Raw genomic sequence first — 72,089 nt, 5'->3', positions numbered from 1 at the left:
GAAAATGGGGCTGTGTGTGAGCTGAGAATCCGATGCCATCCAGGTGTGAGAACATCCCTCCGTAATCAGAAATGCAGCTAAGTGAAGCTGATGGTGTTCAAGATGCTGATCCTGTTCAGAGAAAGGAAGATTGCTGCCAGGAATGCTGATGAGATTGCTGCTTGTTGGAGAGACATTTGTTCTGTTCAGAGTCATCAGTGGATGCAAAGCAGACCCGGGTCGGTAAGATCGTGCATGCACCTCATTTCAGTGTTGGCGCCTTGAGACTGAGACAGGCCTATAGTTAGTTAGTTAGGGTCTCTGTTTGTGTCAGGCCACAAGTGTTGTTACTGATCAATGGAAGAACTCCACAACTTAAAGTGACATTTCACATTGGAGAGCTGATAAAATCCTACAAACTCAAGCCAGACTGGCGTTTTGCTCAGAAGGAATACTCAGGCACGTGCTAAAGGGCCAGTTATGGGAGAGGGAATACTGTAGATTTGTGTAAGATTGTAAGCTGTTGTGCTGCACCGCAGGCTAGCCCATACCATACACCCATACACTGATTCCTCCTCTTTTAGGGTAATAACAGGTAAGGTGTGGCAGCTTATTTGTGCCCCCCAGTAGGTAAATTACTACACCTTCTACCTTCATCCATCAGAAGGCGCCGTGCTGTGCAGCACAAGGGTCTCAGCCTTTGGGCTGGGTGTATGTAAATTTATTCTATGTTCTCAGCATTTGTGGTTGTGTTTATTTGCCACATCTAAGTAAAATTCTGTTGTGGCAAAAGCTGGTGTTGGGGTTGTTTTATTCGTTCGTGACTTCACTTTATCCTGGGGAGCCCACCCCGGTACACGGCTTACAACTCATGGGGCCCCTGGGCAATAGGGGATCATGGGGCCCCTGTGTCCTTGCCCAAACTCAAAAAAGCCTATGAAAAAGGTACCAGGGGCATCTCATGGGGCCCCCTACTGACCCCAGGCCTTCGGGCAGTGCCCGAGTTTCCAAATGGTCAGTCCACCCCTGACTGGAACCCTCCGTGGAGAGAAAAGTACACTCTGGAAAGGCCTCCCCAAACATTTATCACCCTACTCTCAGCCACCTTCTGGATGCCTCCTTTCAAGTAATAGCTGGAACATGACAAATATTCATGCTGGTCATTTTACTCTCCCTGTCCTATATTCTGGAAGCTTCTTCCAGATGCAGGCGAGAAAAATCAAACACCAGCTAGGAAACCCTGACCAGACAAAAACAATCAATTACTGCTCCACTGACTGCAGTGAAGTCAAAAACTCCATTTAACCTAGCAGCCTATCTAGAGAAAGCCACTACAATTTATATATGATCAATTCCACCATAAATACACAAATACACATGTTTTCATGACTAATGATGCAAATTTAAGTCTCTGTCCTGCTCATGTCTTCCACCTTTGTGACCAAGCCACCGTGGGTGAGGTGAAACGCATCAGCGGGTATGGCCAGAGCTGAGGCCACACATCTCAATTGACTGGGTTGGTCTGAGCGGCGTCCTATAAATCATACTTTAACACTTCATTGCTATGGGAGACAGACGGAGCGCCGGCAACATCTCCCTCGCTTCTAGAGGCTGTCAACCTGACACAGGTACATGCTTAACGACAGGCTGTTTGATTGACTGTTGATTTTCGTTGCCCTTAGTAACCGTTGCTGTCTTCATATCCCAAAGTGCCATTGACCCAAGCGAGAGTTACTTGCCATACACTACTTTAATGACTTCAGACCAGGCAAAAGGCAAAGTTTCAACGCTTTAATTAGAAAAAGTGTCAAAAACATTACTTACTCCAAAAGACTTGAACAGTCCCTTTTTCCCACGTCCCAAATCCCTAATTCAAGCTTGTGTGCTGCCCGGCATACTTGTAATGTACAGGCAGAGTCCCTCTGTGACAGAGTCCATTGCATGGCAGTTTACGTGTCTTCAGGGCAAACCCTGGGTTTCAACAGCTTCTCCACATGTTGGTAGGCTCCATGGATGTTACCAAGGTATAGCGCCACTCTACTTTCTCTCTGCGCACCTCCAAGGCTCCTGGCTCTAGTCCACTATTCACTTTTTATACTGCACAGGAGCAGTGGGTCAGACCCAAGAAAACACGTCAAAGAAAAACCTGGGAAACAGAGTTAACCCTTACCCTCCCATCCAGGGCAGCACTTAACTAGTTAAAATTTCACCCTGCTTACAGCCATAAATACAATATATGATATTACATACATCAATACATTCACTGTTTCATCCACATGAACAAAGTGCTCTGCGATCCACATGAACAAAGTGCTCCACACTTAAAAGGTCAGTTAAAAAACTGTGCTCTCTTCATTGTGTCTTTTAGTGTGCACACCGCACTCACCAGATGTTGTTGACTCATTATCAGAAGTCAAATATTATTATTATTATACAGTATTTATAAAGCGCCGATAGTTCGCTCAGCGCTGTACATTACAAAGGGGGACAGAACATGTGACAGAACAATACCAATACAATGCAAAACATGAGGGGATCGAGAGCCCTGCTCTTTCGAGCTTACAATATAGGAGGGAGGGGATGGTGGCACAGGAGGAGATAGCTGTGGGGGATGGGGTGGTAGGACGAGTGGAGGAGGTCGGCAAGTTAGCAGGGGGTGGGGTAGGCTTCCCTGAAGAGATGGGTTTTCAGGGTGCACCAAAGGAGAGGAGAGTAGGTGATAATCTTATGAGTTGGGACAGGGAGTTCCAGAGGATGGGTGACACCCTGGAGAAGTCCTGGAGGCGGGCATGGGAGGAGGAGACCAGGGAACTAGAGAGAAGGAGGTCTTGTGAGGAACGGAGTGTGCCTGTAGGGTGGTACTTGGATATTAGATCGGTGATGTAGTTCGGGGCAGTATGGTGGACGGCTTTGTATGTCAGTGTTAGGATTTTGAATTTCATCCGTTGCGCAATCGGAAGCCAGTGGAGGGATTGGCAGAGGGGGGTGGTGGAGACAGAGCGGTTGGAAAGATGAATGAGTCTGGCAGCCGTATTCAGGATTGACTGAAGCGGGGATAGCCAGCGGCGAGGCAGGCCAGTGAGGAGGGAGTTGCAGTAGTCGAGTCGTGATATGATGAGGGAGTGGATGAGCTGTTTAGTGGTTTCTGGGGTTAGGAACGTGCGTATTTTGGCGATGTTGCGGAGGTGGAGTCTGCACGAGTTTGTTAAAGATTGGACTTGGGGCTGGAAGGATAGGTTGGAGTCCAGAATGACACCAAGTACTCTGGCCTGCGGGGCGGGTTTGATGGTGGCGTTGTTGGACATGACACTTTTGTGCTGATGTTTCATACTTATAGTAGTTAGTGGTCCTAAATCCCTTGTAGATTCAATCTTTGGGTCCTTTACCTTTAGGGCTTATGTACACGGGCATTTGGAATACTCTTCTCACCTCCGGAAACTGACTGCTAGAAAATGTAGGTTATAAAACGTCAGTTTAGCCGCGTTTACATACCGCGTTTGTGTTTAGAAGCATTTTTAAAAGATAACCTCAGGAGACCCTCCCAATTGCCCAGAATGCACTGAAAAATAGTAAATAATTAACTGTTGCAGACATTTTGAGAGAAATAGAGAGAGCAGAAGCAGAGAGAGCAGTAAGTGTTGAGATGACCTGTCTTTTCTGGTTGTATTCACAATGGATCCCATCAGGAGCATAATGCGGCACGTTCTACAATTTGTTCCTTCACGTGAAACCTGGAACTGACTGCACTGCTGTACTAGGTCTATTTGAATACGTGGAAAATGCTTTGCATGCATTTTTGATGAAGAAAAATGCTCTGGACAGCATCTGGATATGGACTGGTCAAAAACACGTCTAAACGCAAACACTTGTAAATGCGGTTGACAGCATTTATAAGCGTTTACACGTGGTTACAAGCACTTGGCGTTTGAAATGCCATTAAAATCTACTCCTGAACGCAATTTTGGTGCGTTAAAAAGAAACTACTGTAAACTCTACTGCCTGTAAATGACTGTGTACACGGACACATAAGAAAACATAAAGGAGAGTTCGGGGCTGCTGAAAAAAAAACGCTCAACAGCTCCTGAACATCAGTTTAGCAGCTACAGTGTACATGAGCCCTTAAGGTCCGTGGATATGCCTCTGTCCCTTTAAGAACACTCCATAATGCCCAGCGTTGCAAGCATTAGGAGAGAATTAGGGAATTCTAAATACTGTAATCCTTTTATTAAGGTGCAACTGTAAAGCTTCCAGTCTGGAGGAGGGTCCAGAGGGGTGGCCAGGATATTTGGAGTTAGTTCATCTTTTTTATTTTCCATGAAAATGTGAATGTACCCTTTATAGCTGACCTAAATGCATTACAAACTGTGGCAAGCGTTCCCGTGATTGCCTTTACCTGGCCCTCGAGGTACTATTCCTTCCATTGATACAAAGCACTATTCCTCCCACTGACACCAATGATGGGGCACTATTCCTTCCACTGACACCAATTATAGGGCGCTATTCCTCCCACTGATACAATGATAGGGCACTATTCCTCCCACTGATACCAATGATAGGGCACTATTCCTCCCACTGATACCAATGATGGGGCACTATTCCTCCCACTGATACAATGATAGGGCACTATTCCTCCCACTGATACCAATGATGGGACACTATTCCTCTCACTAACACCAATGATGGGACACTATTCCTCCCACTGATACAATGATGGGGCACTATTCCTCCCACTGACACCAATGATGGGGCACTATTCCTCCCACTGAAACCAATGATCGGGCACTATTCCTCCCAATGACATCAATGATGGGGCACTATTCCTCCCACTGATACAATGATAGGGCACTATTCCTCCCACTGATACCAATGATGGGGCACTATTCCTCCCACTGATACCAATGATGGAGGTACTATTCCTCCTATTTATACCAATGATGGGGCACTATTCCTCCCACTGATACCAATGATAGGGCACTATTCCTCCCACTGATACCAATGATAGGGCACTATTCCTCCCACTGATACCAATGATGGGGCACTATTCCTCCCACTGACACCAATGATAGGGCACTATTCCTGCCACTGATACCAATGATGGGACACTATTCCTCCCACTGACACCAATGATGGAGGTACTATTCCTCCTATTTATACCAATGATGGGGCACTATTCCTCCCACTGATACCAATGATAGGGCACTATTCCTCCCACTGATACCAATGATGGGACACTATTCCTCCCACTGACACCAATGATGGAGGTACTATTCCTCCTATTTATACCAATGATGGGGCACTATTCCTCCCACTGATACCAATGATAGGGCACTATTCCTCCCACTGACACCAATGATAGGGCACTATTCCTCCCACTGACACCAATGATAGGGCACTATTCCTCCCACTGACACCAATGATAGGGCACTATTCCTGCCACTGACACCAATGATAGGGCGCTATTCCTCCCACTGACACCAACAGAGTTTTTTTTCTCAGAGAATAGGTGAAGGAACTCTCCCTTTACAACCCACTCCTTGTCCCCGCTCTCCACCCGCCTCCGAGTACTGTCCCTTAGTTCCACCCCCCACCCACCTTCCAGTACTGCCCCATTTACAAAATACAGAACAAAGTATCATTTTGTGGTGCTAAGTAATTTGTTTGGAATTTGGTAATAACAAAAAGCAGTAAAATAGATCCCCTGCAGCCAGCAATAACAGACCCCCCAAAACAAAATAGCACGCAGCAACAATAGATCCAAACCGGCAACAATAGTTATAATATATACGCTAGATTGTCATACAACAAAACCCCACACAACAACAATAAATTCCCCTTCAGCAACAACAGATCCACCTAACAACATTAGATGCCCTTTAGCAACAATAGATTTGTCAGCAGCCAGCAACAATAGACCTTCCGCAACTAATTACCCCCCAGCAACAACAGATCCAGCCCAGCAGCAACAGATCCCTCCAGTAACAATACACCGACCCAAGCAACAATAGACCTCCTCAGCATCAATTGACCTTCACTTTCCAGCACACACCAGCACTCCTTGCCCTTACATATATTCTGTGCTGAAGGTGCCTGAAACTGCACTCTCACGCGTTCCCGCTGAGTCCTCCACCTTGTGTCATATACTTCACAAAAAGAAAAAAAGGAAAAAACAAAAGTAAAAGAAGAACAAAAAAAAAGAAAAAAAATATTCCTCCTTCCCCCTCCCGACAACTTATGTCTTGTTCTAGAACTTCTGAGCCCACTAGCGTTGTCTACTTCTGGGATTTCCAGCTTTCTGAAGGATCTTACATGTATGGTATACACCAAGGGTCTCTAAACTATGGCCCTCCAGCTGTTGAAGTACTACAAGTCCTGCCTCTGGGAATCTTGCCTGTGGCTGTCAGAGTCTTGCAAGGCCTCCTGGGACTTGCAGTTCCTCATCACCTGGAGGGCCATAATTTGGAGACCCCTGGTATACACTGTACATACATTGGTCCAAGTAGGACCAATGTAACTATGTGTAAATGATCCATACCATACCTGGAACTCTTCTTTAACCATTTGCCGCCTGGCCTATAGCCGTTTGGCTTCCACAAAAATGCATTACCTTTCCGGGGTGTATGCCATTTGGCGTCCTCCCGCACATGCGCAGTCCGCACGGTTGCAGAGCCGCGCAGTGGAACGATCTGTCACCGGCCGTATACCTTGGACACGGCCGATGACAGATCTGAGTACCGGCCCCTGTTGCTGGTACCATGTGACCTGCTGTGACCAATCACAGCAGGTCACATGACCGTTGTATACAATGGATGGCTTCATTCATGCCATCCATTGTATACTAGTGTCTAGCTGTGAATGGTCACAGCAGGTCGCATGCACATGTCATGTGATTAGCTGTGGCCAAATCACAGCTAAGCACAAAAAAAAAAAAAAAAAAACCCTGAATGAATCGATGTCATTCAGGTAAATGATTGCTTATAGCAAAGTAATTCTTTGCTATAAGCAAATTGTGTAAAAAAAAAAAACAAATACTGATCACTTCCCCAAAGTAGTACAATGATACTATGGTAACATTGTACTACTTTGGTCATAGTAAAATATTAAAAAAAAATGAAAAAAAAATGTAATACAAAATAGAAAATAATAATAATAAAAAAAATATATATATTTTTTTTTTCATACTGTCACCAGTCAGTGTCCCTGATCACCGCCATGCCAGTTATATGATGACGCTGTACTGCACTGGTGACAATATGTAAAAAAAAATAGTGAAAATAATTTTTTTAATTTTTTCATTTTCTGAAAAATTATGACAAAAAAATACAACTTCAAAAAACTCGCCATTCCTCTTATGAAGTACGTCGGACTGTCTACTTTACAAAAAGGGGTCATTGGGGGGATATCTGTACTGTTCTGACATTCTTGGGCCTCAAGAAATTAGATTGGCTGTCAGTACTTCAGGATTGATCAATATTCAGATCTATACCATAGTTTGTGAACTCTATAACTTTCCTACAAACTAAATAATACATCCTAATTTGGGTTATTTTCACCAAAGACATGTAGCAGAATACATCTCGGCCTAAATTTATGAAGAACAATTATTTATTTGTAAACTTTTATAACAGAAACAAAGAAAAACTAGTTTTTTTTCAAAATGTTTGGTCTTTTTTTGTTAATTTAGCAAAAAATAAAAACCCCAGCGGTGATTAAATACCACCAAAAGAAAGCTCTAGTTGTGTGAAGAAAATGATAACATTTTAGTTTGGGTACAGTGTTGTATGACCGCACAATTGTCATTCACAGTGTGAGAGCGCTGAAACCTGAAAAATGGCCTGGGCAGGAAGGGGTAAAATTGCCCGGTATGAAATTGGTTAAGAATGTTCTTGCTCTTCTAAAAGATTTTTCCAAAATTCAACTTAAAAGAAAGCCTTTCATGCAAAATGTATGTCTCCTTGTAGAAGTGCTAGTTGCCTCAATGGTTTGCCGATCCTCTGGTTTCATTACTGTCTGAGTCACTGACCTGGAAAATAAAAGGAGTCCTCGCTTTATTACCACTACCTTAGCTAAACATTCATTTCAGGTTATAAGCTCAAAAAGTATTGAAGTCAAGGATGAGTTGGACAGCCTGTCAACTAGCGTTCTGACTATACGATGAATGATACATTACATCTACAATGAAAAAAAAAAAAAAGAACCTTCAAGTGAAATTGATCGTTATTCCTTTTTTGTCTGTTTTTATTCATTTCTTTTGCTTGTCAGAGTTTTTGGCGCCTGTGGATGGGGATGTTGTGATAATATCTCCATGACAGATGTGACAGGAACAGATGTAACTTGCAGAAATCTCTTACCATTGTTGTCACTTCTCAGCATCGACCATCATTTCTCATCTATTATTGACATGACACTCAGCTGCTCTTTTTGTTTCACAATATCTCAACACCCGCCTCCCCCTAGCCGTATTCCCTGTCCCCTCTCTGATATTTCATTTATGAACGTCTGCGAACGGACATGTGTCGAGTGCTGGTATGAGATACCAAGTTCACACAATTAATACAGAAACAATTGAGTACTGTCCGTGATACTTTTTTTATTTGCACTAACATACAATTTTGAGGACAAGCTTTCGGGGTATGTCCCCTTCTTCAAGGTCCAAGCAGTACTATTACAAATCACAAAGTTTAAGCAGAATGTTAGAAGGGATGAAAAAAAAAAAAAAAAAAGGCTACAGATAAGATACAGCAAAAGAAGGGGGGATGGGGGGGATACTACACTCACACAGAGGGGGTCAAGCTAGCTAATAGACATAAAACTGTTGGATAATGAGTGAGGAATCCCATGTCCAAATTAAGGCCGTTATCTCTTGTGTCAATAGAATTATCATTCTTAGTTCAAAAGTTGTTCTTTCCTGAATGGATTTGAATTTTCCTTTCAGAACTAAAACATTGAGGTATCCCATTGTGTGATCTGGTTGTGTGAAATGGTGTCCCACAGGTGTGCAAAGGTCATCTTCTTTATGTTCCTTGATGGTATGTCTGTGCAAATTCATCCTTGTTTGCAACTTCTGTCCTGTTTCACTATATGAACCACTGATGTATTATACATGGAGATCATATCCCCCCTTATGTATTATACATGAGATCATATCCCCCCTTATGTATTATACATGAGATCATATCCCCCCCTTATGTATTATACATGAGATCATATCCCCCCCCTTATGTATTATGCATGGAGATCATATCCCCCTTATGTATTATACATGGTGATCATATCCCCCTTATGTATTATACATGGTGATCATATCCCCCTTATGTATTATACATGGTGATCATATCCCCCCTTATGTATTATACATGGTGATCATATCCCCCTTTATGTATTATACATGGAGATCATATCCCCCCCTTATGTATTATACATGGAGATCATATCCCCCCTTATGTATTATACATGGGGATCATATCCCCCTTTATGTATTATACATGGAGATCATATCCCCCCTTATGTATTATACATGGAGATCATATCCCCCCTTATGTATTATACATGGAGATCATATCCCCCCTTATGTATTATACATGGAGATCATATCCCCCCTTATGTATTATGCATGGAGACCATATCCCCTTATGTATTATACATGAGATCATATCACCCCTTATGTATTATACATGAGATCATATCCCCCCCTTATGTATTATACATGGTGATCATATCCCCCCTTATGTATTATACATGGAGATCATACCCCCCTTATGTATTATACATGGAGATCATATCCTTCCTTATGTATTATACATGGAGATCATATCCCCCCTTATGTATTATACATGGAGATCATATCCCCCCTTATGTATTATACATGTTGATCATATCCCCCCTTATGTATTATACATGGAGATCATACCCCCCTTATGTATTATACATGGTGATCATATCCTTCCTTATGTATTATACATGGAGATCATATCCCCCCTTATGTATTATACATGGAGATCATATCCCCCCTTATGTATTATACATGTTGATCATATCCCCCCTTATGTATTATACATGGAGATCATATCCCCCTTATGTATTATACATGGTGATCATATCCCCCCTTATGTATTATACATGGAGATCATATCCCCCTTATGTATTATACATGTTGATCATATCCCCCCTTATGTATTATACATGGAGATCATATCCCCCTTATGTATTATACATGGTGATCATATCCCCCTTATGTATTATACATGGAGATCATATCCCCCTTATGTATTATACATGGTGATCATATCCCCCCTTATGTATTATACATGGAGATCATATCCTCACTTATGTATTATACATGGTGATCATATCCCCCCTTATGTATTATACATGGAGATCATATCCCCCCTTATGTATTATACATGGAGATCATATCCTCCCTTATGTATTATACATGGAGATCATATCCCCCCTTATGTATTATACATGGAGATCATATCCCCCCTTATGTATTATACATGGAGATCATATCCCCCCTTATGTATTATACATGGAGATCATATCCCCCCTTAATCTCTTCTCAAGAGAGAATACATTCAGTTCCTCTAATCTTTCCTCATAGCTGATCTCCTCCATGCCTCTTATCAGTTTAGTTGCCCTTCTCTGTACTTTCTCCAGTTCCCGAAATGTTCTGTTTGTGAATTGGTTCCCAAAACTGAACTGCATATTCCAGAAGGATACCTTACAACTTTTTACATTCTGCTAGATAAGCTGAATTTTCATGGAACCAGAGGTGAGTGAATTGATCCAACTGGTTTGAGTAAACAAAAAGGTTCTTAATTACAAGGTTAGATTAAATGAGCAAACAAATTAAGGTTTATTTACACGGTTGTTTTGTTAAGGCTTGTGTTGCATTGCATTAAAATCCCACTCTAGAAAGAATACCTTGTTCCCATTCCAACACTGCAGTTCAGTGTGTTTGAAGCATGAAAACACACCTGCCTCCCCCCCCAAAAAAAACAGTACCTCTTTGTATATATATATATATATATATATATATACACACACATATATATACACACACATATATATATATATATATATATACACACACGCCACTTTATTAGGTACACCTTGCTAGGGCTACTCTGGACACAATGCCAACATAGGGAAAAAGACAAAAGTGGGGGAGAGCTACCAGGTTCAGGTCTGCCTACTTTCTAGTGTTAATATGTGGTTACACCCCTTTAGCACCTGATGGATAAATGCATGCACTAGCTGTTGGGATTTGAGCACAGGTATCTCTTGTTTGTTGTATTGTTGGGTCAGTAGCCAGACCTGAACCTAGTAGCTCTCCCCCACTTTGTCTTTTCCCCTATATTGGCATTGTGTTCACAGTAGCATTGGCGTAGACAGAGCAGAGTAGGACTGGCCATAGAGGGATTACTTTGACGCAGTTGGCCATAGAGGGATTACTTTGACGCAGTTGGCCATAGAGGGATTACTTTGACGCAGTTGCCCATAGAGGGATTACTTTGACGCAGTTGGCCATAGAGGGATTACTTTGACGCGGTTGGCCATAGAGGGATTACTTTGACGCGGTTGGCCATAGAGGGATTACTTTGACGCGGTTGGCCATAGAGGGATTACTTTGACACGGTTGGCCATAGAGGGATTACTTTGACGCGGTTGGCCATAGAGGGATTACTTTGACACGGTTGGCCAGCTTAAACATGTATTGCAATATGTGTGAACTAAATATCCCTATTTATTGCATAGTCTGCTTGAAAGGGTATATACCAGTGTGCAGAGGGTCCTTCAGAATTTCTAGTGTTAATATGTGGTTGCACCCCTTTAGCACCTGATGGATAAATGCATGCACTAGCTGTTGGGATTTGAGCACAGGTATATCTTGTTTGTTAAGAGGCATAATCCATCATCTATGTACGCAGCCATTTTTCAAATTAAGCATCAAAGAAAAAAAACTAGGGTGATAAGAGGCAGACAGCCACACCCCGGAAAGAGACTCCTGGTAGTCAGGGAGGCTTGAAACTCCTCCACGCCTTCAACCAAGCCCCCCGACCCCACTTGTCTCTCTTAAGCACCCGAATCTTCCCCACCTCATGCAAAATGTCACACACTACCATCTGAACAGGAAGGATTTTACGTGGTGACCTGACAGTGCATTCCAGGTGAAATAACGGACTACTAGGTTAACTAAAAAAAAAACCCACCAATGTTGAATGCTCCATACACCCACTCAGCATAACCCTGCCTAGAGAGGAAAGGAACGCCGAGGGCCCAACCCACCTGTTTGTATACCTCTATGTTAAAAGGGAAACAAAGCAGAAAAAAGGTCCATAGTCTTCTCCTCACCTGTACACTCCTCCTGAGGACAACCTCGTTCCATCTCACTTCGATATTTCAAATTGCCCCGAACATAGAGCCTCCCGTGGAAGCACAGCCAGGCCAGATCCCTAAATTTAATGGGGACTCCGTCCAAATTAATCATCCTTAACACTGCTCTCATAATTGCACCTGGCAATCCCTTAAGGCAGTGTTTCTCAACTCCAGTCCTAGTGGACCCCTAACAGGTCATGTTTTCAGGATTTCCATTATTTTGCACAGGTGATTTGATCAGTTTCACTGCCTTAGTAATTACCACAGCTGTTTCATCTGAGGTAAATCCTGAAAACATGACCTGTTGGGGGTCCATGAGGACTGGAGTTCAGAAACACTGCCTTAAGGCCAGTGGATCATGAAAGACTTCGCTCAAGACTCGGCTCAAAGACTTTCCTTGGAGCGGATCTGAGATCTTCAGCCAACAATCGCCATTGCCGCAGCAACTTTAGGCACAGAGAGATGTAGGTTGGAAGCTGACCACGATGACCCCTCAGATTCTTCACATTTGGCCACCTTCTTCCCAAAGTTGTAGAAAAGGCCTAAACCAAGATCTAAACATGCCTGCCCATCCAGCAGGTTCCACTACAAGCATATTACCAATGTTAAACTTGAGAAAAATCAGTGAAAAGAAAAGAACTGGGTTGACCATACCTAAGCCTTCCTCCCTCCTGGACAGATAGGTGACATTCCTCTTGATGAGGTTCAATCTGTTCCCCCACAGTATACGGAAGAACACATCAGAGACCCTAGCATAGAGAGACACTGGCAAGATGCAGACAAAGCTGGCATACAAGAAGATCGGAATCAGGTAAGTCTTAACCTCTTCACGCCTAAGGGTAAAACAAATCTTAATGCCTAAGCACAATTTTGCAACGTTGACATGTGTTAGTAAAACCGTATATATCACAACTACTTTGTACATCCAGATGGATTATACCTTATTTTTTTTCAGGACAAAATGGGCTTTCATTTGGTAGTAAATGGTAATGGATATCTCCTGATTTTTTTTTATTACCAAAGGAAAAATAGTAAAGAAAAAAATCATCATCATTTTTTTTTTTAATTTAGCTGTGTGTTTCTTGTTGCTACCATAACCTACCACCAAAGAACAACCCAAAATAAATGTTCCAACTCTTGACGATCACAGTGATACCATATATGTGAATGCTATTTGTTGTTTGTACCCACAGTAAAGCCCAGAAACAATAGTGCACATTTTGTTTTTGTTTTTATCTGAAACACACTGACACTAACTGACACCAATTTAAAAAAAAAAAAATACTGACCTTTGACCCTGACCTTGACTCAAACACTAACCCTGGCACTGAACTAGATCAAACCTTGATCTAGGTATTTATTTTATTTTTTAATATTTAACTTTTTTTAATAAACAGTTGTTTTTCCTCTATGCAAGGAGAGAGAGAGAGATACAATGTATCTCTCTCCTCCATTCATAGAGAAAACAAAACAAGGGGGGTGGGCTGTACAGTGACTGATCACTGTGATAGCCAATCAGAGGCTATCACAGCAATCGTGTGGCCCGGAATTGGGAGTCCCAATCGTTTGAACGGGACCCGGGGCTCTCCGTGACATCCCGGTCTTTGTGATGGGAGCACGCTGCGTGCGTGCTCCCAGCACAAAGACAAGTATGCAAATATCCGGCCCAGTTCTGTGAGGTCGCATATTTGTGTTACATCGGCGTGAAGGTGTTAATCAAATCATCCCTTTTCCTCAAAGATAACATCCATCTCATCCAGCTGATCACGCTAATATTGGTAACTTCCAGCCTTCCCAATTTTTAAGGCCATAATCGCTGTGTCTGAATTCAATGCCTAGTAACCCTATTTTTTCCTGGGGCATTGGAAAGGTATCCAGGAGATCAAACACCTCACCTTCCTTTCCCATCTAGAAAACTTTACTCTTATCCTGATTGATCTTGGAGCCTGATGCTTCAGAGTACCATGATATCAGAGAGACCACCTCCTCTGTTTCATCCATCCCAGTGACAATCACTGATACATCGCCCACATAGGCAACAACCCTCAAAAGGTGGTTCACCCAGGAGCCCCACTGGTACCCCATACAACATGCTGCTCTCTAGCTCCTGATGAAGGGGTCAATTGCAAACACATAGAGCAGGGGTGTTATGATCCGCCAGGTGGTGCCTCAGGCTGCCAACTGACAGACCTACTCAGAGCGTGGGGTCTAAGCCCGGGCTGTGCTTTCACCAGAGCCCCTGATGGTGGGGATGGACTTGAAACAGTCCCGGGCCAGGTCATGACCTCCGAGCAGGCCCGCCAGTGGCTGAGGAGACCCTTGGGGACAGGTACCGGGAGAGCCAGATATGAAGAGGATGGCGGCCCCAGCAGGGTAGTAACGGATCGTGGGCCCGTGAGGGTAAGCGGGGTACAGAATCGGTAGGCGAGAGTAGTCGGGTCACACGCAGGGTCAGCAGGGAAGTCAATCCGTAGAATGGTCAGGGCAATCCGGGTCAAACGCAGGAGCAGGCAGAATAGTCAGGACAATCCGGGTCAAACGCAGGAGCAGGCAGAGTAGTCAGGACAATCCGGGTCAAACGCAGGAGCAGGCAGAATAGTCAGGGTCAATCAGGGTCACAAGATAGGTGCAGGAACTCAGGATCACAGGAAGACCTTGCGGCAATCTGTGACAGTGCAGGGCATCTTTAAATAGTGCGCCCTGCACTGTCATTGGCCGGCTAGGACGCGCCCCCGGCTGTCATTGGACGCCTGAGGCACGCCCGCGGCTCCTACTGCGCATGCGCGGCGTCCTGTCAGCCGCGGCTCGCCGGGACCTAGTGCCTGTGTCCCGGCGCGATCCGCCGCCACTGCGCATGCGCGAGGGACGGAGCCGCGATTGCGGACCATGGAGCCGTGGTCCCTGACATTGCCCCCCCCCAATGGGCACCCTCCGGGAGCCCCACTGATCTCTCCACCGCGGGTGAGCACGAAAAAACTCCTGGATGAGCCTGGGCGCGTGGACGTTCTGGGCGGGTTCCCATGAGTTCTCCTCAGGGCCATACCCCTTCCACTTTATCAGGAACTGTGTCTGGCCCCCCCTCCTTCGGCAACTGAGGATAGTCTCCACTTCAAATTCCTCCTGGTCACCTATAGTGACTGCCTCGGGAGGTCTGGATTCACGGTCCGGGAAGGGATCCGGTCTGGATGGCTTCAGGAGAGATACATGGAAGACAGGATGTATCTTGAAGGTCTGCGGAAGCTCGAGCTCGTAGGCCACCTCGTTAACCACTCGCTTTACCGGAAAGGGGCCGATGAACTTGGGTCCCAGCTTCCTTGAAGGACATAGCATCTTCAAGTTGGTTGTTGCTAGCCAAACCTGATCCCCTGGTTGAAGCAGTAATTCTCCTCTTCTCTTTCTGTCGAATGCCCTCTTACTGTCCTCTTGGGCTTTAGCGATGGCTTCCTGAATTGTCTTGTTATTGACAGAAAAGAAGTTCAAGATGTCTTGAGATGCTGGTACCGGATTCTCAGGCATCAGATCAGGGAGGAATGTGGGATGATACCCATAATTGGAAAAGAACGGGGATTGACCCGTGGCTGAGTGACTAGAGTTGTTGTACGCGAATTCCGCGGAAGGCAGCAACGACAGCCAGTCGTCCTGAAGGTAGGATGTGTAGCACCGTAAGTACTGTTCCAGCGTCTGGTTTGTTCTCTCAGTTTGGCCGTTGGTCTGTGGATGGTAGGCGGATGAAAGCGACAGCTTGATTCCCAGCGATTTACATAAGGCGTTCCAGAACCTGGAGGTGAATTGGACCCCCCGATCTGATACTATATCTTCGGGAACACCATGAAGCCTAACCACTTCCTTGATGAAGATCCGTGCCGTTTCCGGTGCTGATGGGGTCTTCTCCAGGGGCACGAAATGTGCCATCTTTGAGAAGCGGTCGACGATCACCATTATTGCAGTGTAGCCCTGGGATGGTGGAAGTTCGACCACGAAATCCATGGCTATCATTTGCCAAGCCCGCTTGGGTATGGGTAATGGACGTAACAATCCCCATGCCCTGCTCCTGGAGGGCTTGTTCCTTTGACAGGTGGAACACGTTCGGACGTACTGCTCACAATCCTTGATCATGTCTGGCCACCAGAACGAGCGCCGTAGCAGATCCAGCGTCTTCGTTACCCCGAAGTGGCCCGCCATAGGATGGTCGTGGCAGTGCCCTAGGACCAGGGTTCGCACTTCTTCTGGGACCATGATCCGGTCTTCCTTCCAAATTAGCCCACCGTGGCTCTGGAGGGGTGATTCAGACGGAACTGGTAGTCCTACAGAAGCATCAAGAAGCCGGGAGCGAAGTTCCGTTTGTAGAGCGAGGAAACTCCCAGAAGGTAAGATGGTGTCAGGTAGCACAGCGTCGTCGGGGTCCTCAAACATGCGGGACAGAGCGTCTGGTTTAGTGTTCTTAGTACCGGGTCGGTACGTTATATGGAATGAGAATCGAGAGAAGAAAAGCGCCCATCTCGCTTGGCGAGGTCTCAGTCGTTTTGCCGTTCTCAAATATTCAAGGTTTTTGTGATCTGTGAATATTAGGATTGGGTGTGTGGCTCCTTCCAGTAAATACCTCCATTCTTCAAGAGCAGTTTTAATGGCCAGGAGCTCCCGATCTCCAATGTCGTAGTTGCGTTCCGCTGGAGTCAACTTCCTGGAGAAGAACGCCACAGGGTGCAGAAGTTCCTTGGTACCATTCCTTTGGGACAAAACCGCCCCTACATTATTTTCGGAGGCGTCCACTTCCAACACATATGGGAGAGAAGCATCTGGATGGCAGAGAATGGGAGCAGAGGTGAACAATTCTTTGAGCTTTTCGAAGGCTGTCTGCGCTTCGGGAGTCCACTTAAAGCGGACCCCTTGTTTCGTCAGTTGCGTGATCGGGGAGACCAGACCGGAGAAGTTCCTAATAAACTTCCTGTAAAAGTTGGAAAAACCGATGAAACGCTGTACCCCCTTTTTGTCGGCGGGTATTGGCCAATCTAAGATCGCCGTGACTTTCTGGGGATCCATCGCGACCCCCGCGGAAGAGAGAACCAGTCCCAAGAATGTGGTTTCGTGCTGTTCGAAACAGCACTTTTATGCCTTTGCGTATAGCCCGTGTTGACGCAACCGTTCTAATACCCGTATCACGTGACCCCGATGAACCTCCAGTGAAGGGGAAAAAATTAGGATGTCATCCAAATAAACCACCACAAAAATATCAAGAAGGTCACGAAAAACATCATTGATAAAGTGCTGAAAGGTCGCCGGTGCATTACAGAGCCCGAACGGCATCACCAAGTACTCGTAGTGACCGAATCTCGTACGGAACGCCGTCTTCCACTCATCCCCCTCCCTGATACGGACAAGGTTATAGGCCCCCCGCAGGTCTAATTTAGTGAATATCGTTGCCGATCTCAATCTCTGGAGGAGCTCGGGGACTAGGGGTAAAGGATAACGATTCTTTACCGTTATTTTGTTCAGGTCACGGTAGTCTATGCAGGGCCGTAACGATTTGTCCTTCTTCTCTACGAAGAATAACCCGGCCCCGGCTGGGGATGTGGATGGACGAATAAATCCCTTCCGAAGGTTCTCATCAATGTATTCCCTCAGTACTCCTGATTCTGCTTCGGACATGGGAAAGATACGGCCGAATGAGATTTCAGATCCGGGTAGGAGGTCTATGGGGCAGTCGTAGGAACGGTGCGGAGGGAGAACGTCAGCTCCTCGCTTACTAAAGACGTCTAAGAAGTCATGGTAGGCCGGGAGAATAACCTGGGATAGATCGGTGTCACCATCCAAGCACAGGAGGAACCGGGGAACCACGGATCCTGTGACGTGGCAGTGACTTAAACAATAGGGTGAGCAAAATTGAACTGTTCCCTTTTCCCAGTCAATCTGGGGGTTATGGGCCCTCAGCCAAGGGAGGCCCAGAATGACTGGAAAAAGGGGGGATGCGATGGCATCCAAACGGAGGAACTCCTGGTGATGGTCTGCCATTGTGGTGAAAATGGGTGGTGTCTCCTGGTCCACCACCCCTGATTTTATACGAGACCCATCTGCCAAGAAGATGTTGAACCCCCTTTCTTTGGTCTGGAGAGGGATTTTTTGCCGGTGGGCAAAAGTCAGATCGATGAAGCAACTACAGGCTCCTGAGTCAACGATTGCGGTCACCGACAATGTTCCTCCGGGGAGCTGTAAAGACACAGGAATGGCCAGGTAACTCGACTGATCATCCCTTCCTGCGGGTAGAGTAAAAGAAACGGGCGTGGACTTACTCATTTTAGCAGGACAGGAGCGCACCTGATGACCAGCTTCCCCGCAGTACAGACATAGGTTCTGTGATAGTCTCCTTTGACGTTCCTCGACCGATAAGTGAGAACGGGCCAATCCCAGCTGCATGGGTTCCGGGTTGTCCCCTGTTTCCGTGCTTCGCGGATGGTTCCCTGGGGTTGGAGCTGTATCTCTGGAAGGAATCCATGCCACCCTTTGACCCTGACTGCTCCTTTCCAGCCGACGTTCCCTTAGTCTACGGTCAATTTGAATGGCCAACTCAATCAGTTTTTCCAGGGAGTCAGGTAGGCCTACTCGCGCTAGTTCGTCCTTGAGAGGCTCAGACAGCCCGATGCGGAACTGGTGACATAAGGCCGCATCGTTCCATCTGGTGTCGCCCATGCAACGCCTAAAATCGGACGCGTATTCTTCGGCTGTCCGGCGGCCCTGCCGCAGGGAGTATAGAGTCGCTTCAGCGGAAGCAGCTCGCTGAGGGTCGTCATACAAGACGGCCATGGCCCGAAAGAACTCGGTCACGGAGTCAAGATGGGGGTCGTGCTTCTCCATCAGACGGTGAGCCCAATCCTGGGGCTCATCCTGAAGGAGGGAGACTATAAACCCCACCTTGACGGTCTCAGTGGTGAACGTGCGGGGTTGTAAGTCAAAGTATAGGGTGCAGGCGTTCCGGAAGGCTCGGAAGCGGCTCCGATCACCACGGAATCGTTCCGGCAGAGGAACGCGGGGTTCAGGAGCTAGGGATGTGGCAACCGCTCCGGATACCGGGTTAGCGGGAGGTCCTGCAGGTGGAGGACTCTGAGCAGGGGGAGTCAGGGGGGCTATTGACTCCATGCGGTCCTCCAGTCGGGCGCAGCGACTGTGGAAGTTCTGAAAAGCCTGGGTCAAGGTGGCCAGGTGCTGCCAAATATCCTCTAGGGATGCCGGTCCACTTCCTGGCTCTGTCATGGCCGCAAGGTACTGTTATGATCCGCCAGGTGGTGCCTCAGGCTGCCAACTGACAGACCTACTCAGAGCGTGGGGTCTAAGCCCGGGCTGTGCTTTCACCAGAGCCCCTGATGGTGGGGATGGACTTGAAACAGTCCCGGGCCAGGTCACGACCTCCGAGCAGGCCCGCCAGTGGCTGAGGAGACCCTTGGGGACAGGTACCGGGAGAGCCAGATATGAAGAGGATGGCGGCCCCAGCAGGGTAGTAACGGATCGTGGGCCCGTGAGGGTAAGCGGGGTACAGAATCGGTAGGCGAGAGTAGTCGGGTCACACGCAGGGTCAGCAGGGAAGTCAATCCGTAGAATGGTCAGGGCAATCCGGGTCAAACGCAGGAGCAGGCAGAATAGTCAGGACAAACCGGGTCAAACGCAGGAGCAGGCAGAGTAGTCAGGACAATCCGGGTCAAACGCAGGAGCAGGCAGAATAGTCAGGGTCAATCAGGGTCACAAGATAGGTGCAGGAACTCAGGATCACAGGAAGACCTTGCGGCAATCTGTGACAGTGCAGGGCATCTTTAAATAGTGCGCCCTGCACTGTCATTGGCCGGCTAGGACGCGCCCCCGGCTGTCATTGGACGCCTGAGGCGCGCCCGCGGCTCCTACTGCGCATGCGCGGCGTCCTGTCAGCCGCGGCTCGCCGGGACCTAGTGCCTGTGTCCCGGCGCGATCCGCCGCCACTGCGCATGCGCGAGGGACGGAGCCGCGATTGCGGACCATGGAGCCGTGGTCCCTGACAAGGGGACTCAGAGGACAACCCTGGTGCACCCCAGAGCAAACCTCAAAGGACTGCCCAACCATTAACAAGAGGGAAGCCTTCCACTCCCTTATACAAGACTGTCAACCAATCGACAAAGCCACCCGGCAGACCGTACTTACTAAGGAGCAGCCACAGATACTCATGGTTGACACAATCAAAAGCCTTTCCCTGAACCAATGCCAGCAAATACGTTCCCTGTAGCCCTGCACTGCTCTAGGGCCTCCCAGAGAGCTAACACCACTGTGAAGGTGCTCCTACCCTGAACAGAACAGTGCTGATGGTGAGAAAGAAAAGACTCTGCTACTGATGATAAGTGCCAAAAACGTATATTTGCCAGCTCCTTTCTATCAACATTGAGAAAGCTGATTGGGCGCCAATTCTCCGTCATCAAAAGATCCTTACCTTTTGATAGAAGAATCACAGCTGAGTGCCTCATGGAAGGGGGGAGAGTCCCTTCAGCGAGGCAGCTACTAAAAATCTCTATCAAACGAGGGGCCAGAATAGACTTAAATGTTTTGTAAAACTCAGCTGTCAAGCTATCCTGTCCAAGTGACTTTTTGATGGCTAGCTGCTCAATTGCCCTCATCACGTTTTCAACTGTGATCTTCTCTGTCAAATTCATCAATGGAACATCTCCACCATTTAGGCCTGGAGTAGAGTCCAAAAAGCTTTCCATCTTGCCTCAATCAATCTCTTTCCTCCCAAGAAGTTCAGCATAAAAGGACTTCACGACCTCCAGGATCCCTGACCTGGACTTTGTCAAGGAACCTGTACTATCCTTAAGGCCAAAGGCCATCTTAACAGCTACACCTTGTTTGCAGTTCTGGTAAGGGTCGGGCGAGTGGTACTTCCCATAGTCCCTCTCCAGAACCAAAGAGGCATGCCGGTCATATTGACGCTTCCTGAGGAGGAGTTTCACATCAGAGATTGCCCCAGGATCTCTTCCTCTCGAGACAAGAAGATCCAGCTTCCTTGCAACCTTTGATAGGTCATGTACTGTATCTATCAAACTGCTTTCTATTGGCTAGGCCCCTGAAGAATCCTCTTTTTGCTCAGCTCCCACCACTCAGCCTTGCTGCTACAAAAGTCCAAGATGGTCACCTGTGCCTGAAAGAATTCTTCAAAGGATTGTCGAACATGTTCTTCCTCAAGGAGTGTCGAATTCAGTCTCCAGATGCCCATGCCCCTGAGGGGAGTCTAAAGCATTCAAGACCACAGATAGCATACCGTGATCAGAGAACTCTACTGCCTGCACCACTGGGGGAGAGAAAGCAGAGGTCTCCTTTAAAAAAAACTTTTATATCCTACTCTGGATATTACCTCAATGAAAGGTGAACCCTGTGTCATCTGGGAGGTGCTTAATGTGCACATCCACAAGACCACATATCCCAGCTTGTCTTTAAAGTCCTTCCTGTCCTTTGGCCTAGTCACAGTATTAAAGTAACCTCCAAAGAACACTTGCTGGGATGTAAAAAGAAATGGCTTGATCCTTGTAAAAAGGCATTTCCTGTTCCACTTTGTGTGCGCCCCGTAAGCATTAATTAGACACAGGTCCTGCTCTTCCACAAGGATGTTTAAGACCACACAATCTCCACAGCTCTCGCAATCTCCACCTCAATAACCCACCGAACAGTTACCATGCCTGTTTTAAACAACACCGCCACACCACTGTAAGGCTTGGCTGCAAGAGTCCAGTAAGATGAACCACACCTCCAATCTCTCTTGGCCTTATGAATATCTGCCAAGGAGGTGAGTCTAGTCTCAAGCAAAAAAAAAAAATTTAGCATCTAATTGGCTGAACAAAAAGAAGGTCATAGAACGAGTGCTTACTGATTTAATGCTGGCAACATTTATTGTCGCCACTTTTAGCGGAGGGGGAACTGCCATTTGGGTTATTGGGTGGATTGCTTCTTAACTCCCCTCTGCTGCTCATCACCAGAAGCCTCTCTCTTTCTTGAGGCCTCCTCAAAATCCATTTCAGATTCTGAACTACATTCAGAAGAAGCGCCTGATGAGGAAATATTTAAATTGGTGGCCCAAAAATGGTTGGAGACAGGCACTGGAGCTTCCCTTCCCATCCCCACTGCCTTCCTCTTCTGCCTCACAACCGTCCTTCTCACCTCTAGGTACTGCCAGTCAGACTCAGAGATGCTCTCATCTCTTGCTTTTTTGTTAGAAGTCTTCATAGAAGACTCCTTTACAGAAGAGACAGCAGCACAATTGTTGCCACCCTCTACCATTCCTGGTAGTGGGGGACCTTCTTTCAAGTCTGATTTTGGATGGGAAGACTCATGGGGGATAACTGACTCAGGGGGCACAGGTTCTGGCACAAGTGGAGCAGGTACAGTAGGTTGAGGGAACACATAGACAGGACTAGAAGGAATACTTACAGACACAGGAGGGGTGGCCAGTGGAACTGGGGAGGGATCCTGAACAGAACCAGGGGAGTCAGTCACTGGAGAGGAGGATGTTACACCAGGGGCCTCACCCTCCAACCTGTCCAGCCTCAACAGTTCATCCATCACCTCTTTCTCCACATTGTGGCAAGCCTCAGGGCATTGGCTGTAGGGGTGGCCAAGGCGTAGGCACAGGTTTCACCTTATCTGGGTGCAGCCCTTGGCCACATGACCCTTACCTCAACACATTGAACATATTAAAGCTATATAGGAGGAGCTAAAATGGCAATTTTCTTCACACCGGTGACACAGCTTTGGCTGACCAGGATAGAAAATAGTCATCCTGTCCCTCCATATAAAAGCGGAGGGCAGGTGACGGACATTATTCCCATCCCTGGCCAACCTGACTGTCACCAACCAACCCACAGTCCAGATGTTGCACTCATGAAGAATTTTATCGGATTTTGTCAAAACCTTCCCATAATGTCTCAACCAGACCTCTAGGTCCTGAGCAGGAACACTTTCATTATTGAGGATGATGGTGATCTTTTTCACTGTTGACCTCTGTGAGACAGCATCTGGTGCCAGACCTTCCCCTTCGGGGCTTGACCTGCACTGAGCCTCATACTGTTCCCAAAACAGGTCAAGACTCTCTGGCCTGGTGAAACTTATGGTGTATTTCCAGCTCCCAGCTACATGAATGAGGGCATAGAGATCATTTGCCTTGAAACCCATCACCAAGATTAAATCAAACACCACACGCCTTGCTGGAGGGACTGCACCACCTTCCCATTTAAGTATGACAGCATTTCTCCTTGGACCCCCAGCAGAGGCCAGAGACCCAAGACCCGAACCTGGGGTACTCAAAGTGGTTTGTGGTGGAAAAACCCACATGGAAGTGAATTTCCCTTTCGACTGCAGCCCTGTCTTGATAACATTACCAGGAACAGAGCCTACCACCTGAGCAAATGTAGGCTTATCAGGGACAAAGCCCCACACTGATGCAGTATTAATCCACACATTACTATTCACAGATGGATCTGAGCTGGTAGGACTGTCCTTCACACCTGTCCTGGTAGGATTGTCCTTCACACCTGCACTGATAGGACTGTCCACACACCTGTGCTGGTAGGACTGTCCATCAAACCTGTACTGGTAGGACTGTCCATCACACTTGCACTGGTAGGACTGTCCATCACACCTGCACTGGTAGGACTGTCCATCACACCTGCACTGGTAGGACTGTCCATCACACCTGCACTGGTAGGACTGTCCATCACACCTGCACTGGTAGGACTGTCCATCACACTTATACTGGAAAAACTGTTATCAGTTAGACAGACATTAACCTTTCTATCAGGTGCAGATACAGTCTTTATTACAATACCACTGGTCACTTGATGCTGCATTATAGAATCTTGTTCAGCAGCTGTGACTGGGCAAGCAGCTTTGGATTTGGCCAAAGAAGGGTTAATGGATTCTGCTGGCAAAAATTTCATTTTTTAAATGCACATTTTGCTGACCTCTAACAAAAACAGCAACTTATGGGTAAAGGACCCACAAAAAAATATACGTCCCAAAGAGAACAATCTGTGACTTTGAAAACATTTATTAACCATGTCAAAATGTCAATTGGGTGAATAACCCTCCACCTTACACAAGAATAAAACACAATGACAACGTTGTGGAGGGTTATTCACCCAATTGACATTTTGACAGTGTTAATAAAGGTTTTCAAAGCCGCAGATTGGTTTCTTTGGGATATATTTTTTTGTGGGTCCTTTACCCATAAGTTGCTGTTTTTGCTATATATCTTGTTGGTCCTGAGGACACCACCCTGAACTTAGGGTGAGTCGGCTATATGATAATTACAATACTTTCGCAGTGGTTCCCATTATTTTTGTTTTTCTTTTTCATTGCTGACCTCTAACACCATCAGTCAAAGCATTGCTGGACATGGGGTCACCAGGCTTTGTGTCACAGGGCAAACTGTCAGCATTAGTCACTGTGTTAAAGACACAAAAATAGTCTTATCCACTGTTTGGGGCTTGATAGGCTTTACTTAGCATGCCTTCTGAGTCCTGAGAAGGCACAGGGCTGCTTACCTCACCCTCAGGGCGCAGGGGGTCAGAACGGGGGGACTCCTCCTCCATCTTTGCCATCCTTGCAAACCTTTGATCATCACAAAATTTCTCCTTGAAAGGCCCATCTTTCCCTTCCATCATGGCCACAATTGTTTCCTGGTGTTCCACCCAAACTTTAGCCAACTGGATTTCCGAATCCATGGATCCATTGTTCCGGCTATACATGCTTTCACGCTGCTTTTGCAATCGCTTCAACTCTGCTCTGAGTTTGTAGAGCTTGTCTCACTCCCTATTCAGGACCTTAATCTCGGCCACTACTCTCTCCTGAATGGACTCTACGCCTTCATCTTCAGCAGGGGCAGATAGATCACTGGACCCAGCTTGCACTGAGGCAGGCATGTCACTCGTCAGCCCAGGGGATGGCTGCGAGCTCCCAGCAGAAGCCCCGCTGGCCTCCATGGCTTTCCCAGGAAGGAGCCAGGAGAGCTGGGAACAATTTTACCACACTCCCCTCTCACACACACAGCAGCTGCAGCACCGTCAGAGACCCTGATAGCAGGAGAAACTACTCCTCCCGACACCCCTGTGTTGCCAATGATGGGGCACTATTCCTTCCATTGATAACAATGAGGCTGCATTCTTTCCAATGACACCAATGATAGGGCACTATTCCTCCCACTGATACCAACAATAGGGCACTATTCCTCCCACTAATACCAACAAAGGGGCACTATTTCTCCCACTGATACCAGCCACGGAACTATTGCTCCCACAGACACCAGTGATGGGGCACTATTACTCCCACTGAGACCAATGATGGGGCACTATTCCTCCTATTGATATCAATGATGGGACACTATTCCTTCCATTGATACCAATGATGGGACAATATTCCTCCCACTGATACCAATGATGAAGCAATATTCCTTCCACTGATACCAACAATAGGGCACTATTTCTTCCACTGACTCCAATGATGAGGCAAAAGTCCTTCCACGGAAACCAAATATGAAGCAATATTCCTTCCACTGACACCAATGATGGGGCACTATTCCTCCCACTCATACCAGCAATAAGACACTATTCTTTCCACCTATACAAACAATGGGGCACTATTCCTCCCACTGACACCAATAATGGGGCACTATTCCTTCCACTGACATCAACCATGGGACACTATTTCTTCCACTGATACCAACCATAGAGCACTGTTCCTCCTACCTATATCAATGATGGGGCCTTATTCCTCCCACTACACCAACAATGGAGACTTATTTTTTCACTGACAACGGAGATGGGGCACTATTTCATCCACTGACACCATGGATGGGGCATTATTCCTCACACTAACACCATGGATGAGGCACTATTCCTAACTCCAATATTAATGAAGGGGCACTATTCCTCCTTCTATTAACCACAGGCACTATATAATTTTCTTTCTCCCACTGACCATCAAGCCTAAGGCATTGATAACGCCTACTGGCCTCTTTAAAATCCGAAGGACAGTAATCTGGCTATTTGTTTAGAAAATTTGAAGACCTCTGATTTCAAAAGTAATGAAGGAAAGTGTGGTTTAGTATTTAGAAAGTGGAACAAAGAAACATATTAGCTTTGGTAATTTTATTTGTCAACTGTTACTATAATTATACAAAAAGCTTCAAGTTTCCAGTAATGATGGGAGGATGGTATGGAAAACCTTTCAGACAAAGCTGCATTCTTGGAGCTTCGTAGCGTCATCACATAAGCCTGAAATTTCAAAGCTTTCATAAAACTTGATTGCTTCTAATATCCTTAGATTTCACAGTAGAGGGTGCAGTATTCCTAGTAATACAGAGTGGTTTAATAAATCACAGAGCAAAAAAAGGTGTAACTATATGATTTATAAACCAAATGTTGTGGGGATCTATTTTATCGAAGCTCTTGAGTTTCCATATACTGAAAAATGTACCTATTTTTTTTCCAACACACCACAACATCATGTATATGTATAAATGTGTTCATATTGTGATGTACACGCTAATGATGAAAGGTCAGGGGTGGTTCTCATTGAATTAACATGTGTGCTGTGCGCAAATTAAAAATTAATGTGATAGTGTGCCCCCAAAATACACATAAAATGCATGTAACCAGCACACAACATGCTCCTAAAAACCTATCAATGTGCATTTTAAAGCATAGGTTCAAAGCCAATTGTAGCCCTGGCTGGAGGCCTCTTTATGGTGTAGGGGCCATGTGGCCAAGGCACTGACATCACCGCCATGCTGCCAGGTCCCTTTCTTCCCATGGCCTTTGATGCAGAGACCAACAAGAGAGATAGGAGTGCAAGGAGAGAACATGATTTTGATTGGCTAGATTTGGACCTTAGATCTAAGCCCTACCCAAAGGGCAAAAAAAAACCTAAACAGGCAGAGAGAGCCTGGGAACAGGCTTCTAGAATGTCCTGGAGGAGGGGTGAAGGGAAAATGGAGGATAGTGTAGTATTTGAGGGACAGGGTGTGACACAAACAGCTGAGAGAGCCACAGAAAGAGACAGTCAGTGTGCTAGGAGAAGCACCAGGGTCAATGTGTATACAAGCTGACATCAGGAAGGAGAACTTACATGGCCACCAGGAAAGGCACTGAATCACCAGGAAAAAGGGTACTGGCTGAAGAAGGTAGGCACATAGTGTTGGGGGCTGCTTCTTGATTGAGCCACCCCCCAGTCTCCATTGAAGCATAAATGCCACCAAGGACAGTGCAGCCTACACCACTCATTCACCATCTTTCAGCTAGATAGAGAAATTTCGACCTACTTCCAGAGAGCACACTGCTGACTTAAGGACATCTACGAAGCACCAGTGTGATGGGGCAGCTTCGGCCACCCTTATCAGTATTACATTTGCTATCCATTTTTTTCTCCTCCCCAACACTAGTATTCTCCCCAATTCTTTTCTACCTCCAGCTGACTCTTCCATTTCCACCCTTGTTCCTACCTCTTAAAAGAAAAGTATGGCCAAAGCTTTTTTGGCCATACCTCTCTTGTGGGTGACAGGCAGGTCCGGAGTGGCTATAGTACACTATGAATTTGCACCCAACCCCCCCACCATGGCCTGTTGATGACTGGGATGCATAGCAAGAGGTAAGCGTTAGCCGCGGTCTGGACAGGGCTAATACAGGCCACAGCCATCACTCACCTCCTACTATGAGGTCATGACTGTGTCTCCTATCTCTGATCTACAGTGCCCCTTTATATCACAGTGCCCCTGTACATTACAGTGTAGGGGACTTACTCTGTGAATATCCTGTCACCAACTGCCCCCACAAACAACCACCCCCCTAAAGCCCACTGTCAGTTGACCTCACAGAGCTGCTCCAGGCTCAAGAGGGATTCTGACAATAATTTTGGGATCCACCCGGATGCCTGATTGGCATCAGACCGATGCTGCAGCATGGAGATGAGCATGAATGTTTGTTTTTTTGCATTTCCATACTTCTCCTAAAAACCCATAACTTACAATTATTCCTGTCCTAGTGCTCCCTAGCATGATTCAGGAACCCTTTATTGCTAGCAGACCAGACGGTCTCATCTGCTAGCAAAGGCTTAATCATGATGTCTCTAGCCACCACAGGGATCTAATCTTACTTGCCTACTGTATAGTTGCCAAGAATGCACAGCCAGCAAGGATCTGCTAGCAATAAAAGGGTTAAGGATTACAGTGATACTAAACCCAGGACCCTGCATTCACTATATCTGGTCTCCCACAGTACACACAACATGAAAATACAATTATTTTAGTAAATATAAACTGCTAAATACCTTTTCTCATCAGTAGTTAGAGCAGTGACTTCAGCAGAGCACTGGTTAAAGCTTGTAGGAGGATGTGAAACCCCTGACCTCTGTCTGGACAGTGTTGATTAGCCCTGTGCTGATCACATGCACCTTCCCAAGAAAAACAAAACTCTAGCAATACACACCAAACTGAGCATGTATATGTGACTATGGGTTCAGTCTGTATCAGTTGATCCTTTCAACAAAAGGAAGGGCAGAGAAGAAAGGATGAAACAGCCTTTTTACACAATGCAGAGGATTAACCCCTTAGGTTCCACAGTGAGTATAACAAGCATGCTTTACTGCATATACAGACTGATTGTACTGTTGGGGGTTTAGTAACACTTTAACTCTTTTATTCTTGCTGGGTGTACATGATTCTTGGCAACTATGCAAGATCTCTAGTAACATCCCTGTGGTGGTAGCCCTTTGCTAGAAGATGAGACCTTGCTGCACTGGCAACTATGCCAGGATTTTCTGATGGATTCCAGATTGCTTAAACAAGACAGACAGCACAACCTCTCCACAGTGCATGTCCAGATCTCCACGCATCTGAGTCTGACATCTTGCAGATAAGGGCTGCCACAATCACACAGACACTTACAGATCTATCTGCTCTGTCTACAGTCTCTGAGCCTTTCAGCGTGCGCCTCACGGACAGGGGTAGACTGACCATTTGGGCACTGCCCGAGGGCCCTGGGTCAGTAGGGGGCCCCATGAGATGCCCCTGGTACCTTTCATAGGCTTTTTTGGGTGTGGTTTGAGTGGGCGAGGACACAGGGGCTCAATGATCCCCTATTGCCTGGGGGCCCCATGAGTTGTCAGCAGGGGCGGACTAACCATTTGGAAACTCGGGCGTTGCCCGAGGGCCTGGGGTCAGTAGGGGGCCCCATGAGATGCCACTGGTACCTTTTTCATAGGCTTTTTTAAGTTTGGGCAAGGACACAGGGGCCCCATGATCCCCTATTGCCCGGGGGCCCCATGAGTTGTCAGTCCGCCCCTGGTTGTCAGTCTGCCCCTGCTCACGGAATACAGGCTGGACAGGGTCACTGGAGGCCAGCAACACCTCCTTTCCTTAGTCCTTCCCAATCACTGCCTTCTTTACAACAGGTTCTGCCTCACATCCTGACACAGCCGGGGATTCCCTATTAGCCACCCGAGTGATCACTGCTGTAAGGGAGGAGGTAAGGGGAGGGATCTGTGCCCAGCTGCATCGTTATGTTGAACAATGCGATGGACCACCCGGTGGCAGTGCGGTAAGAGTGTGAGCCTCGCTCAGCTTGCCCGAATGACAGTATTTCATGATTGGCCTTGATTTCCAGGACAGAGTCCGGGACAAGGTCGGGTTGGGACCAGGGGCGGACTGACCATTTGGAAACTCGGGCACTTCTCGAGGGCAGTAGGGGGCCCCAGGAGATGCCCCTGGTACCTTTTTCATAGGCTTTTTTGAGTTTGGGCAAGGACACAGGGGCCCCATGATCCCCTATTGCCTGGGGGCCCCATGAGTTATCAGCCCACCCCTGGTTGGGACACAATTTAAAAATTTGAGGATCCCGGGCAATTAGGGACTGTTGGCAAGTATGCAGTTACTTGCAATGCTAGTCACATTGTTGTCTGCAGAGACTATGGTTCCCTTTTGTTTGTGTAGTGTGTTCTGGCAAGGCTGTTTCACATCTAGGAGAATGAATGTGTTTTACATTGCTGTGCTTATAATTGATTCAGTATTTGTTGCTAAGTTATTGGGTCCATCTAAGGGCAGGTCACCACTACAGATGCACTAAATTGCCCTGGGTTTGGTTTGAGCAGAGCTCAACAAACTTCAAAAAAGTTCATTCATGCTGAACCCAAACCCTACTGAAACTAATGGGAGCCTATTCTGTCAAATTAAAGTGATAGTAAAGGCAAAAAGGAAAATAAATAACAAACATGTTATGCTTACCTATTGTGTGCAGTGGTTATGCACAGAGCAGCCCTGATCCTCCTCTACTCAGATCCCCCAATGGGGCTCCTGGCCCCTCCCTCGTGCCTAGTGCCCCCAGAGCAAGCAGCTTGCTATGGGGGCACCCAAGCAGGCTCACTTCTGAGCCACTGCTATGTGTGTCCATTCACACACAGAACCAAGGGATTGGCTCCTCCCCCTCTCCCTCCTCATTGGCTCACTGGCTGTGATTGACAGCGGCGCATTCCAATGGCTGCTGTCTAAGCCAATGAGAAGGTAGAACTCCGGAAAGCTGAGGCTCTCCTGAACATTGCTGGATTGAGATGGGGCTCAGGTAAGCATTAGGGGGGGTTGGGTGCACTGCTACACACAGAAGGTTTTTTTTATCTTCATGCATAGAATGCATGAAGGGAAAAAACTTTGAGCCTTTACGATCACTTTAAAAATTCCCAATTTTTGTGCTAATAGACAAGGGGCTGTCAAAAAATAGCATAGCTGGAGGGGGTGGCCACTGCCCTGAGGAACAAGTGCCAATGCAAAAAAAAAGGGAATTACTTTCAACCAGTAACAATGATTTTTTTTAATACTTAAAATGGAACTTGTGTGAAGGGGTGCATTTCTGTAACGTATAGAAAACGCTGCAGCAGCACTGACATTTACAGAGGTAAAAAGTGTTTAAAATTGCTGGTAAATGACTTTACATTTACAGTTTTTTTTGTCTAAAATTAAAACATAAAAAAACAGACAGCACATAGACTGCATCCAAGGGTCTGCTGTGTATTTCGGGGGACATTTGGAAAGGTCTGTGTGCTTTTTTTTAAAAAAAGCTGAATGTCATCTGTAAAATGTCACTTTTCCTGTAGCACATCCTTCATCAAGATAGAAAAAATAAATTGTGTAGAGTCATCTCCACAATGTGTAACCAAAAAAAATGTGTGGGGCTCAATACGAAATCCACTTAGGGTCCAGGACAGATTTTAAGGGGGACCCCATGCAAAAAAAAAATCCCCTAAAAATCCATACCATTCCCCTAATCTGAGCATGCAGACTAGTGTGTGCCCACATCCTATAACTATACCAGGCCAAATGCCCTCAACATGAGGGAACCCCTCTGGCAATGGACCTTGTCCAGCACCAGTAGCTGTAGAGGTCTGCAGGACTTATCAGAATTTGAAAGCCCCCTTTAACAACAAAGGGCCCTGCTAAAGATTCAGTGATGGAGACTCAGGTGTCCTCAATCCCCTCTCTTTTATTAAAGGTGAAACATCAGAGGTCTGTTTAGACCCCTGATATCTCACTAAAACCCCCCAACAGGGCTCCTAAATAAAAAAATTATAAAAAATAAAATGGTAAAAAAATAAAATTAAAATTAAAAACTGCTAACCCTGTCCATTGCCCTTCTGACCACATCCAATGCATCACCCTCAAAGTCTGCTGCCATATTGACACCATCCACTGCTCTGCTGAATGACACCATTTACAGTCCTACTAACACCAAAGGTGGAACTACCAGGGTTGCAAAGGTCATATTTGTGACCAGGCCCTGGTGTTCCACCAAATTGGGGGGACCTAAAGATGGCAGGAAGGGGACCCGCTGCAGAACACGTTAAAAGGGATCCACTTTGGAAGCATAATAAAGGGCTGCATGACAGGAGTAAAGGATCAGCAGGAAAGGACATGGGCTCGGAGGGCCCCAGCTGGGGTTGGTTGGTTTCTTGCACCGAGGTCCTGAAGGCTCTAGTTACTCTGTGTATATATAATTATATACAGTATACATACAGTATATACTGCATATAAGAAGTGCCTTATCTATATATGATTTGCAGCTCTCACTGAACAGGGGTCAAATGGGCCACAATTCAGGCATTTGTCTGAACAGCCAAAGTTCAGTCTGAACATAGGTTTGGAACAAACCATCAGCTCATCCCCAGGCATCACTGGAAAGGGCAGAAGAACCCAACATTCTATCAGCTCTTTAGGGAGTCAGTGCTATAATACCCAAGTAGGGCCTGGTAGCAAATGTTTTTAAAAAATGATATACAACCATTTTTTTTTTACTGTCATGGACCTGAAAAATTTGAATATTTAAATAAGTAAAAAGTAAGCCTCAGTAAGCCTCCAGAAAGAAAAGCTTTTGATGAATTGATGATAAAACTCCACTTTTTTCTGTCTTTCATTGGTGATCAAAGCACAACATTTCAGTACCATAATAAAATAATTGAGAACAAAAATTCTCTCCTTTTATTTTTGCATATTTTCACCACTCATGAGACGAGCTCTGTGGAAAAATCTGTAATTACTGTTATGTTGAATGAAAATTGTAATATGCATTTTAAACACATTTCCTATTCACATTATTTGTTATGTTGGTAATTGTTCTGTGCGTTTGTCATGTTTTGGTTGCTAGGCAGCTGCATTGCGGGACTGAAGCTCTCTTTTCCTCTTTGGAATTACTGCTGTGCATGCCCCACAAAATAATTGTCTTTTCTAAAGATAAGGACATGAAAGGGCCATAATGAATACAGAACACAGAAATAAGACACAAAACTGTAGTGGTATAGCCTATCCGGCTTGGATTTGCCTATCCTGAGCCCCTGGAACTGCTCTCCACTTTGAGTATTCCCCATCATGGCTCCTATTATGCTCTCCACCATCCCACTTACGCACTCTGGCCAACAATATGTAAGCCCTCCCTCAAATAATGGACTTCATGCACTTCCAGTGACAGGCATGGGTAATGCCACAGCATACAAAAAAATTTTTAGACAATGGGTGCAGCCAGGTCTGAGGCTACTACAGTAAGTGATGAAGGTGAGGAGAGACATTACTGAGTACTCAAAAGGTTGTTCTCCCAGTGTTTGTAGATAGATCATTGCATCACCTTCCTGCCTAGAGGGAGGCTACTCTTCTTGACCCTGAAAGCAGAGAGAGGACCTTGGGACATGTAGTCCCCCAGCTAAAACTTACTGAAGAGTGAAGCCGCCCAGAGGGAATTCTGGGAAAGTCTATAAATGTGACTGTAATTGGTGAACATGAGGTTCTTGTCTTGGGGATGCTGGAGAGCTCATTTGGGTGCCTCTGCTATGCCAGCTGCCATGGGAAGAGACAGCAACACAGCAAATCTGCACCCAGCACCCTGGTGACAGTCCTACGCAAGCAGCTAGAGGCTCAGTGACACTGCACATTCTAGTGCCAGATACCCAGCGCCATAGTCGGCTTCAGCGGCCTCAGACCCAGAGACATCCATACTATTTGTCATCACCGGTTTCCCACCAGGGGCGGACTGACCATTTGGGAACTTGGGCAGTGCCCGAGGGCCTGGTGTCAGAAGGGGGCCCATGAGATGCCACTGGTACCTTTCATAGGCTTTTTTGGGTGTGGTTTGAGTGTGGGCGAGTACACAGGGACCCCATGATCCCCTATTGCCCAGGGGCCCCATGAGTTGTCAGCCCGCCCCTGTTTCCCACCATCTACAATGCAGAACTTGTGCTTTCATGTCATCATACTGCTGCTCCTAAACCTGCTAATTTTCTCTTCTACATTGGAGTTTTGCCCTCAGTCGGCATTGGTAAGAGGACAGCTGCCCAGCCTTTACTCTGTTCCTTACTAATGGACACAGATATCAGACATCTTTACCCTTCCTCACGTCTACTCTATTCCTCCCATGTGGACACTGCTAGCAGACACCTTCACTCCCACCTCAGCAAAGGAGATCCTATTACCCCCTTATTCACTGTAAGAGGATTTAACCCAAATCATATTTATCTTCATCATTGTCCTCTATACTTCAACTGTTAAAGGGCGTTTGCTGGCAGAGGATTCAGTTTCAAATATGAACTGCTCTTTTTTGATACATACACACACACATATATACACAGAGTTGTGTTCAAAATAATAGCAGTCAGACATCACTAACCGGATCAATCACTGTTTTTGGTAGAAATGATATTTCTACATGGCAAATAATTTACTAGCAGGTGTAGTAGAGTAATAGAAATCCAACAGACCCAACAGTCATGACATGCATGCTGCTGATTCTGTGTAATTGAATCACTAATTGAAAGGGGCATGTTCAAAATAATAGCAGTGTGGAGTTCTATTAGTGAGGTCATTCATTCTTTGAAAAACAGGTGGCAATTATTGCCCTTATTTAAGGAAGGAAGGCAGCAAATGTTGTACATGCTGGTTACAGTGCATTTCTCTCTGAAATTCTGAGGAAAATGGGTCGTTCCAGACATTGTTCAGAAGAACAGCAAAAAGTTGATTGGAGAGGGGAAAACATATAAAGAAGTGCAGAAAATGATAGGCTCAGCTAAAATGATTGCAGATGCTTTAAAATGGCAACCAAAACCTGAGAGACGTGGAAGAAAGCGAAAAACTACTATTCGAATGGATAGAAGAATAGCCAAAATGGCAAGGACTCAGCCAACAATCAGCTCCAGGAAGATGAAAGAAGGTGTAAAGTTCCCTGTGAGTACTGTTACAATTAGAAGACGCCTATGTGAAGCCAAGCTATCTGCAAGAAGCCCCCGCAAAGTCCCACTGTTGGAAAAAAGACGTGCTGAAGAGGTTACAATTTGCCAAAGAGCACATTGACTGGCCTAAAGAGAAATGGCGCAACATTTTGTGGACTGATGAAAGTAAGATTGTTCTTTTTGGGTCTAGTGACCGGAGACAGTTTGTCAGACGACCCCCAAACACTGAATTCAAGCCACAGTACACTGTGAAGACAGTGAAGCATGGTGGTGCAAGCATCATGATATGGGGATGTTTCTCATACTACGGTGTTGGGCCCATGCAACACAGATGTACAGCAGTTCTCAGAAACAGTGCTTATACAACATATTCATATTCATTAAGTGATTCAAAGAAAAGCAAAATCTTCAAACATTTTTCAGTTTATATAGTGAATGTTTGAGTTTGCAAAGAAGAATACAAACACTGCTATTTTTTTGAACAGTCTAATATTCACTTTTTTTCAATTGTTTTAGAGGAACAACACAAATTTGATCTATTTTTCTTCATGTTTTGATTTGGAATAGAATGTGTCGCGTTCCCAATGCATTTGTGTGTATGGAAATAAAAGCTATTAGAAGGATTTTGAGCTTTATTCACTTTTTTCAACACACTGCTATTATTTTGAACACAACCGTATGTATATATATATATATATATTTGGCCAGAGGCATCCATGGAGTGATGATGACGCAGGGAACGCCATCCTTGTGACCTTTAAAATCAAGAGGTTTCTTCTGCTCCAGGCTCACAAGGACACAACTTCAGTCTTGCCAACACCTAAAGACGGCATCCCTGTACGGCAACGAGTATCCTTTAAATTGGAAGACTTTCCCCGCTCCAGGCTCACAAAGACAAGTCCAGACCCACCAACACCTAAGAGAATACAGCAACAATTGGTCATTGGAGATTGTCAAGCAAGAGTTTTTTCCTGGATTGGGATTCATTCTGGAGAACACATCTCACCTAAAAGCTTGTTTGACTCTTAAGCCATTTAAGCTAGGAGTCCATTAAATTTGGTGAGTGTGGACCGTACCAGAAGGTGATCACGGATGGTGTGGGCACGTTAAATTTCCTTTGGCACTGATTCTTTGATTGGAGCACTTTTTTCGCCATTTTGGACAGTGGACTTTATTTATTGACTTTATTAATTTTACAAACTTACATATAAATATATGTTTTATATATGTTTTATTATCACTGATGGTATTTTATTATTTGTTTTAATTTTTGCACTGTGCTATTATTTTTATGTTTTGATGGTTTTCATCTATGAACAGCAGCATTAATTAATTGATTAATTTTAGGTGCTGGTTTATTTTACACATATATATACACACATCGGTAACTTAGGGGTGTCTTCCTCTTCTTTTCTTTTGTTAAGTATTGAACTGCCAAATCCTCCTTTCATAACTGCACTTTGGCAGTCCCAGGTGTGCAATTGTGGCCATGTGGAGCCTGCATACATTAATAGCAGGTCTTCTGTTCACAGTCTTAGCTACATCTCTGGAAAACCCTGTTACAGTCTATGCTACTCTACTAAGTGCTTCATTGTTATTTGTTTCAACCTATTTAATTGAACTGCCAATGTGAACTGCTTTGAAGTGGTCAGTGCAATAGTTTTTTTTTTTAATTATTGTTTACTGCTTTTATTGATGTTGAGTATCACTTGTGGCAAAGTTGCTAAGTATTGTGGGTGAAATTCATGACTGAACCTAGAGTATTAGAAGGGTTGAGTTGTATAAGGTCAAGGCAGCTCCAGAAGACAAGCATCATTCAGAGGCCTTCATGGGAATGGCTCTTTTCTACACTAGCATGAGTGTTCCCCTGTACACAAAGTCAGCTCCATGGTTTGATGAATTTGGTATGGTGGAACTCGAGTGGGCACGCAGAGCCCCAGCCTTAAATCAACTGGACACCATTGGAATGAATTGGAAAGTAAATTGTCTTCTCATTCACACTTGTATCTGGCCTCCCAAATGTTGAACACTTCAGAATCATGTGTTCCTAGAAGGCAGGAGGCTGTTAGAACTCCCAAAGAAGGCCAACCCATTAATGCCCATGGTTTTGAAATGAAATGTTCAACAACCTCCCATAGATGTGATGGTCAGATGGCCACAAGCATTTGGCCATACACTGTATATAAGTATTTCTCTTTAATTGTGTTTCTCCATCTCGCCAGTAAGCAATCGGCTCTTGACAGAATGAAATGTGTTAGAGGACAGAGGAGCAGGTTGAATAACTTTTTTTACTGGAAAGTACCAATACACATTGATACGAAGGCTTTTATGATGGATATGTGTTTCGTATTTTTCCATTGGAATGTTATGATTATGGGGTGGTGTCACATAGGACAGGATGACCTGGGCTCATAGGAAGTAAGTTGAATGATGCTGGCCACCAGAAAGAGGACATCTAGAGGTGGAAAAAAATACTGGGGGTGGGGGGGGGGGGATTGGATCTCTGGATTGAAAGTGAATATTTCACCAAAAATCATTTTTATCTTTTAACATGCTATTCATTTTTATCTCCTTTTTAGCTGGGGATTCTGCTTTAAGTGTTATACCCATGAAAACGGGTTGGGCAGGCATCTGGAGCTTCAGGGGGACAAAGAGCGCAGACTAGGGTTTTGTTTACATATGCAGTTGAGGGGCAATAAAAAGAGGTTCCCAATCACATTCCTTCCTTCCACTCATGGTCTCCACTAATATGCCTGCCACTCCTCCTATGTTGAAGATACTTGCTTATCCTTGCACTGTCCACTAATAGCAGGTAGAAAACAAGGATCTGCACAAGAAGGAATATTCTGCTGGGTGACTTACAGCATCCTCTGGCCAGACTACCTAAGTCTTGACATAGTATCTATTTATTTGATTCAGTCTCATCTTCTATATCTCACATATATTTTGGAGATGTTTTTGTGTGCACTAAAATTATAGTGAGTGTATTTTTTTTTTTACTTAAAAGAGTTACACTATCAAAAGAGAGATTAACAACAAAAAAAAAAAACTACTATAATTTTAATTTATGGGTCCTCTGCTGTCAGAAACAAAAAAAAAAAAAAAATATATATATATACACATATATACATATACATATATACAGTGGGGATCGAAAGTTTGGGCACCCCAGCTAAAAACTTGTATTAATGTGCATAAAGAAGCCAAGGAAAGATGGAAAAATCTCCAAAAGGCATCAAATTACAGATTAGACATTCTTATAATATGTCAACAAAAGTTAGATTTTATTTCCATCATTTACACTTTCAAAATAACAGAAAACAAAAAAATGGCGTCTGCAAAAGTTTGGGCACCCTGCAGAATTTATAGCATGCACTGCCCCCTTTGCAAAGCTGAGACCTGCCAGTGTCATGGATTGTTCTCAATCATCGTCTGGGAAGACCAGGTTATGTCAATCTCAAAGGTTTTAAATGCCCAGACTCATCTGACATTGCCCCAACAATCAGCACCATGGGTTGTTCTAAGCAGTTGTCTAGAAAACTGAAACTGAAAATAGTTGACGCTCACAAAGCTGGAGAAGGCTATAAGAAGATAGATGTCAATATCCTCTTTTCGGAATGTAATTAAGAAATGGCAGTCATCAGGAACAGTGGAAGTTAAAGCAAGATCTGGAAGACCAAGAAAAATATCAGACAGAACAGCTCGCAGGATTGTGAGAAAAACAATTCAAAACCCATGTTTTACTGCACGATCCCTCCAGAAAGATCTGGCAGACACTGGAGTTGTGGTACACTATTCCACTATAAAGAGATACAAATATGGTCTTCATGGAAGAGTCATCAGAAGAAAACCTCTTCTACGTCCTCACCACAAAAATCATCGTTTGAACTTTGCAAATGAACATATAGACAAGCCTGATGCATTTTGGAAACAAGTTCTGTGGACCGATGAGGTTAAAATTGAACTTTTTGGCCGAAATGAGCAAAGGTACGTTTGGAGAAGAAGGGGCACAGAATTGAATGAAAAGAACCTCTGTCCAACTGTTAAGCATGGGGTTGGATCAATCATGCTTTGGGGTTGTGTTGCAGCCAGTGGCACAGGGAACATCTCACGAGTAGAAGGAAAAATGGATTCAATAAAATTTCAGCAAATTTTGGATGGAAATCCACGGGGGATTACATCAAGAGGTGTAAACTGAAGGTTTTGCCATGGCCTTCACAATCTCCTGACCTCAACATTATTGAAAATCTATGGATAGACTTTAAAAGAGCAGTGCGTGACAGACAGCCCAGAAATCTCAAAGAACTGGAAGACTTTTGTAAGGAAGAATGGGCAAAGATACCTCAAACAAGAATTGAAAGACTCTTGGCTGGCTACAAAAAGCGTTTACAAGCTGTGATACTTGCCAAAGGGGGCAGTACAAGATATTAACTCTGCAGGGTGCCCAAACTTTTGCAGACGCCATTTTTTTGTTTTCTGTTATTTTGAAAGTGTAAATGATGGAAATAAAATCTAACTTTTGTTGACATATTATAAGAATGTCTAATCTGTAATTTGATGCCTTTTGGAGATTTTTCCATCTTTCCTTGGCTTCTTTATGGGGTGGTTCTTAGCTGGGGTGCCCAAACTTTCGATCCCCACTGTACATACATATACACACATATATACATACATATACAAAGCACTACCCCCTCAGGGGGAACTGAGTAGTTTTTGGGTTCCCTGTCTTGCCTGACCCTGCTCTGAAGGCCCAACCCCTGCTGACACCACCTTAAAGCTCTGGCCAGAAGAACCCTCTGGCTGCAACCAACAGACTCGTACACAGTTTAGAGTGAACTGATATTTTGGTGGTATTAAGGTCAAAAGTAAGCAAAGTAAGGCAACAAAGAAATATATGCATTAAAATAACAGTTATCACTCTTAACATCAAATAAGGGTCACAGCATAGCGCAAACTTAATCAGTTCTAGATATCATGCAATTAAGAATTTAAATAGTAGCTCCAGTCCTGAGATATTTCTTCCCTAGTGAGCAAAGAAAAACTACAAAAGAGAGAGGCTAGCTCACTTTGGGCTCTCAGGGACTGGTGACTAGGTTTCATTCTGGAAAAAAAAGCTCTTCAATTAAATAGGCCAATGTCCCTTTAAACTGCAGTATCTGATCATCTGTGCGCTCAATGGGGCCCTAGTTGGTGCATATAAGGAGTCAGATCTTCCTTGAGGCAAAAAGGTAGAAGTTCCTTAATAGAGGGTGAACACAAAGACAAAGGAGCTGCCCCTTTAAGTGATATTTTATTTGGATGGTATCCCTTTAACACCTTCAAGGTGAGATGTAGAATTAGGCAGAGATTAGCGAATGGGCAAACACACTGCTGTAGGGGTTAATTCCTCTTTGGACCACAGTGACAACTGTTGCAATAAAGGAGCTCCTTGGCAAATGAGAGCTGACTGTGATGGAAGCAATAATACAGCTTGACATGCGGAGGGCAGACACTGCAATTGGCTCATGTGAGTGGATATGCAGTGAGTGTAATAATTAGTAGGCCGGGTGTACTCGGCCTTAACATGTGTGACTTGGGAAAACAGTGTCAGTCAAACTGAATAGAAAGTAGCTGAACTGAGTAATGTCATTTGCAACTTGAATGGCTTGACAATGGAAGTCTCCCACTCTTTGGTCTCGGCCAGGTAGCAGATAGTCTCTCTGTAGATGGGGGCCCCTGTGTTCTTTTGGTTTCTCCTTCAGAGATGACTCGAGACAACAGCACTCTGGTCCGCTTGCTCGCAGGGCAGTTCACCAAACTTGTCAGTGGTGTCAACAGTCAGCAATTCCTCCTGTCACAATCAGGAGTCAGGCTCAAAGACCAGTTGCTATAGCAGTGTAAAGGCTTACCTGAAACCAGCAGGATAGGTACACAGGCAGGTCACCGTGGTGGAGGAGTGGGATCACCCGAGGTGCAGAGTCTAAGTACCAACCGGTGTTCACCAGAGCTCCTAATGGTGGAAATGGATTTGGTTGCGTGTTAGCACTAGGTCGCGGTCCTCAGGATCACCCCACCAGGAGGTGAGCAAGAGGAGGTCCAGTAGCGTATAAGCAGGTAAGGATCCAACAGAAAACAAGCCAAGGTCGGTAAGGAGCAGTCGCAGGTTGGGATCAGGCAGAAGCATAGTCGAGAACAAGCCAAGGGTCAAAAAAGAGTGTAGCAAAGTACGGGTAACAGCAGAGATGATAAGGAGCCCGATACTGGCTGGAGAGCACAATAATCTGGCAAACAGGAAGTGCAGAGACATGGTTTATATCAGGAAGTTCATGGGAGGAGCAAGGGGTTCAAGGTTCATGATAAACAAGGTCAAGGTAGGATCATCCAAATGATTGTCAAGGGCGCTGTCCAGTATTCCAGGTGGTTCAGCAAGAAGAAACATTGCCACTCACTGCAGAAGGCCCAGGTTCAGAACTAGGCTCTGACACCTCCTTTCTTCTCTACTCTGAGGTTTGGCCCAGTCTGGATCTCCAGCATCCTGCACAGGCTTCTCCTCACACCTGCTCTCCAGCTCTTTCTGCCCACCTCCTGTCCTCGGGTTCCCAGGCTTCTGTATTTATTTGCCTCCACCCACACACCAGCTCCTCTGGGAAATGTAGTTTGTTAGCTTGCTGTCACACATGAATGGCTTCCTTTCATGCCATCCATTGTGTACAAGTGTGTCTAGCTATGAATGGTCAGTGATCACATGCATAGGTTGGGCCAATCACAGCCCATCTGTGTCATGTGATTAGCCGTGGCCAAATCACAGCTAATCACAACAAAAAAACCTGAATGAATCGATTTCATTCAGTTAAATGCTTGCTTATAGCAAACAAAAAAAAAATACTGATCACTTCCCTAAAGTAGTACAATGTTACTATGGCAACATTATACTAAAAAATCTTAAAAATACAAACAAATTGAAAAAAAATTATCAATTTTTTTTTGGTACTGTCACCAGTCAATGTCCCAGCCATACCAGTGTCACTGCCACACCAGTTATATGCTGAGGCTGTACTGCACTGCTAACAGTATGTAAAAAAAAAAGAAAATCCTGAAAATAATTTTTTTAAAAGCCTCATTTTCCGAATAATTATTACAAAGAAATTACAACTTCAAAAAACTCGCCATGCCTGTTATGAAATACGTCGGACTGTATACTTTGCAAAAAGGGGTCATTTGGGGATATCTGTACTGTTCTGACATTTGGGGGATATCTGTACTGTCCTGACATTTGGGGGATATCTGTACTGTTCTGACATTTGGGCGATATCTGTACTGTTCTGACATTTGGGGGATATCTGTACTGTCCTGACATTTGGGGGGATATCTGTACTGTTCTGACATTTGGGGGGGGTATCTGTACTGTTCTGACATTTGGGCGATATATCTTTACTGTTCTGACATTTGGGGGGATATCTGTACTGTTCTGACATTTGGGGGGATATCTGTACTGTTCTGACATTTGGGGGATATCTGTACTGTTCTGACATTTGGGCGATATCTGTACTGTCCTGACATTTGGGGTGATATCTGTACTGTCCTGACATTTGGGGGATATCTGTACTGGTCGGACATTTGGGGGGATATCTGTACTGGTCTGACATTTGGGGGATATCTGTACTGTTCTGACATTTGGGGGGATATCTGTACTGTTCTGACATTTGGGGGATATCTGTACTGTTCTGACACTTGGAGGGATATCTGTACTGTTCTGACATTTGGGGGGATATCTGTACTGTTCTGACATTTGGGGGATATCTGTACTGTTCTGACATTTGGGGGGATATCTGTACTGTCCTGACATTTGGGGGATATCTGTACTGTTCTGACATTTGGGGGCTATCTGTACTGTTCTGAAATTTGGGGGGATATCTGTACTGTCCTGACATTTGGGGGATATCTGTACTCTTCTGACATTTGGGGGGATATCTGTACTGTCCTGACATTTGGGGGATATCTGTACTGTTCTGACATTTGGGGGTATATATGTACTGTTCTGACATTTGGAGGGATATCTGTACTGTCCTGACATTTGGGGGATATCTGTACTGTTCTGATATTTGGGAGGATATCTGTACTGTTCTGACATTTTTGGGCCTCAAGAAATTAGATTGGTTGTCAGTACTTCAGGATTGATCAATTTTCAGATCTATACCATAGTTTGTGAACTCTATAACTTTCCTACAAACTAAATAAATACTGATTCGGGTTATTTTCACCAAAGACATGTAGCAGAATACAGTTGCAAGAAAAAGTATGTGAACCCCCTGGGATTACGTGGAGTTTTGCATGAATTGGGCATAAAATGTGCTCTGAACGTCATCTAAGTCACAACAATAGAAGAACACAGTCTGCTGAACATAATACTACACAAACATTAGATGTTGCCATGGTTTAATTGCACATAACATGTAAACATTCACAGTGCAGGGAGGAAACGTATGTGAACCTTTGGACTTAATAACTGGTTGACCCTCCTTTGGCAGCAATAACCTCAACCAAACGTTTCCTGTAGTTGCAGATCAGAGCTGCACAACGATCTGGAGTCATTTTGGACCACTCCTCTTCACAAAACTGTTTCAGTGTAGCAATATTCTTGGGATGTCTGGTGTGAATCGCTCTCTTAAGGTCATGCCACAGCATTTCAATCGGGTTGAGGTCAGGACTCTGACTGGGCCACTCCAGAAGGCGTATTCTGTGCTGTTGCAGCCATTGTTTTGTTGAATTACTTGTATGCTTTGGGTCATTGTCCTGTTGCATCACCCATCCTCTGCGGAGCTTCAGTTGGCGGACAGATGGTCATACGTTTTCCTGCAAAATGTCTTGATAAACTCTGGAATTCATTTTCCCATCAATGAAGACAATCCGTCCAGGCCCTGAGGCAGCAAAGCAGCCCCAAACCATGATGCTCCCTCCGCCATGTTTTACAGTGGGATGAGGTTTTGATGTTGGTGTGCTGTGCCTTTTTTTCCCCACACATAGTGTTGTGTGTTCTTCCCAAACAACTCAATCTTGGTTTCATCTGTCACAGTATATTTTGCCAGTAGTGCTGTGGAACATCCAGGTGCTCTTTTGCAAACTTCAAACGTGCTGCAATATTCTTTTTGGACAGCAATGGCTTCCTCCATGGTGTCCTCCCATGTACTCCATTCTTGTTTAATGTTTTCCTTATTGTAGATGTGTCAATAAAAATGTTAGCATGTGCCAGAGATTTCTGTAGGTCTTTAGCTGACACTCTGGGATTCTTCTTTACCTCGTGCAGCATTCTGCGCTGTGCTCTTGCAGTCATTTTTACAGGACGACCACGCCTAGGGAGAGTAGCAACAGTGCTAAACTTTTTCCATTTGTAGACAGTCTGTCTTACCGTGGACACATGAACATCAAGGCTTTTGGAGATGCTTTTGTAACCTTTTCCAGCTTCATGCAAGTCAACAATTCTTGATCGTAGGTCTTCTGAGAGCTCTTTTCTGCGAGGCATGGTTCACATCAGACAGTGCTTCTTGAAACCAGTAAACCCAAAACAGGTGTGTGTTTTTTAAGAGCAGGACAGCTGTCAGCAACACATCCAATATCATCACACTGATTGGAGTCAAGGTTGGCTCACTCCTGGCTCCAATTAGCTCTGGGAGAAGTCATTAAGCTAGGGCCTCACATACTTTTTCCTCCCTGCACTGTGAATGTTTACATGTTATGTGCAATTAAACCATGGCAACATCTAATGTTTGTGTAGTATTATGTTCAGCAGACTGTGTTCTTCTATTGTTGTGACTTAGATGACGTTCAGAGCACATTTTATGCCCAATTCATGCAAAATTCCATGTAATCCCAAGGGGTTCACATAATTTTTCTTGCAACTGTACATCTTGGCCTACATTTACTAAGAACAGTTATTTATTTGCAAACTTTTTTGTTAATTTAGCAAAAAATAAAAATCCCAGTGGTGATTACATACCACCAAAAAAAAGCTCTAGTTGTGTGAACAAAATAACAGTTTAGTTTGGATACAGTGTTGCATGACCGCGCAATTGTCATTCAAAGTATGAGAGTGCTGAAACCTGAAAATTGGCCTGTACTGTACTGTTCTGACATTTGGGCGATATGGAGTTTCATTGTGGAGAGGGATAAGGATGAAAGCGTTACATTGTGGAGAGGGATGAGGATGATTCAGGAGGGGGATGAGGATGATAGAGATACATTGTGGAAAGGGATGAGGATAATTCAGAAAGCGGATGAGGATGACAAAGTTACATTGTGGAGAGGGATGATGATGATTTAGGAGGGGGATGACCAGGGGCGGACTGACATCTCATGGGGCCCCCGGGCAATAGGGGATCATGGGGCCCCTGTGTCCTTGCCCACACTCAAAAAAGCCTATGAAATAGTTACCAGGGGCATCTCATCTCATGGGGCCCCCTACTGACCCCGGGCCCTCGGGCAGTGTCCGAGTTTCCAAATGGTCAGTCCGCCCCTGGGTCATGCACCTGAGAAGGTGGGCTGTGTGTCACCACTTCCAAAGCCGCCCACACCCCCTTCTCGAGTCCTGCCCAATCACAATGTGAGCCTTACAGCAGGCAGGTTCCTCCAGTAGAGAGGAAGGTGATCAGTGAACGTCCAGCCACTGATCTGTAGTATGTAAACCACCTGAGCTACTCAGAATAAAGATAAATGTAAAGATCAGGAAGCTGCTATCACCTGGCTATATACCGGAATACATTGCAAACATAAAAAAGAAAATGTTGTTGTGCTTCCATACACAGTACCTAAATACACTTAAATGGCATATTAGTGCATACAGTAAATATAAAGCTCAAATAAATTCGAACAAAAGAAATATACACATCAAGAAAGGACAATATCATGTGATAATATGCAAAACATTTATATAAATGTGTAAACGAGAAATAAACATCACACATTGACTGAAATGGTGAGACAATATACTGCACATGCATCCCTTAAAACAGGGAAAAAGGTGACATAAATCACAAATAAAGTGATAAATGGCATAAAATATGCCTGAAAAAGTGCTGTGACCAGAAGACTCACAACTGGCGTGAATAATATACAGTGAGACTGTCAGGATAAAAGCCTGACTCAAAACAAAACTTTCAGACCACACAAAGTCCTTCCACATAAATATGTTACAAAATGTGATGTAACCAGGGGCAGACTGACCATTTGGAAACTCAGGCACTGCCCGAGGGCCCGGGGTCAGTAGGGCGCCCCATGAGATGCCCCTGGTACCTTTTTAATAGGCTGTTTTGAGTTTGGGCAAGGACACAGGGGCCCAATGATCCCCTATTGCCCGGGGGCCCCATGAGTTGTCAGTCTGCCCCTGTAAGTGACCAAAATAAACAATATAGAATTCTTGTGATCAAATCCCTAATTGGGAATTATTTGTGTAAACACAAAACACATAACAAGTGTCACAACGATATATCACCATGTGCTGCAAAATAAATAAAAAACATAAAAAAACCCTACTAGCCACGTAATGCCACAAATATTGTGCCACTAAATAATATAATAATAAACAACAAATGTCCCCTTGTGTACTCTTCAAACAAGTGGAAAATTCCACGATATTACAATAAATAAATAAGTGCAGGTCTAAGAATATATAGGATAAAAAAAATAATAAAAAGTCCAGATAGATGAACATATATCCAACTCCAACTGGAGGTTGTAATAATCCGCAAGTGACAATTTGTGCAGGTTTCATTGCAATATCAGCAATAATACTTCAGTGCTGGTGCTCCAAATCAGTGGGGTAAGAATACGCACTCACCAGATGCGTAATGTATATACGTATTAAACAGGGACGGACTAACCATTTGGAAACTCGGGCATTGGCCGAGGGCTCGGGGTCAGTAGGGGGCCCCATGAGATGAGATGCCCCTGGTACCTTTTTCATAGGCTTTTTTGAGTTTGGGCAAGGACACAGGGGCCCCAAGATCCCCTATTGCCCGGGGGCCCCATGAGTTGTCAGTCCGCCCCTGGCATTAAATCAAACAGCGGAGGTCCCCTTTATGAATCGGACGTAGCCAAGTCAAGGATAATCCACCCTCTGGATACTGGTGGTGTCTCAGGAGCACTTGGGTGGTAAAGGATCCAGACAGCCAGAGGCCCCCTTTAAGGATGGGTGGGTGTAGATGTCTGTGAGACAGGGACTCCCTCCTCTGGATACTGCGGCAGATCAGGTGGGCTCTAAAAATGAATCGCTCCACATGGGGAGATATAAGAAGTGCCCATAGTATAGTAGATAACACAACCAAATTTTATTAAATACAAGTGATATAGGTGAAAACATTGGGATCCGTCACTGGCTGGATTGCCTCCTCACCTTCATGCAGCGACCCCAAAAGGACCAATAAGCCTTCATAATATAAGATACAGCAATACGGCCAATCAGCATATAGGAATGTGGTTTAGCAGTAGTGGTGGTATCCCCCCTTGTGGACAATAGGTATGGCCAATCCTGATATCCAAACGCTTCTTTCCTGCTGATGGCAGCACTCTGGAGACCGCTAGCTGGGAGAAGGGAAATATTGGCACGCCAGGAGCAGCTGGTGATCAATTGGCTGATTTTATCATCCTGCCTAAAATAAGTTTGGATATCAGGATTGGTCATACCTATTGTTCCACAAGGGGGATACCACCACTACTGCTAAACCGGATTCCTACATGCTGATTGGCCGTATTGCTATATCTTATATTGTGAAGGCTTATTGGCCCTTTGGGGTCGCTGCATGAAGGTGAGGGGGCAATCCAGCTGGTCATGGATTCCAATTTTTTCACCTATATCACCTATATTACCGTGGAATTGTTCACTTGTTTGAAGAGTTCCCATTGGGACATTTGTTGCGTATTATTACTATATTATTTAGTGGCATTATGGGGCTAGTAGGGTTTTTTTATTTATTTTGCAGCACATGGTGATATATCATTGTGACACTTGTTATGTGTTTCCAAATGGTCAGTCTGCCCCTGTTTAATGCGTATATACATTACGCATCTGGTGAGTACGTATTCTTACCCCACTGATTTGGAGCACCAGCACTGAAGTATTATTGCTGCTACTGCACTGAAACCTGCACAAATTGTCACTTACGGATTATTACAACCTCCAGTTGGAGTTCGATATAAGTTCATCTATCTGGACTTTCTATTATTTTTTATCATATATATTCTTAGCGCTGCACTTATTTATTTATTTATTGTAATATCGTAGAATTTTCCATTTGTTTGAAGAGTTCACAAGGGGACATTTGTTGCTTATTAATATTATATTATTTAGTGGCACAATATTTGTGGCATTACGTGGCTAGTAGGTTTTTTTTTATGTTTTTTATTTATTTTGCAGCACATGGTGATATATGGTTGTGACACTTGTAATGTGTTTTGTGTTTACACAAATAATTCCCAATTAGGGACTTTATCACAAGAATTCTATATTGTTTATTTTGGTCACTTATCACATTTATGTGAAGGACTGAAAGTTTTGTTTTGAGTCAGGCTTTTATCCTGACAGTCTCACTGTATATTATTCACGCCAGTTGTGTGTCTTCTGGTCACGACAATTTTTCAGCCATATTTTATGGCATTTACTTATCACTTTATTTGTGATTTGTCACCTTTTTCCATGTTTTAAGGAATGCATGTATATTGTCTCACCATTTCAGTCAATGTGTGATGTTTATTTCTCGTTTACACATTTATATAAATTTTTTGCATATTATCACATGATATTGTCCTTTCTTGATGTGTATATTTCTTTTGTTAGAATTTATTTGAGATTTATATTTATTCACTATTATGTTATTTAACCACTTCAAGTCCAGACACTTTCACCACCTTCCTGTCCAGGCCAATTTTCAGCTTTCAGCGCTATCACACTTTGAATGACAATTGGGCGGTCATGCAACACTGTACCCATCTGAATTTTTTTTGCATTTTTTTGAGACAGATACAGCTTTATTTTGGTGGTATTTATTCACCACTGGGATTTTTATTCCTATATAAATGAAAAAGTCCAATCATTTTGAAAGAAAATGTTTTTCTTATAAAATTTTGCAAATAAATAATATTTCATCATAAATCGTGGCCCAAATTTATTCAGTTATCTTTTTAGTAAAAAAAAAAAATAACCCAGATTAGTTTATAACCAAAAATTATAATTTAAAATTTTGTTTTTTACATTGTTATTTTATTTTTTTTATATTATTATTAATGGGGTTTTTTTTACATACTGTCAGCCTAGCAGTACAGTGTCACCATGGTGACACTGTACTACTTGTGGGGGGTGATGAAGTTTTTTTTGTTTGTTTTTTTTGTTTTTTTTACACTGATTGCTTTTACACCTCTAAAGGGAGGACACAGCAGGCACCGGATTGCGGTGCTGCGCACTCCCAGGAAGCGCGCACAGCTTGAAAATGCGGGTGTCGTTTATGAACGGCAACCCGCCCCTGGACTGCCACCATCCTACCGTTTATATACAGCGGACAGATGGCAAGTGGTTAAGAGTATTTAGGTACTGTGTATGGAAGAGCAACACCAGCCACTGATCTCCCACCACTTCCAGCTAATGACTAAACGTGACTTGTAAATCATCTCTGCCTGGTCCTGGTGTCACTTTCTCCAGTCAGTATGATCGGGAAAAATTGAACGCACTGTGATCTGCACTTCATTAGCTTCATTGCAGGACAGGTGAGACATCAGGTGTCTTTTAGACAAAAAAAAATATAGTATACTGAAGTTTGTCAACATTTGACAGGTGCATGTAACTTTAAGGCTTGACACGTTGGGTATCTATTTATTCGGCACAACCTCATCTTTTACCAAGATATTATTATTATTTATTTCAGGTACTTATATAGCGCTGTCAATTTACGCAGAGCTTTACATAGTGTACATTCACATCAGTCCCTAACCCTCAAGGGGTGTACAATCTAAGGTCCCTAACTCACATTCATACATACACATTATACATTCTATATTGGTTAATACCAGGGGCGGACTGACAACTCATGGGGCCCCCGGGCAATAGGGGCCCCTGTGTCCTTGCCCATACCCAAAAAAGCCTATGAAAAAGCCAATGAATGTTACCAGGGGCATCTTATGGGGCCCCCTACTGACCTTGGGCTCTCGGGCAGTGCCCTAGTGCTTGAATTGTCAGTCCGCCCCTGGTTAATACATTGCGTTTATGCGCCATTAAATAACTATACAGGTGTACCTCGGTTTACAGACGCCTTGGTTAACGTAATTTTCGGTTTACGAATGAAAATCCATTGAAAATAATGCCTCGGTTTATGAATTTTTTTTTTGCAATACGAAGTGTATGTCAGTGTCAATTTTTAAATGCAATTGCTAGCTTTTTTTTTGTTCACTATAGCTCACAGAATGAGCTTTCACTTTCCCCGGAGCTAAAGGATACTTTGTTTCTTTAATCTCAGGAAACAAACTGAAAGGAAACATTGTTTCTTTTAACTCGGGAAAATAAACTAAAAGGAAACTTTCTTTTAGCTGGGGGGGGGGGGGGGGGGGGAGTGACAGCTGATTCTCTGAGCTATAGTGAAGAAAAAAAAAAAACTGATAATTACATTTAAAAACCGGCACTGACCTATAGTGACAGCTTTTTTTTAAACTTTTTTCTGACCCCCGGAACGTATTAATTGGTTTTCAATGCATTCCTATGGGAAACCGCATTTCGGTTTTACAAATGTTTTGCAATACGAAACGACCCGGAGAACGCATTAAATTCCTAAACCGAGGTACACCTGTAGTGTATTTTTTACTGAAATCTTGCATTTCTTAAACCGTTAACATAACAGGCTGAAGCTACCACCAATGTATTCTCTAGCGTGTCTGCTTTCAGAAATATATATCATGTTTGGGGGTTTTATGCAATCTTCAGGCCTAAAATGTTTGTTATTTCAAGCACTTGAGCTCTGGAAGATTTTACCCCCTTCATGACCAGGCCATTTTTTGCTATATCTCATTGCACTACTTTAACTGGTGATTGCGCGGTCATGCACTGCTGTACCCAAATTAAATTTATGTAATTTTTTTCACGCAAATAAAGTTTTTGTTTGGTGGTATTTTTTTTTTTTGCGATATAAATGAAAAAAAACTAATGGCAGTGACCAGCAACATATGTAGGGACTGCAATAGTGCAGCAGCCGATCTGACACCGATCTGACACTAACTGAAGCTGGGGGGGAGCTGACTAACTGCCACTGACATCACCAGTGATACTAACACAGGGATCAGTGATGATGCTATACACTGTCACTGTACTAATGGCACTGGCTGGGAAAAGTTTAACATCTAGGGCGATCAAGGGGTTAAATGTGTGCCTAACAATGTGCAAAGTGTGCTGCTCTTGTGGTAGCACCCAGATATGGCAGAGTTCTAGCACTTTTAGCAGCCTGTGTTTGTAAAAGCAAGGTTTTTAGCTCATTTTCCCCCCTCCTTTATTTCCTGTGAGTGATCTGTACCAGCTGGTAGCTAGTACCCTTATCTGCAGCTGCTATTCCAAAGTTATATATTGCAGAGTTTAGAAAGCCTTTTGAGTGTATAGAAAATGAAAGAAGGAATGTATGCATTGTGATGTAATCGCAAGATTGTAAGAAGTAGATACAAGTTACTCAGCTTTGCAGGCATGAGCCTGGCTGGGTCACTCAGCGCTGTTTTATTAAATCACTTGTTTTCCTCAGAATCCGTGTCCGGAGTTTCCTGGTTTTCCAAAATTGCTACTACACTTTTCCTTCTAGATCTCTAAGGACCATTCCCTCTGTACAGAGCTCTGTGTTGATTGTCAACCCAGAGGTCCGGGCTGTGATTGCAAGGGTAGAATCCAAACGCACACGTTCCTGCGTTAAAAATGGCTGTGTGTATAAGTGGGTGCTGCAGTGACCGTCGGCTGGAACCGAACAAAATCAGCAAGGAAAAAATGTCACCAGCACACCGAGGATCACCAATATGGGTCCAAAGGTTTTAATAAACCATCACATAGTTACAGCAAGGCAACATTTCGGAGTCTCGCAGGACCCCGTCACATGCCTGATGAAGGGGTCCTGCGAGACTCCGAAATGTTGCCTTGCTGTAACTATGTGATGGTTTATTAAAACCTTTGGACCCATATTGGTGATCCTCGGTGTGCTGGTGACATTTTTTCCTGGGCTGTGATTGGACACAGCCGATCAGCAGGTCCCAGCTGTGAATCATTGGCCGGAACTTGCTGACCGGCTCCCCCTGAGTACAATCACAACACGTGCCGGCCAGGGGGTGCACGAAATTTTGACGTAGGCAGCGGCGTACTTTGCCTATATCGGCCATCCATCCGTGATACATTGTTAAGAGGTTAAGCACGTGGGGGAAAAAACAAATGTGAAAATGGCGTTGGCAGTGAAAGGGTTAAAGGGACAGTTACTAGGTTTATATGTAGTTAAATAGATGACTTCAGCAATGTCAGCCGTTATATTTTCAGAGATCAGGTTTCCTTTAAAAGACATTTAGATGAGAAGGAAAACAAGAAAGTACTTTTGAAAACGTTACATTGTGTTGCGGCATCCTCGCTGTGTAAAGTGAGCTCCAGAGTAAAATAAAAATATGTTGCTACTGCCTAAAAAAGCTTTCATGTGTGCCTTTGACGAGCTAGATATGGCACTTCTCACCAAAGCGTGCATAAATGCAAAAAGTGGGAAGATGCTTTAAACTCAATATAAAACCAATCTGTTTTGTTTTCTGCTGATGTTATGGAACGCAAACCCATACTCTTGATGCATTCGATACGGTTATTTTATGTTTTTTTTGTATCCCTCCTGCCTTTCGCCCATAATCCGTTCTATCTGCCATTTTACTGATATAATGCTGAGAAGTGACTTCTTTTAAAGCCACGGTTTACATTCCCAGCTCCGGTGGGCTGCGGATTCTGGCGACATTAAACTCACGCTCGGGGAATTATGAATGTGTAATCCCGGAGGGTGAGGTCGGATGTGCGTGTTTAATGCCATGTCACAATAAAATTGTACTGAAGACTTTTAATAACTTTTAACTGTTTCTAAGACCCTTTTGAATCTTTTTTCACGCTCCATGAGACCGATCCAGGAAAATTGGCATTAACATAGAACAAAGAGCAACAGGAAAATTTACATCTATGTCTGTCAATATCAATTTTTAAAATTAAAAACTAAAGACAAAACCTTTTTTTTTTTATTTTGGATAAAGTAAGGGAAGGTTATAACCCCTTACAAAAAAAAAAAAAAAAAGGCAACTGTCCCAACCTGTAACCAGCCTTAGGCTCCATGTACACTGAGTTTACAGTCATTTTTTTGAACGCACCAAACTTCAGAAGTAGATTTTATCAGCGTTTCAAACGTCAAATGCTTTTAAACGTGTGTAAATGCGGCTAACCATGTTTCTAAGTATTTGAGTTTGGAAATTTTTTTTTAACTCTTCCATTTTCAGATGCTGTCCAGAGCCTTTTTTCATCATGAAAAATGCATGCAAAGCGTTTTACCGGTACTCAAATGAATCCATACTTTGAGGCTTCGCATGAAAGAAAATGTTACACTGCTGCAATAATTTCTGCACAGAAATGAGCTGGAACACATCCAAACACCACAAAAAAAAAAAAGACTGCTATTTTCAACAAATACTGCTCTCTCTGCTTCTGCTCTCTCTATTTCTCTCAAAATGTCTAAAATAGTTAATTTTTTATTGTTTTTCAGTGCATTCTGGGCATTTTGGAAGGTCTCCTGAGGTTATCTTTAACCACCTCCCACCCGCCATATAGTCCAAAGGCGGTTCTCTCGTTCTGATAGGCCGTCTTTTGACGTCCTTTCATTTTCACCGCGCTGCGCGGCTCAGGGAGCACGCAGCCCGGCAATCGGCGGTGCTCGGTGTCCCTTGGATACAGTGGATCACCGATCCATGGAAAGAGCCGAAAATGTCAGCTCGGTCATGTGATCAGCTGTGTCCAATCACAGCTGATCACATGTAAACACGAAAATGCTGGTTATCGGCATTTCTCTCCTCTCGAGCTGTCAGTGCTGAACAGTGCCACGTGCCAGTGCACATCAGTGCCACATCAATGCCACATATCAGTGTCTACCAGTGCACATCAATGCCACATATCAGTGCCTATCTGAGCTGCCCTTCAGTGTCACCCATCAGTGCCAGTCAGTGCCACCTATCAATGCCAATCAGTGCCACCTATCAGTGCCAGTCAGTGCCACCTATCAGTGCGTGTCAGTGCTGACTATCAGTGCCACCTAACAGTGCTAGCCAGTGAAACCAAACAATGCCAGTCAGTGCCACCTAACAGTGCCAGTCAGTACCGCCTATCAGTGCCAGTCAGTGCCGCCTACCAGTGCCATATATCAGTGCTCATCAGTGATGCCTGTCAATGCCCATCAGTGGCACCTGCCAGTGCCTCCTCATCAGTGCCCATCAGTGCCACCTATCAGTGTCCATCAGTGCATCGTATCAGTGCCCATCACTACAGCCTCATTAGCGCACATCAGTGAAGGAGAAAAATCACTTATTTACAAAATTTTATAACAAAAACTAAGAAAAAACTTTTTTTTTCAAAATTTTCAGTGGTTTTTGGTTTGTTTAAGAAAAAATGAAAAACCCTGAGGTGATTAAATACCACCAAAATAAAGCTCTATCTGTCACAAAAAAATGATAAAAATTTCATATGGGTACAGTGTTGCATGACCGCACAATTGTCATTCAAAGTGTGACAGCGCTGAAAGCTGGAAACTGGCCTGGGCAGGAAGGGGGTAGAAGTGCCCTGTAGGCTAGTGGTTAAAAAAAAACACTTCTAAATGCAAACACTCATAAATGCGCATAAACTCGGCTAAACAGATGTTTTTTAACCTACGTTTACCCTTAGGTGATGTCCGGGGTCAAGCATAACACGTTTCAAAAAGAGGTCTGAGACCCTTGAAACGCGCAATACTTGCCCCCCGACATCACCTAAGAATTCAGACATCCTCACAGTGCAGCTGGAGATGCCACTAGATCTTTTTATCCACACCATCTTCTGGCCCATTGGAGCCCCTGCTGCTGCATGTTTGGTTGCCATTTATTGCTCCTTGTACCTTCATCAGATCAGCTTATTGGTAAGGTACAATATAATAAAAGGTTTTCTTTTAGGTTTAATACTACTTCAAATTAAACAAAAAGTGGGGTGGTGGGGTGAAATTCAATATGTCAGCATTTATTTTTAAACAGGAATCTCTTATAAGGGGATCCGTATCATAATAGTGTCAGCTTTTAATAAGTATTTTTACATTTGAATCATCTTGGATGATTTCTTTGTGACAGGTTTTGTCATTGTATTTTAATATTAGGGTTTTGGGAAAAAAATCATAAAAGAATTAGAAAAAGAATAGAAATCTTGCATTAGTGTGTGGAATAAACTCCAGAGCAGACTGATTATATTGGAGGTGAAGAGGGGGGTGGATGGATGGGGGACCCTTCAACAGTACATGCTGTTGCATAAAGTTCTCCTTTTCATACGGACATTGCACAGTACCACCTCCATTGTTCTGTATGCTGGGAATACTTACAGTGTCTGTTCTTTTTTCTTTAAGCACAGAGCCTGCAAAGGACCACTACTCAGCATCATTTGGGCAGCACAGTGGCTAAATGGTTAGCACTTCCGCCTGGCAGTACTAGGGTTGTTGGTTCAAATCCCAACCATGGCACCACCTGCCTGGAGTTTGCCTGTTCTGCCTGTGTGGGTTTTCTCTGAGTACTCCGGGTTTCCTCCGACATTCCAAAGACATGCTAGTAGGTGAATTGGCCCTAGTATGTGTATGTATGAATGTGATTTAGGGACCTCAGATTGTACACCCCTTGAGGGTTAGGGACTGATGTGAATGTACAATATATATGTAAAGAGCTATATAAGTACCTGTAATAATAATTTTCCATATGTATTCTAATTTTGGATGAACAGAGTGAATATGACATACTGTAGGTAAGGGCAAGGCACTGTTACGTCTACTCAAAAATAACAAAAAACCCGAGACATGCTGAGCCTTAAGTAAAATAAATCTTCATTAATGGCATACAAGGCTACAGCATTATGTATTTATTTATTTTAATGAACATAGCAAAATACTGTATTTTTTGCTCCATTAAGACGCACCTAGATTTTAGAGGAGGAAAACAAGAAAAAAATATTCTGAACCAATGGACTGCAGACATAGTACAGGAGATGACCAGAGACTGCGGACACAGTACAGGAGATGACTAGAGACTGCGGACATAGTACAGGAGATGACCAGAGACTGCGGACATAGTACAGGAGATGACCAGAGACTGCGGACATAGTACAGGAGATGACCAGAGACTGCGGACATATTACAGGAGATGACCAGAGACTGCAGACATAGTACAGGAGATGACCAGAGACTGCGGACACAGTACAGGAGATGACCAGAGACTGCGGACATAGTACAGGAGATGACCAGAGACTGCGGACATAGTACAGGAGATGACCAGAGACTGCGGACATAGTACAGGAGATGACCAGAGACTGCGGACATATTACAGGAGATGACCAGAGACTGCGGACACAGTACAGGAGATGACCGGAGACTGCGGACACAGTACAGGAGATGACCGGAGACTGCGGACACAGTACAGGAGATGACCAGAGACTGCAGATACAGTACAGGAGATGACCAGAGACTCCGGACACAGTACAGGAGATGAGCAGAGACTGTGGACACAGTACAGGAGATGACCGGAGACTGCGGACACAGTACAGGAGATGACCGGAGACTGCGGACTAGTACAGGAGATGACCAGAGACTGCGGACTAGTACAGGAGATGACCAGAGACTGCGGACATAGTGCAGGAGATGACCAGAGACTGCGGACATAGTACAGGAGATGACCAGAGACTGCAGACATAGTACAGGTGTCAGGGCTCTGTCCTCAGCAGTGGTGTTAGGAGACCTGGCACCCCTGCCAGTACCTTGCATGGCCGCAGAAGTTTACATCGGCTCAAATTTGGCTCCAAACAGCCTTTATAAGGAAGCCCTGCCCTACTCTCAGGTGCTGGTTGATCTCTGGCTTCCCGTACCTTGTTCCTGTTTCCTGTGCTATTGTGATCTGTGATTTCCCGATACCAACTCGGCTTGTTCTTGGTTCTGTCTTCTCTGCTTAACCCCTGATCTGACCTTGGTTTGGCTAACGGATATTCCCTCTTTGCTCCTCTGTGTATGACCTCGGCTAACCATCTGACTTTGCCTGCTCTGATTCCCACCTGGTACCTGACCTCAGCTTTCAACTGGCTATCCTGTGATCCTCTGTTTCCAGGAAGGCTTGCATACCTCGTACAGGCACCACCTGTCTGCAGATCCCATCTCAGTGCATCAGCTGTGCTCCTGGGTGGAACACCAACAAGCACTCCTACAGGTGACCTGTGCCACTTTGGGCCTGACTCCTGCTGTCCCACTTTCAGGGGAGTCTGGAACTTAGCCGCAAGGGAAGCCCTCTCTCCATGGACCTCTAACACCAGGTACGTGACAACAGGAGATGACCAGACTTCGGACATACTACAGGAGATGACCTGAGACCAGGGGTGGACTGACAACTCATGGGGCCCCCGGGCAATAGGGGATCATGGGGCCCCTGTGTCCTTGCCCAAACTCAAAAAAGCCTATGAAAAAGGTACCAGGGGCATCTCATGGGGCCCCCTACTGACCCCGGGCCCTCGGGCAGTGCCCAAGTTTCCAAATGGTCAGTCTGCCCCTTTTTTAATGCGTATATACATTATGCATCTGGTGAGTGCGTATTCTTACCCCACTGATTTGAAGCACCAGCACTAAAGTATTATTGCTGCTATTGCACTAAAACCTGCACAAATTGTCACTTGCGGATTATTACAACCTCCAGTTGGAGTTCGATATATGTTCATCTATCTGGACTTTTTATTATTTTTTTATCCTATATATTCTTAGCCCTGCACTTATTTATTTATTTTAATATCGTGGAATTTTCCACTTGTTTGAAGAGTTTACCAGGGGACATTTGTTGTTTATTATTATATTATTTAGTGGCACAATATTTGTGGCTTTACGTGGCTAGTAGGGTTTTTTTATGTTTTTTATTTATTTTGCAGCACATGGTGATACAGTATATGGTTGTGACACTTGATATGTGTTTTGTGTTTACACAAATAAATCCCAATTAGGGATTTGATCACAAGAATTCTATATAGTTTATTTTGGTCACTTACAGGGGCAGACTGACAACTCATGGGGCCCCCAGGCAATAGGGGATCATGGGGCCCCTGTGTCCTTGCCCAAACTCAAAAAAGCCTATGAAAAAGGTACCAGGGGCATCTCATGGGGCCCCCTACTGACCCCGGGCCCTCGGGCAGTGCCCGAGTTTCCAAATGGTCAGTCCGCCCCTGCCTGAGACTGCAGACATCATACAGGCGATTACCAGAGACTTCGAACATAGTACAAGAGATGACCAGAGACTGCGGTCTTAGTACAGGACATGACCAGAGACTGCGGCCATAGTACAGGAGATGACCAGAGACTGCGGCCATAGTACAGGAGATGACCAGAGACTGCGGCCATAGTACAGAAGATGACCAGAGACTGCAGACATAGTACAGGAGATGACCAGAGACTGAGGACATAGTACAGGAGATGACCAGAGACTGAGGACATAGTACAGAAGATGATCAGAGACTGCAGAGATAGAACAGAAGATCACCAGAGACTGAGGACATAGTACAGGAGATGACCAGAGACTGCGGACACAGTACAGGAGATGACCAGAGACTGCAGACATAGTACAGGAGATGATCAAAGACTGCGGACATAGTACAGGAGATGATCAAAGACTGTGTACATAGTACAGGAGATGACCCTTGGGGAGAGGGTACCAGAATTTGACAGGTACCCACTCCCACTTCTGCAGAGTTGTCCTTTCCGTAGTCTTGTGGGACACGTGACAGGTCCCAGAAGACTACAGGTGGCCATTCACAAAGCGCATGCGAAGTGGGCACCCGGCTGTGAAGCCGCAAGCTGTCACAGCCAGGTGCCCACACTGAAGATGCCGGGAAGAGAAGATGGCCGGTGAAAGCAAGAAACTGCTGGACCGAAGAACAGGTAGGACCGAGGAGCAGGTTCTTCTAACACAGCGGCAGTGGGAATACCCATCCGACCGCTCCATATTCGCTTCATAAGACACAATTTTCTAACCTTTCCTAACCCTAAAGATGAATTCCAGGTATGGAAATATTTACATAGTTACATACAGTAAATGCAGCTTCAAACAATGTAAGTTTGTATGTGCCATACCTGTAGGATCCCTCTAGAACAGTGGTCTCCAAACTGTGGCCCGAGGGCCAGATGTGGCCCTTTGCTTGCCTTCATCTGGCCCTTGGGGCACTTTTCCTCCAACTGACACCAATCAATGGATGCCTTTGGGACACCAAGGATGGAGTACTATTCCTCCCACCAACACTAATGATGGAGCACTATTTGTTCCATTAATATCAACAATGGGGCACTACTCATTCCACTGACACTAATGATGGGGCACTATTCCTCCACTGACACCAATGATGGGACACTATTCCTCCCATTGACACCAATGTTGAAGCACTATTCCTTCCACTGACACCAATGATGGAGCACTATTCCTTCCATGAATACCAACAGTGGGCAACTATTCCTTCCACTGAAACCAATGATAGGGCACCATGCCTCCTATTATAACCAATGATGGGGCATTATCTACTCCCACTGATGCTGGAGCATTTTATACCCCTAGTGACCGCAGTCCGGCCCCCTAAAGTCTGAAGGACAGTAAACTGGCTCTTTGCTTAGACAGTTTGGAGACCCCTGCTCTAGAGGATGGAAATCACTGAAGTAAGCACCACTACAATGATCCCTGCTTGCTTCCAGGTCCTGTGCTGAGTGGCATCTCTGCAGCATTGTGAGCACTTGAGGTCATACGTTGGACACAGGTGCCATTCAGAGAATGTGTTTTCTCAGTCAATGCAAAGCATTCTATGATTGGACAAGGTAGAGTGTGTGAGACATCATCTCCCTGCCTCTCCACCTCATCCAATCACAGAATGCTTTGCATTCACTGAGAAAGTGCAAAGCATTCTTTGAATGGCACCCATACCCAGCGGATGACCTCCTGTCTTCGTAAGCTTTGCAGGGCAACCATTCAGCATTGGACTCAAAAGCAAGTGACCATCACTGTAATAGCGGTGTCTACTACAGTGATTTCCAGCTCCTAGAGAGATCCCAGAGGTATGCTGGAATGCGTCTTTAACAACCTACCTCCCAACAATGCGATTAGTGCTGATGACCCAGTAAAAAGTACCTATCAGTGGCCCCTTTAAAATTACCTGGCCTACTGGGTACACCCATCACCACCATGGTATTTGTTACTTGCCCCAATTCACATAACATATCTTATTAAAAACAATGTGTTTAAAAATTGCAACTTACCTTTTTTGATGCTTTGCTTTGGACCAGCAAAGTAAAATCCTAGGTGGTTCTCTTTGTTTATGAGGGAGTTGGGCAGCTATGTTTACCATAATTAACCCTGTGTGTACTGTGCAGGAATAACTTCATTCTGTCGCTTGGAGTGAGGTTGCAATATTACGCCAGGAAGAGGGTATAGGCTCAGCAATGTCCCTCATAAATGCAACAATCATGGAGTAAAGGTGTGTAGTGAAACAAAATGTTTCACAGAGGGTCTCTGTATTTGACACAACTGCACACAGTGCACGGCTCATCTCTAAGCCAGAGTTCCACCATAATGTTGACTCTCACATAGCTGCAGACCCCACCTGGTCCCAGTAATTGATGGCCACATACATAGGAAAAGGTGTGCATGGGCAAGGAGGCCTGCCCACGTATTCTTTGTATATATTGTGTACAACAGCCTTTTTCAACCAGAGTGCCTGCAGGTTTCTTGAGGGGTGCCTTGGCAAAATGCTTAACCAGTTCCCAACCGTGCTATAGCGAAAGGACGGCTACAGCGCGGTTATGTAATCCTAGGATAACGTCCATGGACGTCATTCCAGAACACGCCCCCAGCAGCGCGCACCCAGTGGCACGCACCCGGCACTGCCAGTGACTGCTGTGTCCTATGGACACAGCTGATCGCGAAGTATGGTAAACAGCCAATCACGGCGGCCTTTTACCACGTGATCAGCTGTGTCCAATGACACAGCAATCACCGGGTAAATACAGTTGCCGGTTATCGGCTGCACTTTCCTCAAGCTGTTACAGCGTGAGGAAAGTACTGCCGAGAACCGGCAATTGTCAGCGAAGAGATCGGCACTGATCATCAGGTGATTAGTGATGATTAGTGCCCTGATGATCAGTGCCACCCACCTGTGCCCTGCATTGCCACCCACCTATGCCCATCAGTGCCACCCACATGTGCCACTCAGCAGTGCCACCCACCTGTGTCATTCAGCAGTGCCACCCATCACTGCTGCCCACCAGTGCCACCTATCAATGCCACCTATCAGTGCCCATCAGTGCTGCCTATCCATGCCACCTCATCAGTGCCCATCAGTGCTGCCTATCCGTGTCCATCAGTGCTGCCTATCCGTGCCACCTCATTAGTGCCCATCAGTGCTGACTATCCGTGCCCATCAGTGCTGCTTATTAGTGCCCATCAGTGCTGCCTATCAGTTAAGCCTCATCAATGCACATCAGTGAAGGAGAAAAACTACCTGTTTGCAAAAATTTATAATCGATACAAAGAAAACCTTTTTTTTTTCAAATTTATTGCTCTTGTTTTGTTTATAGTGCAAAAAATAAAACACCCAGCGATGATTAAATACCACCAAAAGAAAGCTCTATTTGTGTAAAAAAATTATACACAGTGTTGCATGACTGCGCAACTGTCATTCAAAGTGCGAAAGCGCAGAAAGCTGGAAATTGGCCTCGGCAGGAAGGGGGTAAAAGTGCCCAGTAGGCAAGTGATTCAAAATTGCCCAAAAATTGTATACAAGCCAGAGGACGGATCAAACCTGCTTTTTAATTCCACAAAGCCACAGGTTTTCATTGTGCACTATTACAACCTTCCCTCCACCAGCATCCCTACAGCCAATGGCTTCATTGGTAGATAAGGAGGATGTTGGGTACCTGCACAGCTTCCTTGTTTGCCTCTTCCCTGACCCTCTCCTTCAGCACTGGGGTAAAGGGACAGAAAATCATTGGAATAATAGTGCCAGTGGGAAAAGGTGTATTTGCTTTGTAAAAATAAATTGCCTCTAACATTGGGTGTTCTACATGTGTGGATGTTGCTGCGTTATGTAAAACTAGTTTTTTACATTTCAAAATGGGGTGCCTTGAGAATGTGATTTTAAAGGGTACCTTGAATGAAAAAAGGTTGAGAAACACTGGTATACAGTATGTATCCACAGCAGCAGTTCTTTTCATAGCTATCATTCAACATTGGGGAAGGCAGCATATTTAAAGTATCACAAGTTGCATATTGTACATATCTTGGAGCTTTTTCTACACATATTTGAAGGTTTTACGTTTATTTCCAATCAACTTTTGATGATCGATTTAGAAATCCAGAGCCGTCCTTGCTTTTCCTAAACCAAAATTAAAATACGCACCTAAGGAGGAAATGCGTCCTTTTCTGTAGAAGAACCCGCTCTCATGTCTTGGCTTCAGCTGTGTAAGTTGATGATTTACTTACAACATATGCAGATTAAACATGGATGAGAACTGAATTCTTGTCTTGTGTTGAGGAAGTGAAATAAAGTCTTGCTGCAATTATCTGTGGCTATTATGTACTTACAGTTGTAGAGAACTGGCAGGATTCTGGAAAACATCCTGCTCATACGATGAAGGCTATAGCTGCCAAATGCCATCTGGTGCAGCTGCTGGTCTTCATATAAGCATTGCAATGGAACTTCATGGTTTCCAAGACAACCCTATCTAGATGTCACCTGTTTCATCCTAACCTCTTTTAAAAAGTGTGACCAAACTTGAAACTGTTAATGTGCTAGACATGAACTTGAGCAAAAATAAGTAAAATAAAATGTATAGTGTAGTAATAGCTAAAATTAAACATTTATTTATTTATTAATTTATTAAATAAATGAGTAGATTTAATTGTAGACAAGAGCTACCTCCTCGGTACTTTTTTCAGCCACAATATGTCCTCAGTCTTCCAGTGTTATTCAACCCATTTGTTTTGAGCCTAGGCTGTCACTGACCACCCCCTGGGGCAGTGCCACCAAGCTGCCTGGCCTTAAGAGAACACACTGCATTTCATTCACAAGTCATTACCGGAGGAATTATGCATGATGTAACTGAATTGGCCATAATGAGCACCCACCTAATATTGAGTAGCTTCCCCTTTTGCTGCCAAAACAGCCCTGACCCATTGAGGCATGGACTCCACTAGACCTCTGAAGGTATTCTGTGGTATTCTGTGGTATCTGACACAAAACTGTCAGTAGAAGATCTTCAGTCCTGTAAGCTGAGAGGTGGACCCTCCATAGATAGGACTTGATTTTCCAGCACATCCCGCAGATGCTCAGTTGGAATGAGATCTGAAAAGTTTAGAGGCCAAGTCAACATCTCAAACTTGTTGCGTTCCTCAATCCATTTTTGAATCATTTTTGCAGGGCATGATATCCTGCTGAAAGAGATCACTACCATCAGCAAATACTGTTTTCATGAAAGGCTGTACTTGGTCACCAACAATGTTTAGGTAGGTGGTATATGTCAAGTAATATCCATGTGAACGGTAGGACCCAAGGATTTCCAGCAGAACATTTCCCAAAGCATCACACTGCCTCCACCGGCACGTCTTCTTCTCATAGTGCATCCTGGTGCTATCTATTCTCCAGGTAAGTGATACACAAACACCTGGCCATCTGCCTGATGTAAAATAAAATGGGATTCATCAGACCAGCCACCATCTTCCATTTCTCTGTGGTCTAGTTCTGATGCTCACGTGCCCATTGTAGGCGCTTTTGGCTTTGGACACGATCAGCATGGACACCCTGACCAGTCTGTGATCACAGAGCACTGTATACTTATAATAAACTGCGATGTCCATTTTCTATGCTCATGGTTCAACAATAAGAAAGAGATTGGGCAAAAATAGGATCAAATGACAAAGCCACTGCTGACCAAAAAGAACACAAAGGCTTATCTTGCATTTTCCGAAAACATCTTGATTATCTCCAAGACTTTTGGGCAAATGTTCTGTGGACTGATGAGACAAAGGTTGAACTTTTTGGAAGGTGTACATCCCATTACATCTGGCATAAAACTGACACAGCATTTCATTAAAAAAACATCATACCAGCAATCAAACATGGTGGTGGTAGTGTGATGGTCTGGGGACTGCTATGCAACTTCAGTAACTGGATGACTTACCATAATTGATTCAACCATGAATTCTGCACTCTACCAGAAAATTCTGAAGGTGAATGTCCGCCCATCAGGCCGTGACCTTAGGCTCAAGTGCACTTGGGTTATGCAGCAGGATAATGATCCGAAACACACCAGCAAGTCCACCTCTGAATGGCTCAAAAGAAAAACAAAACTAATCTTTTGGAGTTAAATCCAATTGAGTGGATATGGCATGACCTCAAACAGGCTCAAAAACCCTCCATTGTGGCTGAATTAAAACAATTCTGCAAAGAAGAGTGGACCAAAATTCCTCCACATTGATGTGAAAGACTCATTGCTAGTTATTGTAAATGCTTGACTGCAGTTGTTGAGATCAAGGATGGCACAACCAGTTATCAGGTTTAGGAAGCAATTGCTTTGGCACATAGGGCCAGGCAGGTTTGAACAGATTTTTTTTCCTTAATAAATGCAATCATCATTTAAAAACTGCACTTCGTATTTATTCGGGTTATCTTTGTGAAATATTAAAATTTTTTGATGATCTGAATAATTTAAGCATAACAAATATGCAAAAAAAAAAAAATCAGGAAGGGGGCACAACGTGCTCCCAGCAAAGGGACTGGGTTCTCACTGAGAGCCCTGGGTACTAAAGATCGGGAACCCTGGTTCCCTATCACCTGATCACTGTGATAGCCTCTGATTGGCTATCACAATGATCAATCACTGTAAATCCAGCCCCTGTGTATGCTTTCTTCTCTGAATGGAGAGAAAAATACATTGTATCTTTCTCTCCTTGCTGGTGGAGAAACATGTAAATAAACAAAATTGTGGGAAGCAAGAAAGGAAAGCAGGCAGGCTAGATAAAGGTTTGATCTAGGTCAGTGTCAGGTTTAGAGTCAGCGTCAAAGGTTGGGGTCAGTTAAAGTGGAAGTCCAGTCAAATACTATCTAAGCTTAAACTTGCTGATCTTTTATTGAAAAGAATCAAGCAACAACATTTTATACAAAAGTAAAAAACATAACCATAGTACAGTCTTACTTCAACAGAAAACAAAAGGAATGCACATCCATGTTCAGAATATATACAATATATACAGAGTCTACTACCAAAACTTTCAAACTATAGAAAACTATTTACATAAAGCAGCAGAGAGAGCCTAAAAGGCACAACCCATCACCTATGTACACAGCAACTTTTCAAAAATGAAAGTGTTACTAAATCCTAGACCCTGCATTCACTATATCCGCCCTCCCCGGACCCTGCATTCACTATATCTGGCCTCCCCGGACCCTGCATTCACTATATCTGGTCTCCCCGGACCCTGCATTCACTATATCTGGTCTCTCACCAGACCCTGCATTCACTATATCTGATCTCCCCGGACCCTGCATTCACTATATCTGGTCTCCCCGGACCCTGCATTCACTATATTTGGTCTCCTCGGACCCTGCATTAGCTATATCTGCTCTCCCCAGACCCCTCATTTACTATATCTGGTCTCCCCGAACCCTGAATTCACTATATCTGGTCTTCCCGTACCCTGAATTCACTATATCTGGTCTCCCCGGACCCTGCATTCACTATAGCTGGTCTCCCCGGACCCTGCATTCACTATATCTGGTCTCCCACAGTACACACAACATGGAAATGCAATCATTTTAGTAAATATAAACTGCTAAATACCTTTTCTCATCAGCAGTTAGAGCAGTCTTGTGACTTCAGCAGAGCGCTGGTTAAAGCTTGTAGGAAGAGTTTTCTTTCTGCTCTAGGAGGATGTGAAACCCCCTGATCTCTATCTGGACAGTGCTGATTGGCCCTGTGTTGATCACATGCACTCTTCCAAGAAAAAAAACCTCTCTAACAATACACACCAAACTGAGCATGTGTATGTGACTACGGATTCAGTCTGTATCAGGTGGTCATTTCAACAAGAAGAGGGGCAGAGAAGACAGGATCACACAGCCTTTTTGCACAGTGCAGAAAATTAACCCCTTAGGTTCCACAGTGAGTATAACAAGCATGCCTTTCTGCATATACAGACTGATTGTACTGTTGTGGGTTTAGTAACACTTTAAGCATCACGGAAAAAAAAAACTAGGGTGATAAGAGACAGACAGCCACACCCTGGAAAGAGACTCCTGGTAGTCAGGGAGGCTTGAAACCCCTCCACGCCTTCAACAAAGCCCCCCAATCCCACTTGTCTTTCTCAAGCACCCGAATCTTCCCCACCTCATTCAAAATGTCACACACCACCACCAAGTATAGGGATTAAAATGGCAGTGGAAGCAGGTTTAAGCTTACATAGTATTTTACTGGACATATACTTTAAAGTAAAAAGGCAAAACTTTTTTTTTCATTTTGGATCAAGTAAGGGAGGGTTATAACCCCTGTCAGTTTATTTTTTTACATCTCCATCCTATTGGGGAGAATTCCCTTCACTTCTTGTCTCATAGCCAAAAAAGAAGTGAGAGGAAATCCCTGCACATTAACCACTTGCATTTCGCTTTATAGCAGAAGTCCTGCTACAGGGTGGCACGTCTGCGCAAGATCACGTATATATATATGTACATGATTTGAATTTCTGGGTAAGGGGCGCGCACACTGCCCTACCCTCGATGCTATTGGCAGCTGGGGATGTCAATCACCGAGTCCCGGGCAGCGATTCCCAGTCGGAACTCTTTGACAGTTGGTAAAGCTGACAGGGAAGAGACCTATATCTCTACACAGCAGAGAGATACAAAGCAGCATGTCTCCCAAGTAAAACACACACAGCACACAGTTAACCCTTTGGTCGCCCCAAATGTTAACCCCTTCCTGCCCAGTGTCATTAGTACAGTGTCAGTGCTTTTTATTAGCACTGATCACTGTATTGGTGTCACTGGGGATGTCAGTGGCAGTTAGTCAATTCCCACCCAGCATCAGAATGCCCACCACAGTCCCGCTATAAGTTGCTGATCGCCACCATTACTAGTATAAAAAATAAATAAATACAAATTCCAGTATATATAACCATTTGTAGACGCTATAACTTTCATGTAAACAATATACAAGTATGGAGATTTTTTTTGTAGCAAAGACACGTGGCAGAATACATGGCCTAAATTTATGAAGAAATGTATTTTTTTAATTTTTTTATTTCATATGTTTCATAGCAAAAAGTCAAAAATATTGTGTTTTTTTTTTCAAAATTGTTGGTCTTTTTTTGTTTATAGGGCGAAAAATAAAAAATGAAGAGGTGATCAAACACCACCAACAGAAAGCTCCATTTGTGGGGAAAAAATGACATACAGTAAGTGTTATTTATGTACAACATTGCAATTGTTAGTTAAAGTAACGCAGCGCCATATTGCAAAAAATGGCCTCGTCAGGAAGGGGGGGGGGGGTAAATCCTCTGGAGGGCAAATGGATAAGGAAATTCCTTAAGGACCCCCAGGTCACCAGAAGTAGTGTCCCCATTGGAAGATCTCCCCTCTATTACTTTTCCATGGAAATTCCAAAATTTGGGATTTTCTGTACTTTCACTTTCATTGATAATAATAAACAGGACAAACAGAAAGCTAGGATCTCTTTAACGGGGGGCACAGACAGTAAAACAAAACCCTGACAAACATTTTTATCTCTCTGCACTCTAATCCAAAACTTAAAAAAAAGGTTTGCCTTTAGTTATATTTTAAGGTTTTCATCTTGTATCCCAGTGGCACAGCAGAGGCAGGTGAGAATGGGAAGGGCACGTATGGGTAGGTGCAGCATGATGCAGCGGCAGTAAACACACCCAGTCCAGTTGCAAATAACAAGACTTGCATTGAAGAAATAGCCCAAATAGCATAGCAGGAAGGCACCAAACTAAGAAACACTCCCTGTGCAACTTGTAGAGTGGAGCAGATACTGATGCGCCAACAGCGTCTGTCTCCGGAATGCAGCTTGGTCAGTCTGAACCCAATGGGGAGGATTCCAATGAAGAAGTGTCCCTAGCCTGTCCCTATCCTCTGGAATCTTTCCCTACCGCAATTCACTTTCTCTGACAGACCGGGTGTTCTGTTCCTATGCTATCCAAAGACAGCCAAAACCTGGGGGTAGACACTTTAAAGGGTTCTGCTGACCCAAGATGGCCACCAGGGTCAACTGAACACACAGCATAGCCAACCAGAACACTGCCCCAGGGGATCAAGGAAACCATAAAGAAACCAAGTTTCTTTTGAGTTCCTCTCCAGCTGCAGTACCCCTGCCTACCTACAATGGAGAACAGGGACTGCACCTGCCTACACCCCGCTGCCGTCTTGTAGCAAACAACTCCCAGTACCACAGGCCAGTTGGTTCTAAACCTACATTTAGGGCTTATTGTTCCCTACTCTATCCAAAGCTAAAAATAAAGATTTGTCTAAAGATAAAACCAGAGGATCAGCATGGCAGCCAACAACTAGCATTTTTGGAAGATAGGTGCCTACAGGATCATCATGGATTCCATAAGAACATACTCAAAGAAGCACCGGGAACATTTGGTCTTGCACATGTAATGAGATAAAGTAAAAACTTGGGAACCCAACAGTAGCTCAAACCATTAAAATACAGAAAGGAGCACCACAGCAAAAACCAGATGAATGAGCCCAAGATCATTTTGCAGTAATTGTTGGTAAACAAAAAGTATGATTTTTTTTAAAAAAAAATTTCTTTTATGTTTCAAGCACAAATTACATAAGTCAAAGAAAAGAAGCATAAAAATGTATGACTTTTTTTTACCAATTAAAATTGTATTGAAATATCATTCATCTGGTTTTGGTCTGGTGCTCCTTTCTGTATTTTTACTAGATCAGCATGGCAGCTTAGAGTACAGGTGAAACTCGAAAAATTTGAATATTGTGCAAAAGTTCATTTATTTCAGTAATGCAACTTAAAAGGTGAAAAGAATATATGAGATAGACTCATTACATGCAAAGCAAGATAGTTCAAGCTGTGATTTGTCATAATTGTGATGATTATGACTTACAGCTCATGAAAACCCCAAATCCACAATCTCAGAAAATAAGAATATTACGTGCAATCAATAAAACAAGGATTGTACATAGAACAATATCAGACCTCTGAAAAGTAGAAGCATGCATATGTACTCAGTACTTGGTTTGGGCCCCTTTTGCAGAAATTACTGTCTCAATGCGGCGTGGCATGGAAGCTATCAGCCTGTGGCACTGCTGAGGTGTTATGGAAGACCAGGATGCTTCAATAGCGGCCTTCAGCTCTTCTGCATTGTTCGGTCTCATGTCTCTCATCTTTCTCTTGGCAATGCCCCATAGATTCTCTATGGCGTTCAGGTCAGGCGAGTTTGCTGGCCAATCGAGCACAGTAATCCCATGGTCATTGAACCAGGTTTTGGTGCTTTTGGCAGTGTGGGCAGGTGCCACGTCCTGCTGGAAAATGAAGTCAGCATCCCCATAAAGCTCGTCTGTGGAAGGAAGCATGAAGTGCTCCAAAAACTCCTGGTAGACAGCTGCGTTGACCCTGGACTTAATGAAGCACAGTGGACCAACACCAGCAGATGACATGGCTCCCCAAATCAACACAGACTGTGGAAACTTCACACTGGACTTCAGTGTGTGCCTCTCCATTCTTCCTCCATACTCGGGGTCCTTGGTTTCCAAATGAGATGCAAAAGTTGCTCTCATCAGAAAAGAGGACTTTGGACCACTGAGCAACAGACCAGGTCTGTTTTTCTTTAGCCCAGGTAAGACGCTTCTGATGTTATTTGTTGTTCAGGAGCGGCTTGACAAGAGGATTATGACATTTGAAGCCCATGTCCAGGATCCGTCTGTGTGTGGTGGCTCTTGATGCACTGACTCCAGCCTCAGTCCACTCCTTGTGAAAGTCCCCAACACTTTTGAATGTTCTTTTCCTGACAATCCTCTCCAGGCTGCGGTCATCCCTGCTGCTTGTGCACCTTTTTCTTCCACACTTTTCCCTTCCACATAACTTTCTATTAATGTGCTTTGATACAGCACTTTGGGAACATCCAACTTCTTTTGCAATTACCTTTTGAGGCTTTCCCTCCTTATGGAGGGTGTCAATGATGGTGTCAGGTCAGCAGTCTTTCCCATGATTGTGATTCCTACTGAACCAGACTGAGAGACCATTTAACCTCCCTGGCGGTATGATTATTTCAGATTTTTGGTGCTGAAAGCGGTACCATTTTTTTGCATGGAAATATGTAGTTTTTTTATTGTAGGCTGTAATTTTTAGGAATAACTCATTGAAATCTGTCCGAACAAGAGTCTAGTAAACATCCCGGGTATGTTAAAATTTGAAACACTAAATCATAAATTATAATTTAATAAATAATCATAAAAATAATAATATAATAATAATAAATTTAATAATATAATATAATCAAACCAAAAACACTTAAATTTGAAATAGAGCGCCAAGTTCACACATCGCTGAGCAAAGTCGCAAAATCATTTTCATTGTTTGATGACGAATTTCCCCACAAATCATTATCACTCAATTCTGCAAGTGGTTCTGATTTACTATCGCTGTTCTCTAGCTGGTCTAAAACCGCTTTTGACCTAAAGGGACGCTTTTTGGACGCCATGGACATTTCTCAGTTTCCAGGCAATAAGAACAGTAAAAATGCAGGCAGATCACAGGACAAAGCACTCGAGACAAAATGTATGTGAAATGGTTTGATACAGTAATGTTTTACTATGTGATTTTAGTGATTTTAGTGAATGTCACTTTTTGTCATTTTTGAATTTCCCGCCGTTCCGTCCCCCGTACGTCCCGACACTCACAGGGGACGGAACCCAGATGACAGATGCCGGCATCCGCCGGATTACATTGTCGGGGACACTGCAGGAGGGACATCGTGGGAGCGCAGGACAAGGTAAGTGATACAGGGATCGTGGAGCAGCGCCGCATGGTATTCCCGAGTGTAGCTTGGGGTTACTGCTTGTGGTGCTGAAACCTTACCCCGAGCTACACTCGGGAATACAGCCAGGGAGGTTAAAGGCTCAGGAACCCTTTGCAGGTGTTATGCTTAATTATCTGATTAGAGTGGGACACTTTGAGCCGAGAATATTGTACCTTTTCAAAATATTCTAATTTTCTGAGATTGTGGATTTGGGATTTCATGAGCTGTAAGCCATAATCATCACACTTATGACAAATCACGGCTTGAACTATCTTGCTTTGTATGTAATGAGTCTATCTCACATATTAGTTTCACCTTTTAAGTTGTATTACTGAAATAAATGAACTTTTGCACAATATTCTAATTTTTTGAGTTTCACCTGTATATATTTCTGTGAACGTAAGTATCTTCTAATACTAACTAAAGTTGACTAGGAAATTGCAAAGTTGGAGTCTGATCTGATGGCAGCACAGACTCCTCTTGTGAAAAAGACAAATAAGGATCAAAGTAAATGAACCCAAGTTGCACCCTGTGGTGGCTGTCTAACCTTTCACTGAACAGAGTTTAAAGCCTGAGTTAGCTCCTTTCCATTCATTTGAAGTACCAGTTATAGCTTAGAGCCATAGTTTAAAATGGACAGGAAGTGATCCAGGTTGGCAGCTGGT

The sequence above is a fragment of the Staurois parvus genome, unplaced genomic scaffold, assembly GCF_062004578.1.
Source record: "Staurois parvus isolate SC_StPar_1 unplaced genomic scaffold, SC_StPar_1.0 ptg000708l, whole genome shotgun sequence".
In the NCBI taxonomy this organism is placed as follows: Eukaryota; Metazoa; Chordata; class Amphibia; order Anura; family Ranidae; genus Staurois; species Staurois parvus.
The sequence above is the reverse complement of the archived record's forward strand: the minus strand, read 5'-3'. Positions refer to the sequence as shown.